General features: G+C 44.6%; 1 protein-coding gene across 1 annotated transcript; it reads right to left on the minus strand.

Annotated features, from left to right (window-relative positions):
• Window positions 1–9,677: 9,677 nt before the first annotated feature.
• Window positions 9,678–50,573, minus strand: SLC5A5 (solute carrier family 5 member 5). The gene is made up of 15 exons (XM_054981601.1): window positions 49,307–50,573; window positions 31,166–31,231; window positions 30,198–30,249; window positions 29,616–29,683; window positions 27,987–28,141; window positions 26,972–27,112; window positions 22,433–22,562; window positions 22,133–22,221; window positions 21,556–21,668; window positions 20,430–20,500; window positions 19,128–19,214; window positions 18,337–18,542; window positions 15,081–15,184; window positions 13,645–13,745; window positions 9,678–12,890 (listed from the first exon to the last, which is right to left on the minus strand). The coding sequence occupies exons 1-15, from the start codon at window positions 49,676–49,678 to the stop codon at window positions 12,702–12,704; spliced, it is 1,944 nt and encodes a 647-aa protein (XP_054837576.1). The 5' UTR covers window positions 49,679–50,573; the 3' UTR covers window positions 9,678–12,701.
• Between the last annotated feature and the right edge of the window lie 21,516 nt (window positions 50,574–72,089).

Below are 72,089 nucleotides of genomic sequence, written 5' to 3' on the forward strand. Positions count from 1 at the left end.
AGGTTAATAATATACATAATAAAAATACAAATAACAACTCATTATTAAAACATTTGGAAACAAGCCAAAATGCACATACAGTACAAAAAGATACACATACATAAAATCAACAATTTAAACAGGGCAGGAAGGAGGGATCATGGATCATAAAACCAAACAAAAAAGTCTTTATCCACTGGTGGAAGATGGCTATAGAAGGGGACAGGCAAGTGTCTCTGGGGGAAAAGTTCCAGAGTTTTGGGGCCACTACCAAGAAGGCCCTCTCCTGAGTTACCACCCACCTAATATCAGAATGCAAGGGACAGCTGAATCAGGGCTTTGGGAGAGGATCATAGCAGCCAGGTAAGTTCAGAAGGGAGAAAGTGGTCCTTCAGGTATGCTGGTTCCAAGCCATATACAGCTATAAAGGTCAATAGCAGCACCTTGAATTGGGAGCCAGTATAGATGGGCCAAAACTGATGTGTTCCCTGAATCCCTATGACACATTCCAGTCAGCATCCTGCCTGCAAAATTCTGCACCAATTGAAGCTTCCAAACACTTTTCAAGAGCACTCCCACATAGAGTGCCTTTACCGAGGCTTGTGCCATAGTAACCAGATCTTTTCTGCCCAGGATAGGCCACATCTGGCTAACCAGTCAAAACTGGTAAAAGATATTCGTGGCTACATCTGACACCTGTTTATTCAGCAGTGGGCCTAGATCCAAGAGCAACCCCAATCTACAGACCCGTTCCTTGAAGGAGAGTGCAACCCCATCCAGAATGGGTGAGCCCTTAAATCCCAACTCAGACTTTCTGGTCACCAGTAGCACTTCCATCTTGACAGGGTTACGCTTCAGTTTATTAGCCCACATCCACTCCAAAACTGCCTCCAGGCACCAGTTCAGAGTTTCTACAGCCTCCCTGAGATCAGCTGGAAGTGCAAGATACAGCTCAATGTCATCCACATATTGGTGACACAACCCACACCAAATCTCCAGATGCTGAAATGCATAAGGGACCTTGTGGAACCAAAAGGCCAAGGAGTAGAGATGGGCACAAACCGGAAAAAACCCCAAACCATGTGGTTCGTGGTTCATCAAATTTCACGAACCACGAACTTTCACGAACCTGCCCCTGGTTCATGAACCTGTTCGTTTGGTTCATGAAAACGTTACATCCAGGTCAGAAAATCATCACTTCCGGGCCAGCAGAAGGTCACTTCTGGGCCAGCAGAAGGTCTGCAGGAAGTCCATCCCCTGTTACCTAGGAAACTGATTGATTAGCACCAGGCTGTCTACAGTGACAAACCAAAAAATGAACCAAATGAACCAGCCTAAAAGTTCGTGGTGGTTCGTCAGAAATGGGATCTGATGAACCATGGTTCACGAACCATGAACTTGCCTGGTTCGTGCTTCATTTTGGTTCGTGTTTTGGTTCATGCCCATCTCTACCAAGGAGATGAGCAGCAGTCTCCCACCAGCATCACTTTCTGAAACCTAACCTCCAGGCAGAACCAGAACCTCCACAAAATAGTCCCAGTCCCAGCCCAGAAAGGCAGTACAGAAAAATACCATGGTCGATAGTATCAAAAAACTCTGAGAGATCCAGATGAATCAATGGAGTCACACTCCCTCTGTCTATCACTTGGTGCAGTTCATCCACCAGGACAACCAAGACAGATTCAATCCATTACCAGCCCTGAAACAAGACTGAAAAGGATCCAAACACTCCACTTCCTTCAAGAATGCTTAAAGTCATCCTGCCACCACACGTGCAATCACTTTGCTCAAGAATGGAACATTTGAGGCTGGTTGATAGTTACTGAAATCTCATGGGTTTGGGATAGGCTTCTGTAATAGTGGATAGACCACAGCCTGTTTCAAGGGTGGAGCAACCACACTTCTCTCAAATAGGCAATATCACCTCTTAGGCCCAGTCAACCAGCCGATCTCCAGCAGGTTTAAGTATAATAACAACAACAACAACAACAACAACATTTGATTTATATACTGCCCTTCAGGACAACTCAAAGTGGTTTACAAAGTATGTCGTCATTATCCCCACAACAAAACAGCCTATGAGGTGGGCGGGGCTGAGAGAGCTGTGACTAGCCCAAAGGTCATCCAACTGGCTTCAAGTGAAGGAGTGGGGAATCAAACCCGGTTCTCCAGATTAGAGTCCTGCACTCTTAACCACTACACCAAACTGCAGCAGTGCCGCGTCTGGCAACCAGCAGTATGATTGGGGGAGGATGTCAGGTCCCTGCCCCCACCTGCCACCCCCTGGCCTCACTCACCTGGCCGATGGGGGGAAAGCACCCAGAGGCGAGGAGAAATGTGCTTGCATACTCCTGCATCCCCCCCATCATGCCAGAAAATGACATCATTTTCCAGTGTGATGAAGGAGATATGGGTCACGCTGAAGTGCAATTGAGTAAAAATCCCCTCCAAACGGGAGGTGATTTTTACTTAATTGGGCTTCATTGCAACCTGTAGCTCCCCTGTCGTGCCAGAAGATGGCATCATTTTCCAGCATGATGGAGTTGGGCAGGAGCACGAGTATGGCAATGGGAGCACGGTTGGTGTAGAAGACACATAGTAAGACACGGGGGCTGTCGTTGCTTGTTTAATTTCTGTCCCATCCAGAGAATGTGGGTAGTGGAAATCTTTTGTACAGCCCCACGTCAAGTTTTAGTGCTGTGCAATGTTACATCCATGAAAAATAAAGCCTCTGTAGTGCGGAACTGGTGGTCCTAGCCTGCTTGACTGAAACCTGGCTAGATAATTTCAGTGTTTTTTCTCTGGCACATTCTGTGCCAACTGGGAATAAGTTCTCCACCAATCTCAAACTGGCGGATCAGGGCAGAGGGCAGTCTGACTCTTCTTTCATCAGTAGATAACCGATATAGACAGAGGCCAGTTTTGGTTCTGTACACCTGAAGATGAGTACAGGATCCTGCTGGTTTGCCATCTGCCTAGCTTGTCAGTGGGTTCCTTGGCTGAGCTAATGGATGTGATCTCACATTTCATGCATAGAACCTCACAGATGTCTTTCCTTGAAGATGTACATCCTAAGGCTGTCTTGCAGGTCATGCAATGAACTTCATGATCTTGCATAGTCACAAAAGCTCCTCGGAAGATTCCACCATTTGCAATTTCCGAAAAACTCATCTGCTGCCAGGGGAAAATGGATTGCTGTAAAGCTACAAGGCAGAGTAGTCCACGATAAAACCAAAGTCATCAGAAAACTCTTCACCAACAGCAGGAACTATAGCCAGAAGCAACCTGGAAAAGAGGAAACATTAGTTGTGGAGAACTAGGAAAAATGAAATATTTTTGTCCCAAGGTTTAAACACAACCTAAAATCTCATGTGAGGCTCTAAACATTTTTTTCTCCTGATGGTTACAAGGAAGGGTTCAAGGAGGCATGTGAATCAAGAGGTTAAAAGATATTAGCTGGGAAAGATTCTGGAGAAGTTATTCTGATCAAACATAATTTGATAAATCCAGAACAAATTCTCCCAGAGAGGCAGGTCATGATAAAAGGGCCAGGAGGTTGTCCTTTTGCTGTCCTTGTAGGTAAGATAAGAATAAACTATAAGGACTGGAAAGGCTATGGGGGCAGCTTATGAGAACTGGTCTGCACCCATTGTCCTAGAATAGCAGCCTAGATACTCCAGACTATGAGTCTCTCTGCACGTTCATTTCACGTGTCCCCTCTCCAAATTTCCATGCACTCACTCGCACCGTCACACTTCAGTTTGGTCTGTGTGAATTCATTCATGCCTTTGATATCAACTGCTAAAGGCCTCCCAGTTTCCCTGACATCCATTCATTGAAATGCAGATCTTGACATTTTCTTACACCTTAAAGAAATGCAAATTGGCATTCCAAAGGAGCCTACAGCACTTGTTCTCACAGCAGAAACAGAGCTGAATTGGCGCTTTGCCCTCCAGAATCACTTGCAGATGCAGTCACATAAAGGGAACTCACATGAAAGTGGCACAGACCAAGAACAGCCTGCATGTGAATTGAGGACTACACATACAAACCTGCATTTGAGAGACTCTAGCTCACTCTTGTCAGAGCTGAAAAGCTACACAGGGATGGCTGTGGTTAGTACTTGAATGGAAGACCTCTAAGAAAGTCAAACGTTGCTATACAGAGAGAGCTCTGAAGAAGGGAACTTTGACTCTCAGAAGCTCATACCTTGAAAATCTTGTTGGTCTCTAAGGTGCCAATGGACTCTACTGAGAGTGCCACTGGATCTCTACTGAAGATCAATGCAACTACCTGCTTAAACTATGCAAAGGACAGCAATGGCAAAGCACTTCTCTTCCTCTCTTTATTGGAAAACCTCATGATGGGGTCACCAGAAGTTGGTTGTGACTTGACAGCTCACTTTACTTTATCCTCCTAGAAAATGACCTAAGAAGAGAAATTGTTGATGAAAGAATGGGAAGCAAAAGCCAAAAAGCCAAGGAAGGAGAAAATGGTATCTCTCCAAGAAGGTGTACATGCTGACCATAAAATGATTTCCATTAAAAGCAAAAATGTGGGTGAGGGAGTAAGAGAACCTATCCCAGATGAGCCTGAAAATATTCTGGAGGAGAAAAGCACAGAGGCTATGGCTGTTTCCACATGTCTTCTCCTCATCCTGAAAAATAGCGCAAAACTTACTGAACGACGTCTTCATAGCGTGATTTCCCAACATCACAGCTTCGTGGCGTGATGACATCAGAAAACAAGCCACAAAGCAAAGTGATGATGGAAAATCACGCCATGAAGGTGCGTCGTTCTGAAACTTTTGCGCTATTTTTTGGGAGGGGGACACGGAAAAGGCCTATAACTTAGGAAGCAAGGTTTAATATCTCAGATAAACAGAGGACTGCATAACCAGTTAAAAGTGCCTTAAAAGTATTAAATGAAATTGTTGGGAGTGGAACAGACTAGGGAGAGACTAACACAAAACTTTTACTGGCCTCGTAGATAGCAGGACATTACTGGTTTTTGTCAGTCTTGCTGTATTTCCAAAGCTGTAGATAAAAGTAGGGACAATTCTACACGTTGCCCTTTACCAGTACTTGAGGTACCATTCCAGTGCACAGGTGTGTCTTTCCATCTACAGAGCATCAAAGAGTCTTTAAAAACCTAAGAAAAGAAAAGGGTTGAGGGAATCTGCAGTCTTTAAATGCAGCAAGAAAAAAGCCCATTACGATTCCTTCACACACACAAAAAGAGCTCCTGGAGAAACTAGGTCTTTATTTCAACCAGATGAGAAAGGGGGCTGTGACACATATGGTCAGGTTTGTTTTAAAGAAATGGAATGTGGTATTTTCTATATACACATTATTATAGCTTGGAAACAGACAGCTTTATAAGAAGGATATCAGTTCATACGGATGGTGACAGATCCTTTCCATTCCTAACATCCTCTAGGATAGCATGGGATAGCATGTACCAAGTTCTTTTTTTCTGGGAAAAGAGGTGGTGGAACTCAGTGGGTTACCCTTGGAGAAAATGGTCACATGGCTGGTAGCCCCGCCCTCTGATCTCCAGACAGAGGGGAGTTTAGATTGCCCTCCGCACCACCAAGTGGCGCGGAAGGCAATCTAAACTCCCCTCTGTCTGGAGATCAGGGGGCAGGGCTAGCAGCCATGTGACCATTTTCAAGAAGTTCCGGAACTCCGTTCCCCCACGTTCCAGCTGAAAAAAGCTATACATGTACCTAAGAAAAAATTGCCTTATAGAGTTAACAGTAAATAGCATTTAATTCCTAGATGCTTATTAATCCCTTAGGTATTCACATGGACTTTTGGACCTAATGGCGGATTAGAAGGATAGGCAAGCGTTGAGTTTGCAACTCAGGAGGGCGCTGTTTCTCCAATGTTCGAAACAAAAGTGCAACGCAATGTATTCAACTGTCCTTAATAACTGCAAACGGTTTGCCAGGAACTTGAGAGCCCTAGCAACATACTTCAAGAATCATGGAAAAAATGTTTACCAGATAATGTAAACTTCATAGGAGTGTGTTAGGGGTTTTGATAATATTTAAACTTAGCTAATTTGGCAAAAATAGAAAGATAATGTTTGGCAATAGTATAGGCTTTAGAGAAAGTGAGACCACATATTGTGTTATGTGCTTATGTGCCATCAAGTCGCCTCTGACCTATGGCAAACCTATGAAGGAAAGACCTCCCACACATCCTATCATTAACAGACTTGCTCAGATCCTGAAAACTGGAGGACGTGGCTTCTTTTATTGGGTCAAGTCATCTCATTTTGGCTCTTCCTCTTTTCTTACTGCCTTCCACTTTTCCTAGCATAATTGACTTTTCCAGAGAATCTTGTCTTTTCATGATGTGACCAAAGTACGATAGCCTCATTTTTGTCATTTTAGCTTCTAGGGATAATTCAGGCTTGATTTGATCTAGTACCCACTTATTTGTCTTTTTGGTTGTCCATGGTATTCACAAAACTCTCCTCCAGCACCACATTTCAAATGAATCAATTTTCTTCCTGTCATCTTTCTTCACTGTCCAACTTTCACAAGTATATCATAAGGAAAGCTGGATTAGATCTAGAAGAAGGTGGTGTGGAAATTGGTGGGAGGAACATTAATAATTTGAGATATGCAGATGACACCATGTTACTGGCAGAAAATAGTGAAGACTTGAAACGACTGTTGATGAAGGTTGAAAGAGAAAGCGCCAAAGCAGGATTACAGCTGAACATCAAAAAGACAAAAGTAATGACTACTGAGGAATCACACCACTTTAAAGTTGACAATGAGGAAATTAAAATTGTTCAAGATTTTCTATTCCTTGCCTTAATCATCAATGAAAAGGGAGACTGCAATGAAGAAATCAGAAGATTGAGACTCGGAAGAGCAGCTGTGAGGGAGCTAGAGAAGATCCCTAAAGATAAAGATGTCTCTCTGGGAACCAAGATCAAGACAATCCAAACTATGGTATTCCCCATTACTATGTGTGGATGTGAAAGTTGGACAGTGAAGAAAGCTGACAGGAAAAAAGACCACATATATGAGGTAGAAAATTTTCTTTCTGAGGTAGACTGCTTCTGAAATGAATGTTTCGTTCAACTATTGTGTCTAATTGCAGTTTGCCAAATCTCTCCTCCAGGTATTTGTCTCATCTTCTTTTAAACCTAAATGGCAGTCATTATACATGGGATGAAGCTCTCAGTGTCGAAATGGGAAATCAGCATCTCTTAACCTTTTCCACATTCTTGTCATGGAACCCCGGACTCCCGTCAGTTCCTCCTCCCTGGAATCTAACAGCCTCTCTCCCTAGATTTACCCTTCTCCCTGGCAACCTGGATTTTCATTTCTAGAAGTGCCATGGGGATTTCCTGTCTGGGCTAAAAGCATACCAACCCCAAAACCCTTCTGAGGAAACTTACTGTGCAGTAGGGATGAATTTGGGAGGTTTTCCAAAGGTCACACGTATCACTGTAGTTCTGAGACGGGGCTAAATCCCACCAACCATACGGTCTCCTGGTCTGTAATAGTCTTTCTGAAGTGGGAAGAATCTTGGCCAGAGGCATTCGGTCCAAGGGTGGCTTGAGGCAGGTGCCAAGAGAAGAGCAGCATGACCAAGCAGCCTTCCCTCTTCTATCAGTAGCCAAATTACAGGACAGAACCTGACAGGCAGCCTGTAAGAAAATTCCCGGCTGGGGATGGGAAAAGCATCTGACTGCAAAGCGCTCGGGGCATATTTATGACATGCTCACTCCAAACATGTTTAGTCCTCGATTTCTTGTTATTCACTTGGAGCATCAAAACCCTCAAGAGCTCCCTAAACATTACTGTAATTTTTATCAGTCCAAGGGAGAGAAATAATTACATCCCACTAGCATTGGGCTCCCTTTGCACCTCTGCCAGAGAAACAACTTTCTATGTGACTTATTGTTTTTCTGTAGTGCAGAGATGTAGAGCCAAGCTACAAGTGACTTTTTTCACGTATAGAACACTTGATCGTTTTCGCAAGTTTTCCTGGGAACTGAAGTCCCAGTGTCCTTCCCCTCTCTGTTAGAATCGCTGCCTGAAGAGCCAGAGAAAGCCGGCAGCAGCAGCTTTTGCAAATCGTTCCTCCAGTCACAAGCCTGCTCTCAACGATCTTTGGGGGCGGGCAGCTGCAGCTTTCTCCCTAGGCGTCTTGCTCCCGGGGAGCTGCTCTGGATTTGCAAAAGCTACTGCTGCTGCTGGCTTTCTCTGGCTCTTCAGGCAGTGATTCTAACAGAGAGGGGAAGGACACTGGGACTTCAGTTCTCAGGAAAACTTGCAAAAACGATCAAGTGTTCTACGTGTGAAAAAAGTCACTTGTAGCTTGGCTCGTAGTCAGAGAGTTGGCCTCAACTGCCAGGTTCTGCACCCTTCTGAAGCTGAACACTAAAATCCAAAATAGAACCCAGGCTTGGGCCAGAATTTGTTCAGTTTGATAGCAGAGCCGTAGGAAGGAGATGGGTGTAGCTCAGTGGCACTCACTCATGACATCAACAGAGCATTTCAAGCAGGGAACAACAGCCTTCCGTTTGCTGCTGCCACTTGGCTGGTGCAAGCCCCCATTTCAGTCCCACTCAATGTATTCTAGCGCCTAGCTCCAAGGGTTTCCAGCATCCAGGCAGGGGCTGGAGATCTTTCGGAACAACAATTACTCTCTGGTATTACACCCTGCTAAAGCCCCTTCCCTCCCAAACCCTCTCATCTCCAGGCTCCATCCCCAAATCTCCAGATACTTCTTGATAGTACTGGACCGATCTCCTGATTTCCTGGTAGGCTGAATTCTTTATCAGCCCACTGGCTTGGATCACACTTAGATTTCTACATGTGCAAGGAGATGCTTTTTATTGATTCCTCCCTCCCGCAGTACTCCAAAGCACATCCCAAAATGCTGCTTCAGGGGGATGGGGGAGAGCTTAGAAAGGAATCAGAGGTCACCTGTGGGGGGATCAGCACCCACCCTTGCATCTAGGAGGAATTTTTCCTCCCTTCAAACTACTAATTGCAAAGCAGGATGTCTAGTGTTTAATAGTAAAAACCAAACGGTGTTGAAGGGTTAAGCCTCCTCTTCCTTCTTTGCATGGCCCTGAGGCAAATTGAGGTTACACCAGCATACAATTTACATTTGATGGACATACTAACACATGATTTGTATCTGTTTTGTTTAACTCTTACCCACATGTTAGTGGGAATGGGATACACTCATGCCAAGAAGGAAACTTTGAAGTTACTTGCTTATCACAAGAAAGGCATGGGATTTGTGGGGATGCAGATTCACAGCTGAATAATTTGGAAACTCCAAGGGACACTACAGACAACTCACAGATTTTTATCATTTGGACTCCTGTAGTTTCTGCCAAAGAATGTTGGGAATTGTAATTCAGTGCGGTACTAAAAATTTTGTTTAAAACCTTATCCCTGCTCCCCTGACTAGGATTTCCTCAGAAGAGAGGACCACTTTGTGCACAAAGAAAACATTTCTCGCCTTAATAGTGGTTTCCTAGCTTTGCATACACAAGGTACCAGGTGCAATTCCCAGTTAAATTATCTCTAGTATAAAGGGCATCGGGAAACACCTTTCTTAGTTTGGAGACCTTAAAGAGTACCTGCTAGACAATCCTGGCCAAGGTGGACTAATGGCCAAACTCGATTGAAGGCAAAGTAAAACAAATCAAGAGGCAGTTTTATGAGTTTATTCCAAAGCTTGTGAGTCACACTTCACTTCTTCAGATGCATTTGTGGATTGGGTTTTTTACAGACTTTTATAGCCAAAATCACAGACAAAGTAGTGGGAGCTGGGAGGAGTTATAGCAGAAAGAGACCTCTTGTAAATCGTCCAGGAGTGAGTCCCTGTGTAAGGGATTAGAACAGATGTAATTGTTGCACTTAATGAATAATAAGAGTGGTCAGAGGTTCCAGCAACCCGTAGAGTGTAGTTGCGGACAGATAAACACTTTACCCTAAGGTCCTTTTATGCAAGGCTCTTGCAAGTCATGAAGTTCTAGTGTGGGCTCCTCTCTATCTGTAACAACAGAAAATCTCTGGCAGGCATAGTGGTTTCGATCAGTTGGACATGTTCTTTCTTCCTGGCCAAGTTCTACACCTCTCAGGAACCTAAATTGAGTTTGAGAGGAGCCTCCATTTGCTTCATGGATGCTGTATGGCAACCCTTGTTGTGAAGCACATGTCTCCCTTTCAAACTTTGTGCATGCCTCTTTTTGTTTCCATTCTGAGCGCTGATCTTCCAGCACTGGCCCTCTATCAGAACATAGTCAACAGAAATGTCAACAACAAGCCGCTCGTGTTTGCCCCGTTCGTCCACCTGATATTTGCTGTGGATGCTATCTAGTTGCTAGCATTTAGATACAGTATTTGGAAGATGGATAAAGCATGTGGCTTATGGATAAGACATGTGGGCAGTTTTATTCCCGTGCCTCTGCCAAGGGAGGTGAGGCCATCAGTGAAGTTCTTGGAAAGGAGGCTACATGCAAACAGAAATACTGCACAAAAGTCAATATTAACTCTTGTTTCAAATTAAACATGCAGCCGTTGGCTAAGGCAGGAGGTCTTAGGTCGTGGCCCATTATAGCAGAAACCCGAAGCATGCATATACATTGAGAAGAGTCATTGGACTCCTAGTTTCCCAGCTCAGTGGGGAACATAAGAGGAGCCCTGATGGATCAAATGAGTGGCTCGTCTAGTCTAGCATCCTGTTTCACACAGTGGTCAGCAAGGTCATTCTAACTGTGCTTATAAAAACATAGCATATCATGGCAAAGGTTAAACTAGACCATTTTCCCTGATATGTTAGTTTTCTGTGTGGAGGGGATTTTTTACAGTATGAAAGACCATTCAGTCTTATGAGCTCCTGCCTGTAATGGGAAATGATATAGCTGAGGTGCTAGTAGATACAAACTAAGCACTTGATGGAGGCACCAGTACTAGGGTTTGCGTTAACAATAACTTCTTACGGGTGGTTTCTTGCAACTAAAACTCATCTGGTAACTATGGCTGATTCCGTACACGTTGGATAATGCACTTTCAATGCATATCATTAATTGTTTGAGGTGGATTTTTTGTTCCACACACCAAAAAATCAGTTCCAAATGATCTGAGGATTGGAAGTGCATTATCAAACATGTGCGGAATTACTCAATGACTCTGACCCAATCTGCTTTCCCAAGCAGTACCTACATCTAAAACCTATATTCTTATTATTTGTAAAAGATTGAGATTATTAATTATTTTTATCATCATTCATTAGCATAAAAAGTGCCTTGGAAGTAATTTTATTGAGGTTTTCAACCACATTTTGGGAGAGATTAGGCTATGGAAGAGGCCATTAAAAGAACTTCTTGACTGTGGATTTGAACCCTGATTTCCTTTTTTTCTTGGCCTTCTAGGGTTACCAGTCTCCAGGTGGTAGCTGGAGATCTCCTGGAATTACAACTGATCTCCAGGCCATAGTGATCAGTTCCCCTGGAGAAAATGGCTGCTTTGGAAGGTGAACTCTATGGCATTATTCCCTGCTGGGTTCTCTCCCCTCCCTAAACTCCACCCTCAAAAAGACCAGCACTAGATCCAAACATTCTGAAGGAGCAGAGATGTAAGAACTCGGACAATCATGCATTTTGAGTTGTTCCTATGGTCCTCCAGGGCAGGAAAAACCCCGCCTAGAATGGCCCCATTAAATACATTGTCCTAGGGATTCTTTCATGCACTGCAAAGAATTATGAGTCAGTTATTCCAAACAGCAAGTATGGCTCAAGATGGGTAACCATGTTAGTCTGACTATAGCAGCAGAAAAAAAGCAAGAGTCCAGTAACACCTATAAGACTAACAAAATTTGTGGTAGGGTATGAGCTTTTGTGAGCCACAACTCACTTCTTCGGATACAGCTAGATACAGCTAGGAAGTATGGAAAAGGCAGAAAACCAGAACAATGAAGAGGAATGACAACCACATTATTCTTGTAGGATTGTTAACAAGATATGATTATATCGGGGGTAGTAGATGAGAACGAGGGATAAGCATGAGAGCATTACATGGTGCTGTCAGCGCAGAAAATGAACATCACTTAAGCAGCGGTCATTGCATCCAGCCAGCAAATGAGAGACTTCTGAGTTTTCCGACTGAAATCCTGGCATTCAACGAGAGTTGGCACAGGCTTTGTGGTACTTCTATGAGTCAAAGAAAAACTAGCATTTAAATGAGGGGGGAGAGATTGGAAGTGGGGAGAGAAAGCGATTCTTGAACTTCCTCATCAGGAATCATCTTTGCCGTTTCAGTCTCTTTCCGTATGAAAACGTACGTGGAGCTTGCCAGCAGAGGAAGGTTCTTATGCTGGGGCATCTTCAAGAGCTCGCGAGCCAAGGTTTGCGGCTTCTTGACTTGCTCTTTCCTCTGCTGTGTGTTTGTTCCCTCCTGCTCACGATGTTTAAACTGCTTCCCCATTCAGGTAAGACACGAGAGGATGTAGTTCTTGAGCTACAGTGGTTGGATGGGTTTTCAAGTGGTACTTAACAGAAGGAGCCAAGTAGCTCAGCCAAATCTCTATGTTTTTTTTTAAAAAAAAAACCTTCCAAGATTGTAGCTTGGTTTGGCTGAAGACACTCCCTTGTCCGTATCTCTCAATTGAGAAGGATCTTCTCCCGTACACAGCTGTTCAGGATGGCCTCTCACCTCCAGAATCTGGGGCCACCTACACATCAGTCTCTCTAAGCAGGTGGAAACAGCTGTGTTCCAGGGGGGTGCACAGACAGAGGGACTCCTCAGAACCGTCCGAACTCTCCGCCTTAGCCATCAGAGCCTTGTCCTCAGCCAAAAACCCGGACACCTGGGAAGTTGAATCAAAGGCCTTTTTTTGCAAATCAGGAGAATCTCCAGAAACCTGTGCGGAAAGGAGACAAATGCAAAGAATAAGGCAGGGCTAAGAAATCCAGTCACCTTCACTGCCACCCATCAGCAAGGCTGCATATATCCCAGGATGATGTGCTCATGGTATATCCCAGGATGATGTGCTCGTGGTGCACAAGCATGGAATCTTGTGTTGGCTAGAGAAATTAGCATTTGGGGGGTGTACACAATGTTTCTTTAAACAGCAGCCACTATGAACTGGAAGAACATTCACCACATCCCGGCCTGACCCCCTACAGGGTTATGTTTAGGGGGAAACAAGTTCTGCAGATTTACCGAAGTAGTCAACTGTGCGCTTTCGTGATCAGTTGGTGGCTGCAATGTCAAAATCTCTGTCTTGACAAACCCTGCGTTTAAAAGTTCTGCAATCTTTTTTTTTTAATACCATATTTCTGTCCAAGACTGAGCTCAGGAAAAATTCATCTGTTCTATCTGTTTGCAGCAGTAGCTGGCTAAGTATGAGGTTGATTGGCTAGTGACTGTGATGTCATGATCACACCACTCCGGATTTGAAAATATTTTTATTTAAAAAAAAATATGCGCCATCAATTTGTAAAAATCTCAAATAATCTTCAGATTGCATAAAAGATATACATCCGGTGCTATATAAAACCTTTTAAAAGCCCACCTAAAACATGGAGATGTCTGTGTTTATATCACTGGCTGGAACCTTCCATTCCAGTGTTCTCCCACAATATACCCCCACTCCAGTTTTCCACTCCATTCACCTTGGAGAAAGGTTTCTTCGCCTCCGGTGAGACTGAAGAGGTCTGCTTCATGATATCCCACCACAGGACACCTGGCTGCTTGGTGCATCTTTTTGCAGGACCTGAAATAAAACCTAAGAAAGTGAGGGAGGAAATCTGGGCAGATCACAAAGTCTAGACCTGCCAGAGGCTTTGGCAGCTGCCCTGCCAATGACCTTGTTAACTAGCAGAATGACTCACTGGTTTTGGCAATGAACAGAAGTACTCAGTCCCTAGCATCCATCTCAGCCTGTCTATTTTCATGGGCCTCTCTGGTGCAGAAACAGAGATGGGTTGACCAAAGGTAACTGATTTGAGGAAGGGATACTACACAGTTGAAATACTTCCTTCTCCTTGAAACTGATTGCTAGCCAGGTTTTTTTAAAGAAAGATCAATGAGACAGGCTCCATCCATCAGCTTATAATAGTAACATTTCAAAAAGCTTCGCAACTTATATGGAAAAACTGCAGCTTTCTGATATAACACCTACAGAACTGCAAAAGATGGCGTTACTTGGAACAGTGTACATATTGCACCGATACCTGGCTGATACTTAGGTCTCTGGTGGAAACTCGTATCAGCTCAGCAAGACCAATCAATGATAACATGTGATCTTTATTTATTATTTATTGTGTTGTGTGAAACTCAAATGATGATGATGATAACTGCACTTATATAGTGCTATTCTAGACAGTTTAGTGCCTCACCCAGAGCAGTGAACAAGTTAGTGTTATTATTATCCCCACAATACAGCTGGGGAGCTGGAGCTGAGAGGAGTGGCTTACTGCCCCGCTCTGGGCAGTAACTGTCTAGAAGAGTGGTATATAAGCACAGTTTATTATTATTATTATTATTATTATTATTATTATTACTACTACTACTACTACTACTACTACTACTACTACTACTACTACTACTACTACTACTGCCTATTGAGCCTGCCTATTGAGCTCATGGCAATAGTGGGATTCGAACCAGTAGAGAGCTAATTTGCAGCCGAACCACTTAACCACTGTGCTAAAAAAAGACTGTGAGAGCCAAGCTACAAGTAATGCCTGACACAAGTTGGACACTTGTCAGCTTCCCTCAAGTTTTGATGGGAAATGTAGGCGTTCTGGTCTTGCAGCTTGGCTCTCCATTTAATTGAAGTTTACAGAGAGGCAGTCTATGGGAGGGAGAACATGCGATCGGGAGGGGAGTGCAGGCATTGGGCTCTCACTAGGTGCCCCCCTTCCCCTTTGCTGGGTGTATGTGGGGGGGGGGTTGTAAACTTCAATTAAATGGAGACCAGGATGCCTACACTTCCCATTAAAACTTGAGGTAAACTGACAAGTGTCCAACCTGTGTCAGGCGTCACTTGTAGCTTGGCTCTCAGTACAAAACAATCATAGTCTAACATGCACACACTGCTGAGTACCTGTTAGGCAGCTCACAAAAATCCCTACAATGACGGTGCTCAGGGTTCCCAAGGCGCCGTAGTATAGGTATGACATGGCATAGAAGTCATCTGCAATAGCCGGCCTGCAAATGAAGTGACATCGTAAAAAACACAGGAAACGACCCAGCCAAAGTGTTTGTTAAAATTGTAACTGAGATGCTGTGAAGCAACAGCATTCATACAATCTCATAAAAAAAACATAATATGTATTAACAATTGTCGTGTGATCAGTTGGGTTCAGCGGCTCCTACAGCTACCTCCAATGTCTTCTCTATTCATGTCACCTTGTAACTGAGACAATATTAACAAAGATGTTCAGCATATATTTCAGGCGTTCAAAGGGCTTCCGCAATCCTTTCTATGATGCTTTCCTTGAAAAGTAGGATGCCATTATTGCAGACAGTGGAAGAAGCAGAAGATAAATGCCAGCTGGTATAAAGCTATATGGAGCCCAGTGCTATGCATATCTACTCCAAAAGACATCTCGTTGTGTTCGATGTGATTTACTCCCTAGTAAACTTGCAATGGACTGCAGCCCAGGGAAGTCTGTGACAGATGCAAGATCTGAGTGGTCATTTCCTGGCTCGTGGACCACCATTCTAAATCTGGAAGGTCTGATGCTGTAATATGCCAATATTTCTTTCACTTCCCTGGTGTTCCTGGACATTTGTGGGGCTTCCTTGCTGTTGCTTAGAGGTCACATTTTCTGCCTCCACATGAGGAAAATTGTCTTTACTATGCTGTGGCCTGTGGGTGCGCCACCTTACATGGACTACTGATTCGCACCAGCTAAGGCTTCCCCCCAGACATGGTGACGTGTCTGTTTTCATTTAAAGAGTGGTTTTAGAATCAGGGCTGGATCCTGATTCTTCGGGCCCAGGGCAACCGAAGTCTGGCCTGTTGCATGTGCGCACAGCGCGTGCGAGCTCCTGGCACTGTGTGATGATGGCATTCCATGACACCAGCCACCCCTTGTCCTGCAGGGCAAGCAAATGGCGCGGGTGGCCTTCCAGCCACCCGCGCTGCCACCATCAGCTCCGCAGGACAGGGGGCATGCGACAAGCGCACCCCCTGTCTTGCCACTCGCATGTTCCCAGGGTGGCAGCTGCGCCTGGCGCCCCCTCTTTGGCAGCGCCGGGGGCAGGCTACCCCCCTGCCCCCCCATTGATCTGGCCCTGTTTAAAATAAGAACGCTTTGATTAAAAACAAATATCAGCAGCTGCCTATGTTCAGTTTGGTGTAGTGGTTAAGAGCACGGGACTCTAATCTGGAGAGCCGGGTTTGATTCCTCACTCCTCCACAAAGCCAGCTGGGTGACCTTGGGCGAGTCACAGTTCTCTTGAGCTCTCTTAGCCCCACCCACCTCACAGGGTGATTGTTGTGGGGTAATAATAATAATAACGATGGTTGTTGTGGGTTTTCCGGGCTGTATTGCCGTGGTCTTGGCATTGTAGTTGTAGTCACAGTGTGGAAAAGATGTAGGTCATTTGTATCTACTCTGCTAATGGCGGGAGGCTTCACTGTATCCTGAGGAGGTTCTTTTGCATATGGATTGGTACTTGATGTGCTAATCTTCTCTGCAGGGCTATTGTCAAGGATAGAATGTTTTGTTAGCCTGGTGTTTTTCAGAACTGGCAACCATGCTCGGTTCATTCTTAAGGTTTCTTCTTTCCTGTTGAAGTTTTGCTTGTGCTTGTGAATTTCAATGGCTTCCCTGTGCGCATGGTTGCCAGTTCTGAAAAACACCAGGCTAACAAAACATTCTATCCTTGACAATAGCCCTGCAGAGAAGATTAGCACATCAAGTACCAATCCATATGCAAAAGAACCTCCTCAGGATACAGTGAAGCCTCCCGCCATTAGCATTCCACACCCTGGGAAACTCTCACAGGATGACTCAGCTCAACCCCACCCCTCCTGAGTAGATACAAATGACCTACATCTTTTCCACACTGTGACACTGAGAGATCTCTGTCTTTTGGTGCTACACCTCTGAAGATGCCAGCCACAGCTGCTGGCGAAACGTCAGGAACTACAATGCCAAGACCACGGCAATACAGCCCGGAAAACCCACAACAACCATCGTTCTCCGGCCGTGAAAGCCTTCGACAATACAATAATAATAACACTTTGTAAACCACTCTGAGTGGGCATTAAGTTGTCCTGAAGGGCGGTATATAAATCGAATGTTATTATTATTATTATTCTTACCCCCATATTTCCAACAGGCAACCACAACATCCCTCCTAGGGTTGCCAGCTCCAAGTTGGGAAATTCCTGGAGATCTGGGGGGTGAAACCTGGAGAAAGTGGGGTTTGGGGAGGAAAAAGACCTTTGTATGGCATAATCCCATAAAGTCTACCTCCCAAAGTAGCCATTTTCTCCAGGTGAACTGATCTCTGTGACCTGAAGATCAGTTGTAATTCCGGGAGATCTCCAGCCACTACCTGGAGGCTGGCAACCCTACCCCCTCCTCAAGTGACAGTGCTGTAAGCTCCATCCATCTGATGCCCTCAGAACTGCCCACCCAAGATCCTCCCTGGCACAGGATGGATTTTTCAAGAATATTACCACCCTTGTCATGTTTATATCATCTTGAGAGAAGTCTCCTTTCAGAGACATAACTGGAAATGTAGCAATGTGCTTAAAAGAGGCCAGAGGTAAAGTAAGAGAACTATCATTTATTTAAGAAAGGTGTTCATTATGTAGAGATAAACAGAGTGAATAAATACGAAAAGGAAAGCCAACTGGTCTTATTCAGCTGAGAGTTTTTCAAAGTTAAGAATTCAGAGATACCAGAATGCAAATATGGTCATTTGGGCTTGGTAAAAGGCTTCTATCAGCCTCTGATGATTATCAGCATGATCTCTGACTTCCCATTCAGTAATTTTCTGATTTCCCACCCAACCAGGAAGTCTGGTAGTGGTAACAATTCTGAACAAGGATCCAGTCATAACCTTTCATTCTGGGATGAACATTCAAACATGGAGGCATGCTGAAGTACATTGCCTCTTTCCTTTTCCTTCAAAGGAAGTGACATCATAAGACACAAAGGAAGTGATCCAACAAAAGGGATCCCCAAAGGCATAACCAAGATGTAACAAAGCAACCACATTTGGATGCAGCTGCCTTTTGGGCTCCAAAATGCCCCCACTTTATTACCACTACTGTTTAATAATAACTGAAAAAGGTAATTCTCCTTGCCACTTCCATCTCCCCCTTCCCCGTGTCTCACCTTTCCAAGGGTTCTGAGATGTTTTGTGGGGGCAGCGGCCCAAAGACAACAGTGCCATTCAATCCCTCGGAGGCATTATAGAGCGGGCAGAAGTCTCCATAGGATGGAAGAACACCCATGGTGGCAGGACTTGGTGGGTAGATGGTGCCCCCCACAGCTACCCAGAAGGAGAGCACAAAGCCAACCCCTAGACCAGAGAAAACCCCCTAGAAGGACAAGAGAAATCAAAATTCAGAGGATTAGAGAGTGCTGCTTTGGCCATCACCCACCTGCAGAGGTGTAAATTCAGTCTCAACTCCAGTTACCATGTATAATCCCAATTGTCCAGTCCCTCTCAAATATCTGTCTTTGGATCTGAGAAATGCCTATGTATTTATTTAAGTGCCATCAAGTCGCGACTGACTTATGGTGACCCTAGCAAGCGGGTTTTCAGGGCAAGTGAGAATCAGAGGTGGTTTGCCGTTGCCTTCCTCTGCAGAGTCTTCCTAGGTGGAAGTACCATCCCAGTACCAACCCTGCTTAGCTTCCAAGATCTGATCAGACTGGGCTATACCACGCAGCCTTCCTTCCCTGAGGGGGGTCTAGTGAACATTTTTTTCTGAGAGCTGAGACCCTGGTGCCTAAAAAACTTTACAAAAGACACCAGATATTGATGCCTGAGCCAGTTGCTATGAGCCCAAGAAGGCCCCAAGCCTCTTCAAAGTGCAACATCCACCTTCCAATACCCTTTTGTTAGACAACGTACAAGATCAAACACCACACTCAAGTAACCTTCCATTTTAGAAACTCACCACTGTGTTGCAAGCAGGTATGAACATCCCCAAGATGAACGCTCCAAGAAGAGGGCCGCTGATAACTCCCATGACTGTGAAGGAACCCTGTGGAGAAATAGAAAAGAAGGCTGTTACCCGAACGGATCAGGGTGAGAAAGAAAGGGAAACTAGGACAGGTCTGTTTGGTTTGGGCCGGATGCGCCAACTGCTCTTAATTTCTTCAGATCCAACAAGTCTGCAGATCAATGAATTCCACGGTGCAGAAATGGGTCGCCCGGATGACCCAGCAATTGAACATCTTCCCTATGGTGAATGGCTAAAGATTTTAGGATTTTTTAAGTTGAGGGAAAGAGAACAGTCAAACAGGGACAGTTAAGGTTGCCAGTCCCAGGTTGGGAGATTCCTGGAAATTTTAAGGGTAGAGCCTAGGAAGAGTGGAGTTTGGGTACAGGAGAGAACTCAGCAGTGTATAATGCCATAGAGTCATTCTAGTAGAGACATCTGACACGTGAAGAACACGTGTCAGGAGATGCAATGGTAGCTGGGGAGGATAGTTTAAAAAGACAGAGCCAGTGGCAGGGCAAAAGCTTTGGAACTGTGTGAAGGGGCTGTGAAATGCCAGAAGAGAAACTTCAGCCCTTTATAACCTCTCAAGGTCCAAGCCCGGCTCTGGAAGGTAGCTCCAGCCCATTTCCATTCTTTGCTGCCCTCTGGAGAGGTAAAATTGACAGAGTCTTTGGGGAGGAAAAGATGAAATTTAAAAACCCTCTAAGGAGCAATCTCTGCCTGCTCTGTCTTTTTAAACTACACTTCCTGGCTAACATTGCATCTCCATACACTTGACAAACACTTGACGAAGCATCTCGGGTAGACAGACTCATAGAGTCTACCCTCTAAAGGCGCCATTTTCTTCAGGTGAACTGATCTCTGTAGACGGGAGATCAGTTGTAATTGCAGGAGATACCCAAGCCCCACCTGGAGGTTGGCAACTGTGGAGACAGGTAGAGGTTTATAAAATGATGTATGATGAGGGGAAAGTGAAAAAGTCACTCCCCCCCCCTTGCTCTTTCATAACATGAGAATTCAGGGTCACCCAATTACAGAGACAACAAAGAGAAGTATATTTTTCATACAATGAATAATTAATTTACAGATTTGCAGCAATAAGGTGCATTGATGGCCATTGGTTTCAATGGTGCTAAAAGGGGAGGAGAGATCTATAGAAGCTGGTATGTAATCAGGACAAGGTAATGCTAGCAAAAAAGATAAACCTATACACAGCATTAGTCCACTTGCTTCTTTTGCATGGATAATGTTTACCTGTAGCACACCGCCTCCTAGTAACGAGGACATCGCCGCAACAGTAATGCATGATGTACCGTAGATCAGGGCTGGGGAAAAAAAACAATTTCCTCCATCAAAATTTGCAAAGAAGTTGTGTTTTTTTTCATTGAACACACTGTGCAATTCCCGTGTTATCAGAATTGCAGAGGGACCAAACCCAGGGGAACTACATCGGAACCATTCCTCTAATCTCAGAACTGGCCTAGAAAATTCTTTCATGTGGTTATGCATGGGCTCATAATTTACCCTTTCTACTCTGATGTTTGGACCCAAGAAGAACCCCGGACCTAACCCCTTTTAATCAAGTCAGTCCATTCATGGTCAGGTGATTCCCATCAAACCACGGGTTGGTCCATTCCTCTATACATTTTGCCACCCCTCCTTAGTCTAAACTAGTGCCAATCACAAGCTAGTTGCTGCACACTGCACCGTAGAGTCAAGACTCTTTAGTCTGCCCTTAACAGCATGTTGGTCTACATTATCTGATGATGGAGAAGGCAGGGAACATGAGGAATAGCTGTGAGATATGCAGTACCTGTAAAAGCTGAAAGGCCCACCTGGTGCCAGGATCGCTGGTGCAAATGTCAACACAGCAACCGCAACACCAGCTGGCCCTAGCGCATGGTGCACAATGCATACTTCACTTGCACATCAGAGTACAGTCAATAAGACACCAAGTCTTGTGGATTGATGCAGCTCTCATGAGCTTGAATGTGCATTTGAGATTCAACAGCACGCAACTTGGCAAAGATACACCCACACCATCCTGGATAAGAAAAGACTTCTCTACCAAGCTTGGTGCATTGCCCACTCTCCTGCTAGCATGCAAATTCTTCCTTCCTTCCTTCCTTCCTTCCTTCCTTCCTTCCTTCCTTCCTTCCTTCCTTCCTTCCTTCCTTCCTTCCTTCCTTCCTTCCTTCCTTCCATTGTGGCACACCTCCCACCTTGAATATTGTCTCCATTATGTATTTCATCTGCACAGTTTGTGAACTAGCACATCTCCACAGGTAGCCAAATGACGATCCCCCCCCCGCCTTAGACCTCCCCAAACCCTGCTCCATTCCCAATGGAAAGGGAACGCTGCGCTACTGTCTTCACTCACAGAGCCCTTTGGAGATGAGGGTGAGTTTCCGCGGTGACAAGTTTGGCATGGAAGGCTTGATGAGGTCCTCCACCGTGACTGCAGCCATGGCATTGATGCTGGTCGAAGCTGTGCTGCAGGGGCAAGATCAGGCGTCACAACCGCTGCTTATACGTTAAATGCCATTGCAAGTGCAACACCAAGCAGCAGACACACACACAAAACACCCAAGCATCAAATTTGTATCCAATTTCATTAGCAGAGTCCTAAAAATGAAAAGATGCTCAATCCTGAGCGTAGAAAAGCCATATTGGAAACTGGAAAGTTCAGACTGAAAAAACGCAGCCGCCAAACTGGATAAAATTCCAAGCAGATGTCCTCATGGCCACTGGCATATCTGGATGGGGCGCTTTAAACATAGCCGGGTTGCATTGCAAGACTTTCTCCACCTGGAGCTGTCTGAGAGCCAAAGTTGCCCAGACCTGACAAGATAAGTTCCCCAGACCACCACCCCCTCCAATTGCACCCTTTGCCCCTCAGCCTTTGGTTTAAAAACACCACTCAGTTCCTTCCCTTTTTAACGCTAATCCATACTTACCTCAGAGTCCCACTGTATGCACAGGCCAGGAAAAGGCCAGGAACCCCCGGGTATTTTTCAAAGATATCCAAGACCAGATAAGGCATGTACTGAAAGAGAAGACAAGTGCGTTTTAGAGAAGGCCAAGAGGGATGGGTGTCTACTGAGAGGATACAGGTTGATGATTTCCCCATAATGCATTGCAAGACCATCTCTGCAGTGTGAGAAGGGGCCTCCTTCCTTCTCGCTTTAAGCAGGTTTTCTGGAGGCCCAGAAAATTCTGCCGCTATCCTAAATATGCTAAATCAACCCAGAGAGTACCTGATCAGGTGCAGAGATGTGCCCAGCCAAGAGAGGGTCGCAGTCCTTGTAGAGAGCAAACATCACAATGCCACAGCCCACAGCACTGGAGACTATGAAGAAGAGGCCCACTTGATTGACCATAAGAGCTCTGGAGGGAGGGGAGAGAAAGGGGAAGCAGGCAAAGAGAAGGAAAGGGGAAGAGGAATTAAGGCAAGACCATTATTTTCATCTTGGCAAAACCTGCTTGGTACTCTTCACAAGATGTTTACAAGAGGCCTGAAGATCAGACCTGAACCATACACACGCATACACTTCAACATCCAACGTGATGAAGAGTACTGGAGAACTCAAAAGCTTGCGCATTGTGTGTTATTTTGATGGGTCTTAAAAGGCATGCTGTGGTTTGAGGTTTAGGGTTTTGTTTTGGTCCAATACGGGATCCAAAAACATTGAACAGCTTCAAAAATGAAAGGGCACTTCAAAAACGAGGCGGTAAATCTAACACGATCATAAGAAAATAAGAGGTGCCAACCCTCCTGGATCAGACCAGAGATGTATCTAGTCCAACATCCAGTTTCATGCAGTGGCCAGCCACTTGTCCTTGGGAGCCAACACAGAGCACAGAAGCCAAGAATTTCCCAGCAAGGCTGCTCTGGTTGTTGCACCTAATATTCTAGGGATTGAACCTGGAGCTTTCTGGTGCAAAGCAGGGGCTTTCCCCCTGCAGTATGGCCCCTTCCTCACTATAAATTAAGCACAACCTTGCTTGAATCTAGCTCAGCATGATTTTTTCATAGCAGAAGCAGTTCTCCTGAGTCTCAGGCAAAGAAAAAAAAATTCTCTGAGAGTCTTTACATAGAATCACAGAATCACAGAGTTGGAAAGGGCCATACAGACCTTCTAGTCCAACCCCCTGCCCAATGCAGGACGAGCCTAAAGCATCCCTGACAAATATTCATCCAGCCTCTTCTTGAAAAGTGCCAGTGAAGGGGAGCTCACCTCCTCCCTAGGCAGCTGATTCCACCTTTGTACTACTCGGACCGTGAAAAAGTTGGTCCTAATATCCAGCTGGTACTTTTCTGCATGTAATACATGAGACATCTTACACAAGGACACTCAAGTGAAGGGGGAAGTATAGTTTTAAAAGGCAGAGCCAAAGGCTCTGTCAATTTCACTTGTCTACACTAGGGTAGTTTTAAAAGACAGAGCAGGAAGAGATCGCTCCTTGGAGGGTTTGTTAATTTCATCTTTGCCTCCCCAAAGGGAAGGTAAAACTGACAGAGCCTTCCAGAGGCAAGGATGAAATTAACAAACCCTCTGAGGAGTGATCTCCACCAGCTCTGTCTTTTTAAACTACCTTCCTGTAGAGAGGTGAAATTGACAGAGCCTTTGGCTCTGTTTTTTTAAACTATGCTTCCCGGCTAACAATGCATCTCTCTTCACTTGAGTGTCCTCGTGTAAGATGTCTTGTGTCTCAGATGATTCTGAGGCTCAACCTGAAACTTTCTGCGTCTCCACAGCATATACCCAACTCCTGAACTATGGCCTGTCCTCAAAACACCCTTAGAAGACACATGAATTCTGCAATGGGCATTTTTTCATAAACCAGCCTTCTCTTTCCCTAAATTTCTTTGGAGTTTGCAAATGCCAGACAGTTAGGAAAAAGCAGCAGGCCAGGAGGGCCTAGTATATACATTGCAATATTTTGAAGTGGAGGTTACTTCCATATAGGAATGACTACTGTAATTCGCACAAAGATGAAAAGAATTAGTTTGTACGTTCTTCACATGTGACTACGCATGGGTTACAGGTCCCCTTCTAGGCAGGATGTCTTTTAATATTCCCTGTCTTCTAATATTCCCTGCAGCTGGCAGCCCCAGATTACCTTTGACCCACTTCACAAGGTCTTGACCCGGCCCAGCCTAGCCTGCTGCGCTGATAGCTGCATGCGTGTTCTGAGCAGGGTGGAGTGCCAGAGAAAACACTGGAGGGAGCCCGAGGGTTATCTGGGTTGGTGAAAAGCACAACTTGATTCTACAGAGTTGTCTAGGGTGGAAGGCCAAGGAACACAAACACTGCGGCTGTCTTTGGCACACAGCCCAGAGACGCTACAAAAGCCTCAGGAGCAGCTTATCAAATCATGCACGGAAACCACCAGTTTGAGGAACATGGTCACGCCAGGGCGCCATGCACGTTCAAGTCACTCAAGGCTGCTCTCTCCAATATAAGACTCAGGACAAGAGGAAACCCACATAGTCTCAGGGCCAAGCTACAAGTGACGAATGACACTTGAACAGCAAGTGTATTTCTCCCTGTTCACTTGCCTTTCACTCAATCCACTTGCTGTTCAAGTGTCATTCATCACTTGTAGCTTGGCCCTCACTCGTCTTGACCACAACTTCATCCCATGTTTTAGGATAGGAGATTAACAAACATGAGTGATGGGTCAGGATGAGATGCTCCCAGGGCAAAATAGGACTTTTGGACCAGGAGCACTATTGAATTTCACATTTGCTGGTTTGACATGAATATTCCTCTTTGGCTCTTGCTGTACTAATAGAACCCACAGGTTCCAAAACCTTTCCCATAAAAACACCATTTTTCATATATTCAACTTATAAATGACATAGAATGACAAGTTAAATTGCGTAAAAATATAGTATGGAAAGTTATGTGCCATCAAGTTGCCTCCAACCTATGGCAAACCTATGAAGGAAAGACCTCCAAAACATCCTATCATTAACAGACTTGCTCAGAGCCTGTAAACTGGAGGACCTGGTTTCTTTTATTGAGTCAAGCCATCTCATTTTAGGTCTTCCTCCTTTCCTACTGCCTTCCACTTTTCCTAGCATTATTGACTTTTCCAGAGAATCTTGTCTTCTCATGATGTGACCGAAGTACCATAGGCTTAGTTTTGTCATTTTAGCTTCTAGGGAGAATTCAGGCTTGATTTGATCTAGTACCCACTTATTTGTCTTTTTGGCTGTCCATGGTATCCGCAAAACTCTCCTCCAGCACCACATTTCAAATGAATCAATTTTGGAAAGAAACCATATGGATAGAAACCATTTGAAAATGAATGGACTGAGATCGTTCACAGTGAGTGGAAACAAAGAGAAAAGAAAAATACATATTTGTCCACAACTAATTTAGATCTTTCTGGTCCAATTCCAGTGTAGGGCTGGTTCAAAGAACTTTGTCATCTCAAGTAAGGTACACCCATCACCTTCTGGGCCCACACCACCACCTGCTGGTTCCACCAGTGTTGTCACAGGGGTTTTGCTGGGATCTGGCTGGTGGCAGTGCAAGGTCAGAAAGGGATGCCAATAGTTTGCCAGCTCTGGGTTGGGAAATTCCTAGATATTTGGGAGTTGAGCCTGGGGAGGGGAGGATTTGGGGAGGGGAGGGACCTCAGCCTAGTATAATGCTACAGGGTCCACCCTCCAAAGCAGCCATTTTCTCTAGCATCTCTGTAGCCTGGAGGTTAGTCATAATTTCAGGAGATCTCCAGGCCGCACTGGGATATTGGCAACCCTATATGCCAGTTCCCTCCCATACCTCTGTAGGCTCAGAGTCTCTGCAGTTCATTAATGCCCAACTGGTGTTGCTCACCCCCTTTCCCCTACCCCGTGCAGTTTCTTCAGCGCCAGGCTGGAGACCCAGCCCCAATTTACCAAGTAAGTAAATAGATTGCAGCAAAATGTTGGTATACACAAAGGATTTTCCCATTGCGGGAACAGAAAGCAACAGGGAAGGGGATATTTTGAATGGGAAAACCGGACAGGGGTTCAAATCCACTATTCCCCATCCATATTTGTCTTTCTTTTTAAATCATGGACCCAGTGGCTACACTGTATAAAATATTTTTAAAAGGGTATAAAGGGAGAAATGTTGTTTAGCCGTTAGGCGGCTTTAAAGATGGACCAAAAAGAATCATAGAGGAGGAGCGGTTTATTAACTGTTAGTGCCTATGGTGGCTAAATGGAACCTCCATGATTCAATGCACTCTACCTCTGCATAACAATTATTAGAGCAGACAAACAATAGGGAATGCCTATTACACTTGTTTATTTAGTTATTATATTTACAGACTACTTTTTCGCTCAAAGGCAGTTGATGGCAATTTACTTTGTAAGATCAATATTAAATTAACCCTAAACAAGATACTGGTGCCGATATATTTCCCCAGTCTAATTCAGCAGGACTCTTTTACTATTTTATGCATTTATTGTGTGTACCATGATATTTTAAATTGTGTTTTTGTAAATAGGCTTCGATGTCAGACTGGGGCCATTTCCACACAGCCAAAACCTCCGGAAGATCACTCAAAACTCACAGAATGAAGTGTCTTCCTAGTGCAATTTCCCAGCACGATCCCGTTTAATAACGCGATTTCGGACGTCATCGCACCATTAAAGGGGATTGTGCTGAAAAATCGCTCAAGGAAGACGCCTCATTCCGTGAGTTTTGTGCGATCTTACGGGCGTGTGTGAAAACAGCCTGGGTGTAAATGCAGCATTAAGAACATAGTCCTTTACTTCTGCTCTTCTGACTCACAGTTTTGCCTCCTTCTCGGTCTTGCAGGCTACATAGCGCTGAACTTGGGCTTGATTCACGCCGTACATGGAAAGCCAAACCATTGTCCCACCGAAAATAAACGTCCAGAAAGTGTAACGGCTCCGGGGATCAGGATTGAAACTGTATTTGGGGTGGGAGAGAACAAAGAGATGTGAAAGAGTGAAACAGAAGGCTCCCAAACCAATCCCTGATAATGGTTCCCAGAAAAGACCCTGACTCTCAAGGGGTGGAGCATGATAGCTCAAGGGCGGGGCATTGCAAATCAGACCCTGGGGGCTGCGGCACCTCTTTAAAAAGAAATTGCAAGCTTTTCCTTCTAGCCAATCTCTAGCAAGATATTATAAGCTCTGTGTCTTCAGAACAGGTTTATTATGCCTGCGTTGGGCTCAACATCTCAGTCAGTCTTCCTCACTAGTAGAGCAAGAGGGAGAAATCGAGAATGCGTGGACCACCTTTGGAAAGGGGTTTGTGCTAGGGATTTAAACCGAGCCACTTTTTTGGAAAAGGGTGGAAAAGAAGGAACCAGAAGGGTCCTATTGCATTGTGTCGCTCATCCACATATGAAGGCTGGTGTTCTGCATTAAGCAACATTTGGTGTGTTGCATATTTGGATCTGATTACAATACAAGGAAGAGTTGGCTGGGATGGGGGAGAGGCACATTCTCTCACATACATCCAGCAGCAGATTATGAAACAGTGGTGGGAAAGAGTGCACAAATGAGAGAGGCAGTATAGTATAGTGGGCAGAGCATAGGACTAGCATCTGGAACCCCTGCCTTGAAATCCCCACTGAGCCTGTATATTGCCCTGAACTCCTTGGAGGAAGGACAGGCGCACTAGACAGGCAGGCAGACATGGAAACATGCACACAAAATAGGGCAGGAGGTAGGGAGGATATTTTGCATGCACACACATCACAGAATGGTAATCCTGCAAAAAAACCTGAAGTTCATAAAAATTCAAGGTGGAACTAATTACGAAGATAAGAACATACTCGTCGAAGTTGATCCTGGAGTTATTGTACGCAATGCCCAAGACTTTTCCTGGCCCTCCTACCATGAGCGTCCCTTGGATCAAGATGGCAATGAAGCCTGAGAGCATGACGAAAACTTGGAAAACATCTGTCCAGATGACAGCTTTCATTCCACCCTGGAAAGCAGAAGGGAAACTTAGAAACTTGGAAGGACTCTGCTTCAGAAATGCGCTACCTCCAACATTTTATGATTCTGGGAATTGCTGAGTACAAATGTTTGTGACTGGGGTATTTGTGGTGGAGAGTTCCTTAATAGCTAAAATGGAACTTCCATGTTTAGCGACAGTGTACATCTAAATAAAGCCCCGTGGTGCAGAGTGGTAAGCTGCAGTACTGCAGCCCAAGCTCTGCTCACGACCTGAGTTCGATCCTGGCAGAAGCTGGGTTCAGGTAGCCGGCTCAAGGTTGACTTAGAGCAGAACCACAAGTGACAAAAGGCACAGATTGGACACTTGTCAGCTTCCCTCAAGTTTTGATGGGAAATGTAGGCATCCTGGTCTCGCAGCTTCACTCTCTGACTGCTGTCCAATCGCCTTTTCAACTGTCACTTGTCCAACATTCCGCCAAGCTGCCTACATTTCCCATCAAAACTTGAGGGAAGCAGACAAGTGTCCAATCTGTGCCTTTTGTCACTTGTGGTTCTGCTCTTAGCCTTCCATCCTTCCAAAGTCGGTAAAATGAGTACCCAGGTTCCTGGGGGTAAAGTGTAGATGACTGGGGAAGGCAATGGCAAACCACCCCATAAAAAGTCTGCCAAGAAAACATTGTGATGCAACATCCCCCATGGGTCAATAATGACTCGGTGCTTGCACAGGGGGACTACCTTTACCTTTACGTCTGAATATCAGTACCCGGGAGGAAAAAGCTGTGAGAAGCTTTGACATCTGTGCTTTTTGAATGTAGGACTTCTGGAGGCCAGTAGTTGGCCACCATGTGAATCAGGATGCTGGATTAAATGGACCTTTGTTTTGATCCGGCAAAAGCATTTCTGGTGTGTGTGTGTTTAATTAAAAGATAATCAGGCAAATTCATGAAGGAAGAGTTTTTAGCCATGAATGCTGAAAAGAGACTCTAAATGCTGCCCGACAGAACTGGGCAAGAAGAACCAATGGTCTGATTTTGAGTCAGACAGCTTCATATATTTCTAAGCAACTGTCTCCAAGTGATACGCTTCTGCTTTGAATCAGGACACACGCTTCACATGAATACATTCCTAGGTGTAATCCCAGCCACCTCAAAAGAGGTTTGATGTCAGGAGATGGAAGAAGCTCTGCCTGATGCCTTGGGGAAATGCAGTAGAGAACCTTGGGTTTGATGGACTAACAGCGCAATCCTATTGAGAGTTATTCCAGTCTAGGCTATTGGCTTCAATGGGCTCAGACTGGAGTAACTCACCATAGGATTGCACTGTAAAGGTACGACCTGGTGGAAGGCAGCTTCTTAAGTTTGTGTGAACCCGTCAATAATGGAAGATAACCAATCAGAACATGTGCCTGATGGAATGGGTCAAGGAGAACATGTTGGAGGCTGTTGGCCAACAGCCAACATCTGCATAGAGAGCAAATTTTCAAGCACTTCCAGTATACTCACAATGCTGGTGTAGAATGTACAGATGATTCCAGTGGAGAGGAGCGAGGCCCAGATATCTAGTCCGGTCACTAGAGGAATGCAAAGGAATCTTAATGCAGGAGTTTCCCTAGACCTTCCAAAGCTGGGCGCAAAGCCATTTGAAGCAGAATAATTTTATTGACTTGTTTAATTGGCATATATTCATACTCTATTTCTTTTCAGGGATTTCATCTTTTAAAATGGGCCAACTGGCCTGAATCATAGACATTTAGCAGGAGAAAACTTCTGACACTTAAGCCTCATTTTACTTGCAAATTTCTCAAGTTCCTTTCTCGAGCAAAAGGTGTGCAAAAGAGAGAAACAGAAAGAGAGAGAGAAGCTATTCTAGAGTGGATCCAAAGGGAGGTGTTTTGCCATCTTCAAGGCATGGAGCAAGGGTCACTGGGAGTGGGGGGGGGTAGTTGTCAATTTCCTGCATTGTGCACGGGGTTGGACTAGATGACCCTGGAGGTCCCTTCCAACCCGATGCTATGATTCCATGAAGTAGGATTCACTTCTGAGTAACACATGAATTCAAATTTCATGATAGGTCATGGAGCTTACCCTGGTTGAGGATCAAAGCCGGAGCATAGATGACAATTCCAGTGTACAGCATCTGGAAGAGATGAAAGAATAGGAGATTGGAGAATAATGCTGTAAAACAGTCTACTACCTACGACAAACACGAGTAATGTCAAAATCCGAGAACAATGCAAAAATAAATTGCAGAGACGTTAACTACGTTATTCACTTTATAACAGTGCTCTCCTGAACAGTCACGTTTTACACATTCTCTAGGACAACAGGAGTGTGGGAGCATGTATTATTCATGCACTTGGAGACTTTTGGACATGGCTTAGGAGTCGAGCATATGCTTTATATGGTTCAGTCCTCATAATCTCCAATGAAAAGGATCTTAGGAAGCCCGTATTGGGGGAAACGTCTTTCCGGCCTCAGAAAGCTGCAGCAGGTCAAAGCAGGCAGTTCTGAGCTGAACAGAAGAGTGGTCTAACTCAACAGAAGTCATACATTCATAAGCAAAAACCTGCACTTCCTTTAAGCCATAGCTCAGTGGCAGAACTCAAGGGTCTGTTTTCAAACTCCAGTAAATAACAGGATCTAGCATGAGCCCCTGGAGAACCATCTCTGGTCAGAGCAGACTGACTGAGCTAGACCAGTCGTCTGTCTCTGTACAAAGAAGTTTTGCATGGCTTAAATAACAACAATAACAATAACAATATAATGACATTAGATTTGTATACTGCCCTTCAGGACAACTTAACACTCACTCAGAGCGGTTTACAAAGTATGTTGTTATTATTCTTACAACAATCACCCTGTCAGGTGGATGGGGCTGAGAGAGTTCTGAGAGAGCTGTGACTGACCCAAGGTCACCCAGCTGGCTTCAAGTGGAGGAGTGGGGAATCAAACCCAGTTCTCCAGATTAGAGTCCTGCTGCTCTTAACCACAACACCAAACTCTGTTCAAGGCACCCAATGTTCACTGTGGCAATAGTATCTCAGTCAACCTACCGTTGCAATGATGTACTGAATCGTCCCGCACAGGCGAACTTTCTTGGAGAACCTGAGTTCCAGATACTGCCAAAACAAGAACAAGAAAAGGAAGCTGAAATGTAGGCAAACTTATGGACTCTTTGCAAAGGATTTCTGTAGAAAGCTTTTGGCCATGCCTCAAGGAAAAATGGAAATATTTCAAATCGAGATGCTGAACATAATAGAAGGGGGAATTTTACAGTGCCTTTGCCTCCTGGGAATGATTTCTTTGGGTCTGGCTGCCATCACACACCAAATTTTTTTTGACAGTTTCTTAACCTTTGTACCAGCAATGGCCCAGGAATGGCCCAGAAGTCTTTGAGCAAATCCACATGCCCTTGGATTTCAGAAATCGTGCTAGAAAGACGCTATACTTCCAGGTGTTTAGCGAACATTTAGTGCAACGCCGGGATGCTCCAACGGCATGTGGATTTCTTTGCCCAGCGCAAATCATATTTAAATATTTAAGTGCTGCTTTAGACCGCTCCTTTGATTCTGAGCAACTTTTAAAATGTTTTACCCCTACAAACAAACACACACACACACACACACATTAAAATTATATGCACATTATATATATGAATTAAATTTCACCAGGAAGAAGGAGTAACTCTTTGCATCTGAAAAGCAACTAGATAATTCATTTCAATGAACAAAAAGTCATTGGGCAGATCAAATCGTAATGCTGAAATTCCTAAACGAGTTGAGGACAGAATTTGATCAACTTAAGACTTGATCAACTTAAGACGACAACTCAGGAATGTGTATGGCAAGTTACACAATACAAAAATAACTTAAGAGGCTCTGGCTGCACTCTGATAGGGCTGGAGCGGGGGGAGGGGGTTCCCCTGTTCTCTTTCTTGGATTTTTTTTTCTCACTGCATTTTGTTTGTCCTGATTTTTTAACATTATTATCATTGTTACTATCATGATCATCATCTTTATTGTTGTTATTATTATTATTAGATATTATCACAATCCGCCAGATGTTTTGGTCCTTCACCAGCTTGAATGATGGGATCATCTTTCTCATTGTGACACAAGGTGGATTACACAGTGCAAGTCAATATGATCAACAGCGAGGACATTCAATGAACAAATACAATAGAGTATAGGTTGCTGAAATTTGAAAACTAGCATAAATCCAAAGAGATACAGAGATGAAACATTGCTAAAACAAAGCACATGAGAAGCCCTAAAATTAATCCTGGAGTTGGAACTTTTTGTATCTCTCTCTCAACATTACCAACATTTTAATAATCACACACACACCCCAGCAGAAGTAATCTTGAAATAATGTATATACGGACTGATTCCACACACATTGGGTAATGCACTTCCAATCCTCTTTAGAGATCATTTGGAACTGAATTTTTCTAGTGTGAAACAAAAAATCCACTTCCAAACAATAGCTAAAGTGCATTGAAAGTGCATTATCCAATGTGTGCGGAATCAGCCACGGTTCCATACAGATTCTTTGTGTGAGGTGTCTTCCTAGTGCACATAAGCACATGAATAAAACACCATACAAAAACAATCTTGATGCAATTGTAGAAATATTACTTCATGATCTCAGTCTTTCTCACTCTGGGACATACCATCACATCAAGACTGCATCTTTTGACACATTTTTAATTAGTGCAGTGGAAGTAGAAAGAAGCCAAAGAGACGGATGCTATGGATTCGTCCCGGTAGCAATTGCGCTTTTGTCCAGCATCAGGAGCTTTCTCAAGAGACCCAAAGGAGAAGGTTTCAGGTGCCAGAGAAAAGCAACATCACAAGTGGAATTGATCCACAGGACACATCCCAAGAAACCAAAGCCAATAAAACCAGGGCTCATTTTGAGGGGGAATGCACAGGAACGCAGTTCCAGCAGTTCCCCAAAGAGGTCACATGTCAGGTGGCCCCGCCCACCTGACTCTTGGCCATTTTGGGCCTGTTTCAGCCTGGATTGGGGCCGAAATGGCCCAGATTGGGCCTCTGACGGGTGGTGGATCACTCTCCCACTCAGCAGCAGCCCGATCCTGACAATTTTGGGGCCCTTTTCGGCCATTTTCAGCCCCTTTTTGCCATTTTGGGCCCAATTTCAGCCCTGAATGGCCAGAATTGGGTCCAAAACAGTCAGGATAGGTGATGTCAGGGGGTGTGGCATATGCAAATCAGTTATGCGAATGACACACTACCGGTGATTGCAAGGGGTGTGGCATATGCTAATGAGTTGTACTAATGAGTTATGCTAACAAGTTCCTCCAACTCTTTTTCTACGAAATGACCCCTGTATAAAACCTTTCGCCAAACTGAAAAAAATGTGACATGTAAAATGCAGAAATTTAAAAAAATAATAAACTACAAAAGATTTATCAGCTCCACTTTGGAAATACAACCAACGAGGTAATTTGAAGCTCCAGGGACAAAATTGGAAAAGAACTGATAAAAACATTCATAATAATAAACAATTTAGGTGATTCGTAGTGAAAAACATTCTCAGGATGGCGATAATTCTTCAGATTCCAAATTATATCACTGTCCCACAAACAAACAAAAGGGAGCAAGAAATAGAGGAGGAGGAGGAGGAGGAGGAGGAGGAGGAGGAGGAGGAGGGAGTGCCAGTAAGATGGCATCCATCACTGTCCGGCTCAACCAAAAGCCTGGCAAAGTCTGACGAAACTGCATTAGGTCTTTCAGAGTTCCACCAGGTGGGGACTCGGAGCCGGGGCAAAAAAGTAACAAAGCAGCCCACATCCGCGGGACTACTGGATAACAACAGAAGTGCACAGACAGCATACAAAGAAATTAAAAATCGCAAAAAAGTAGACTCATTTCTTTGCTTTTGGTCTATATGCAGATGTTAGAGAGTTAATGTACGCCTCTTCTGGCCATGCATTCAAAGAACTACATCAAATATTAAGGGCAACAAATAAAACTGTAAAATTAATTGCTAAATAAAGTAGCCACAAAATAACCACTCCGACAGGACTGGCAGTAAGTTTAGGATCGGCAAAAGTAAATACTTCACACAATGCCAAATTAGCTCATCGAATGTATTATCACCAGATGTTTTAGAGGGATTTTAAAAAGATGATACAAACACACAGATAAACCAACAATTTTAAGATATAATAGCTAAAAGTGAAACCATGTCCAGAAGCAATATACCTCAGACCAGGGCTTTTTTTCAGAGGGAACGCGGGGGAATGGAGTTCCAGAACCTCTTGAAAATGGTCACATGGCTGGTGCCCCCACCCCCTGATCTCCAGACAGAGGGGAGTTTGGATTGCCCTCCGTGCCGCCAAGCAGCGCAGAGGGCAATCTCAACTCCCCTCTGTCTGGAGATCAGGGGGCGGGGGCACCAGCCATGTGACCATTTTGTCCGAGGGCAACCCACTGAGTTCCACCACCTCTTTTCCCAGAAAAAAAGCCCTGCCTCAGACTACTAATTTTTTTAGTTTCTCATGGGCTAGTAAGCACATTTAGCAGACTGCCAAACTTACGGTTTTAAGAGGAGCATTTAAATGTAAAGATCTGAAAAGATTGGGCTTGCCTGGGCTAACCAAACCAGGACTCCCCTAACATGGACCACCCAAAATGAACCCCTCTCCCTCCACGCTGAGAGATTTTATTATCTCTGTTTGCCCAACCCTCGTGGATCAAATCATTTTTTCCTGAACTTTCCAGGAAGATACAATCTAGCCCCTGGCTCCTACAAATCTCTGTGCCTCTTCTAGGTGTCAGATTCCTCGTATGAGCTAACCATTTCATTGTCTGGTCAGGAAGGCTATTAGTATTTCCAGTGTTTTGGTGGCTTGTGTTTCAGGGAGGCTTGGAAGCAATTGACTTCCCCTTCCCTGCCTGTCTTCAGCCTGGAGTGAGAAAAACTTTAAAAATTTAGTGGAATTCTTTTTCAAGTCCAAACCACCTAACAAAAAGGTATTTCTCCACACCTTTGTTTAATGCTATAAAAGGCTGGACAGTTACAAGTAAGATACTGTCAAATCACAGCCAACATATGGCATCCTTATAGGGTTTGCAAGGCAAGAGATGAACAGGCGTGGTTTGCTCTTTCCTGTCTCTGTGTAGCAACCCTGGACTTCTGTGATGGTCTCCCATCCAAGCACGAACCAAAGTTGACCCTGTTTAGCTTCTGAGGGCCAAACTACAAATGATGCCTGACACTAGTTGGACACTTGTCACCTTCCCTCAAGTTTTGATGGGGAATGTAGGCAGCTTGGCGGAATGTTGGACAAGTGACAGTTGAAAAATACATTGGACAGCAGTCAGAGAGCCAAGCTGCAAGACCAGGACGCCAACATTTCCCATCAAAACTTGAGGGAAGCTGACAAGTGTCCAACTAGTGTCAGGCGTCACTTGTAGTTTGGCCTGAGATTTGATGAAATCAGGCTAGCCTGAACCATCCAGGTCCAGGTTAGGGTGATTTACTTCTTCATCTATCAGGATGGTGGTGTCTGCATAGAAATGTACAGTTTGGTACTGATTTTGTGGCATTGGTAGGAAATTTATATTTACCCAAAATTAGTGTACAATCAAGCTGGGGTTTCCAGCTAAGACCTGAAGTCCAATGCAGTCATATTTTTGATCCTAGGGTGGACTTGGTGGTTCTTTTCCATCAGAAGTTCTGCAGAACTGTAAATGTCTTTTTTCTAGAACACTGCAGACTTTGCCTCCAAGTAAAACAGAGCTATCTTAACAGACTCACCTCAACCTTTCCCAAGAGATTTAGGGTTTTTTTTTAAAAAAACCTTCCTTTCACAATAGTGTTGATTTTTGGAATGTCAAGAAGAGCAAAATTTCAGACTTTTATTCCACCAAGCTTCTGGTGCACATATACGCCTTTTCTGAAGGCGCAACATTCATTACGGACAAACAATTGGAGCCAAAGAAGAAAGCCTCCAGATCACGGCAGAGTGATCACATGGAAGGAAAAGACCTATGACTTCCTTCCTTCAGATCAGGCCATGAGATATGGAGCACGGAACGAGGAAGCCCCCGGTTCGAATCTTACCTTGGCCACAAACTTATTAATGGACCACAGGAAAACCATTCCCTCAGCTTCACTCAACCCTCAACCACCTGCAATTTGAAGGTTTGTCAGGACTGTGGTCAAAACTGTGACAACAATGTGCTTGAAGTGCTCTGAAGTGCTTTGAACCATCTTTCGGTATCTTTAAATAATAACATTCGATTTATATACCGCCCTTCAGGACAACTTAATGCCCACTCAGAGCGGTTTACAAAGTATGTTATTATTACCCCACAACAATCACCCTGTGAGGTGGGTGGGGCTGAGAGAGCTCCAGAGAACTGTGACTAGCCCAAGGTCACCCAGCAGGCTTCAAGTGGAGGAGTGGGGAATCAAGCCCGGCTCTCCAGATTAGAGTCCCATGATCTTAACCACTACACCAAATGGTAAACGTCCTTATCGAACACCAAAGTGAAACTTATTTTCAATCAATTTGACCTTCAGCATTTCCCTTCAGGAAGTTTTCTGTCACTTTTATGTGGGTGACGAGAATGTTGTTAATCATCTGGAGAATTGCTCTTTTTTGAAGCTAAAATTCCTTGTGTGGGGGCAGTTGCCAGTGCATAAGCCTCTGTTTTGCGGACAGCAATGGCAAGGAAATGGAAAATCCCTGCTGTGTGGATGCGGACAGAGAAACAACAGGGAGAAATCAAAATCCAATGACTCCTCTCCATGACAGTTCCAGGTTGGGGAAAGCTGTCGCAGTTGAATTTCTGCCTGCTAAGGAACTCTTAAAATCTCAGAGTCTCTTTCCGTACAAAGATGACATCTTGTGGTTGTGGGGGTGAACTGGCTGCATTGACTCTATAGTACAGAAATCCTCTGAGATATGCATGCACACACAGACACATTTTATTAACTATAACAAAGTTAGCAAAAGGGTTAATGAAGAAGAGGAGGACAAAAACCTATCAACAAAACTTGCAAAGAGCAGAGATGCACATCTTTATAACTAATGAAACAAACTACCTGTTGATGGCATTGCAGTCACATCTAGAGGCATGTCCAACTTTTTCTTAAGTTTTCAAGAGGCAGACTGCCTCCCAGCATGGAGGTATCATTGAGCCATCCTGACTTAGGTCGAATCCACATTACTCATTCTAAGTCGCATGTTCCCCGCATTCCCCACGCAATCCCGAGTCCCGGTCACATTACCTCATTAAACAGACGCATTTCATTCGCATTTCTCCCGAATATGTGGTCACAGGTTTTCAACGGGAGTTTCACGGTGGCCGTGAACGGGCCAATGCGCAATTTACGTGTTTTTTTTAAAAACCACCCCCCTTCCTGTCTCTCCGGCCGTTCCGAGAGTTCCTATTGGCTGATTCAACTTGCAAGTGCTCCGTAGTCTGCAAAGACTGTTTTTGACTTCATAGCATTGGATTTATTGATTATGCTGTTTCTGAATCAAATCTGGTAGTTTGAAAAATCATTTTGGGGTGAATCCATCCTCAGAACGGACTCGCGAAACTTCCTTTTTAACTGTTTTTTATTTTTTTATTTTATATTACTGTAATATTGAAATTATGAAATATCGAAATAATGACACTCCAAGGAAGTGAAACTTCAGTAAAATTCAGGCACTGAACTGTCCTGCATAGGAAATGCCCACGAAAGCTTCCCACATGCTTCCAAATTTCCAAAAAAGAAATGGGAGAGAGCCATCAGTGCTGTCAGTGGGGGAAAGAGAGGCATCATTATCTTCAATGATGTTTCTTTATAAGGCAAGATCGAAATAACGGAAAAGTGCGCTCAACATTTTTTAAAAAAAATGGGTGGGGAAAAAAAGGTCCCGCCCAAAAAAGCGGTTTTTGAGCGGCCATGTGACCGGAGGGACGCGCAAGACGGATTGGAAGCAGGGATGTGAACGAAGAGGAAAAAATCACGGATTGGAAGCAAACGGAAGATATCCGATAAACATGCGGGTAATGGGTGAATGTGGATTCGACCTTATAGCCCTTCATAAGTCTCTCCTCCATGAATTTGTCTACTTCCTTTTTAAAGCCATCTTAGCTAGCAGCCATTACTACATCTTGAGGCAGTGAGTTCCATAAGATAACTCTGAATCGTCGTGTAAAGAAAGGTGTACTTTTGCTTACCCATATATTCTAGTTTATGGGAGAGGGAGACAAAAGTCCCTCTATCTACTTTCTATACCCCATAATTTTATAAACCTCTATTAAGTCTTTCCTTAGTCAGTGTGGTGCAGTAGGTAGAGTGTCAGAGCAGGTTCTGAGAAACCCAGATCTGAAACCCCATTCTGCCATGGAAGCTGTCAGGGTGATCTCGGGGCTGTTACTCGCTCTCAGCATAACCTACCTCACAGGGTTGTTGTGAGGATAAAATGGAGGAGAGGAGAATGATGTGAGTTGCTTTGAGTTCCCATTGTGGAGAAAGGCAGGGTATAAATGAAGTTAATAAATTAAGCGTCTTTTTTCTAAACCGCAAAGCCCCAGACTCTCTACATTTTTCTCATAAGGACAGTTTGCCAATCTCTGGACTATTTGAGTTACACTTTTTCAGCCTTTAGAATATTCTTTTAAGAAGGGGAAGTTAAAACGCAGCACAATTTTCAGAACTTGGTGTGAGATCTATAAGAGCATTATGACACATTTTCCAAATGCATACACCCCTTCATTAGAACGGGCATTTGACTAACTGTTAATGCAAGGGGACATGTGAGAATATCCTACTGAGTGAGTGTGAGAGCCAAGCTACAAGTGACGCCTTACACAGGTTGGACACTTGTCAGCTTCCCTCAGGTTTTGATGGGAAATGTAGGCGTCCTGGTTTTACTGTTTGGCTCTCCATTACAGATGCAAGACCAGGACGCCTACATTTCCCATCAAAACTTGAGGGAAGCTGACAAGTATCCAACCTGTGTCAGGCATCACTTGTAGCTTGGCTCTGAGAGAGAATCTCACTGGGAAATGGTTTGGACCTTCTCACTCAGAAGCCTTTCAGGGGCCTGTAGTAGAAGGTGGATTCAGCACCTGGTCCCTTGTCTCAACTCTAGTCAGTTTGCACAGCTCATTGACAAGTCTGACATGATGCTACAATATGGCTGGTTGCCCCAAGCCTTCCCAAGATGGTCCTTCACATGTCACTGCAAAGCCCATCCGTGCCTCTTCAAAAGCACTCACCAGCCCTTCAACCGAGCAAGCAAGCAACAGCCAGGACCTGCAGCTGCCAGAATAGGCCAGCTGCCGCCTGCTTTCAGGGTGTGAAGCTTCTAGTTTGAAATCTTAGGGCAAAAGGCGAGAGCCAAAAGGGACCAGTAATTCAGGTTTACAGGAAGCTTATGACAATAAGCAGAATGTGGATATTTGAATAGAACTAGAAAACTTTCAAAATCCATGGCTAGGCTCCAAGTGGTATCTCTGGGCTCCACCCATTGCCAACAGGCCCCACCCTTTCTCTCCCAAGCCCCTCCTCCCATTGCCAACAGGCCCCACCCATTCACTCCCAAGTCCCTCCCCTGCAATCGGGACACCAACAAGCTTAGCCACCGCAGACACCACAAGCTTGATTGGTAGCAATTAGAAGGTGAGAAACTTTACCTCCATGCCATGAAAAGTTTTAAAGGCTGGTTCCTGCAAACTGAGCTGTTAGAGAAGACTGAGCTGTTAGGGGCAGGGTTTCCCCCCTGTCCTGGGCATTTGCTAACTTTAATACTGGCTGCTTAGAGAGTAATTTCTAAGAGTGCAAGTACTGGGAACTGATTTTAAAATCAGCAGATATCACAGTTACTCTTCTAGAGTCTGATCCAGGGTGTAGAGTTGCCAATTCTTTCTAGCAATGCTCTTATGCCTTTAACTATGTTTGCTTTTTGAATTTGTGTCCCATTTTTCTCCCTGGTCATCCCTCCCCCACCATGTAATCCTCACCACATTGGTGTGACAAGCAGAAATTCAGCAAGCAAAGTGTTCCCCAGAGAGTTGCCAGCCTCCAGGTGAGGCCAGGAGATTGCCTGGAATTACAGCTGTCCCCAATCTACAGACCGGTTCCCTGGAAGAAAATGGCTGCTTTGGAGGGTGGACTTAATGGTGTTATACCCTGCTGTGGTCTCTTCCCTCCCCAAACCTTGCCCTGCCCAGGCTCCACCTCCAAACCTCTAGAAATTTCCCAGCTTGGCACTGGCAACCCTCGTTCCCCAGCATTTTGATCACGCAATTAGCAAGGCATCCCCTGCTGTTCCTATAGATGGTAGAAGCACGTGAACCTTGGTAGGAAAAATACTTGGCAACCATCTTAGCATGTTATCAGAACAGTGACCCAAGAAAGACAATATTAAGATGTCTTTTTCCTTTTCATTCTTTTTACTGTGTATAAAACCATCAGTAGATTTTCCCATAGTCTTACTCATAAATGAACAGATTGCACTGAGACCTGGAAAATCTGGTGCCTTCTTGCGGATGCCGATGGGTTCATTGCTAACAGGGAAATGATAATGGCCAATGCTGCTGAAAGAAGGGAAATGGGATCTAAAATTGCCACTGTGGGAAACCACTTGCTGGCCCGGTTCCAATTTTCCCCTTTTGAAAACCTGTTTGCATTGTCACCTCCCATTAAATGATATTTCAAGGACCTGTGATTGACTGTCATAAACTTTACAGCTACAGTTAATTTGCTTATAACAATGTTGTAACTCTTGTTGATTTAGTCGGACGTCACTGTTCAGGTTCCGCTCTATATCACAACACAGTGTCGATCTTATGATGTGGCAAAGATGGAAATCTAAAATGAGTCAATTAATTAACCGCCTGTGAAGTATGCCGGAATAAATTTTCTCCCAAGGTACGCTTCTGCTAATCAGCTCAAGATAAACTTATCACCTAGATAACCATCTTGATTTGCATATAGAAATTGGACAAAAATTGTCAGCCAATTGCTATTTCCCATTACACCGAACACTAGGTTTAATTATAATCTCGCAGGTATAAGTTGTTTGTTTTCTCCAACTTTACATCAAAACATTTCTACATTTTTGATCGGGAACATCTATTTGTATTTGGTGAAACTGTGTGGTCATTCTTTACCATTTACAATGTGATGGCTTTGATCCAAACAGTCAACTTGGATTAAAAACAATTCCTCAGGTGATAAACAAAGATGAGCCGGCAATGTCTCTGAACAGCTGACACCCCAGGCAATTTTCTGGAGCGGCATACACATCAATGATTCATCATCATTTATTTATTTATTATTTATTTGATTTGATTTATACCCCGCCCTCCCCACAGATGGGCTTAGGGCGGCTAACAACATTAAAAATACATTAAAATCACAAAAACATAAAATCAATCATAATTTTTAAATTATTGATGCATGCATTGGAAAAAGAGATGCTGTGCCTGCAACCACAGCATCCCAAAAATGCACCCCACCACTGAGCCATGGCTATACAAGCAGAAGTGTATGAGTCTGGATTTTGCTCTTGACTAGAGATAGGCATGAACCAGGAAAAAACCGAACCATGTGGTTCGTCAAATTTCATGAACCACAAACCATAAACTTTCACAAACCTGCCCCTGGTTCACGAACCGGTTCATTTTGTTCGTGAAAATGTCACATCCAGGTCAGAAAATCATCACTTCCGGGTCAGCAGAAGGTCTGCAGGAAATCCATCCCCTGTTGCCTAGGAAACTGATTGATTGACACCAGGCTGTCTGCAGAGATGAACCAAAAAACAAATCAAACGAACCAGCCTAAAGTTCATGGTGGTTCATCAGAAATGGGTTCTGATGAACCATGGTTCGTGAACCACGAATCGGCCTGGTTCGTGCTTAATTTTGGTTCGTATTTCAGTTTGTGCTCATCTCTACTGTTGACTATCTGAAGCTGGCTTAGGCCAAATCATACTATGGGTCCACATGATTCCATAGAGGTAGCAACATTAAACAGGTGCACCTTAAAGACTAATGAAATGTATTTCAGCATAAGATTTTGTGAGTCAAAGCTCAGTAGACGCATGCACTATATATCCATAGGACATAGAATGAGTGTAGGGTGGGGGGGGGGGAATCCACATTCTGTTTACATGTCCAATGCGACTTTCTACGGTAGTTTTCATAGCTCAATACAACTTCATGTGTGAACCTGGCCTTCCTACCGGGGTGTGTCTCTCCCCAACTCAGATGCCAGCCCTAACCTAAGAGATACATGTGGACTGACCCAGTTGTTGCCAGCATCCCTGGGGGAACATCTGGAACAGATATATCCTGGAACAATTTGCACAGCCGCCTTATTTGATTTCAGCAGACTCCCCATGGTCCGCCAATATGTTTTCCATTTATAATGCACAAGTTGAGTACCTCAGACCTCATTAAATCTGTCATCCCACAACTGCCCTCTTCCTTAAAGCATCCGGCAGGATTATGTCAAGGTCTACCTAGTCTGCATGCTTTGAAAGAATCCCAGTAGCCAGCTAGCTATGGGTGGATGCCCGGAAACTGGCTGGTAGTTCAGCACGACCACCACCCCACCACCCTCTCCAAGAGTGACCACCATCAACCAGCAGCAGATCAGCTGTTCTTGGTAGTATCAGACATTCTTACAGTCAGGGACGTTGTGAGCCAAGTTCCTATAGACAGCCAGTGTGGTGTAGTGGTCAGAGTGTCAAAGATCTGGGAGACCCAGGTTCGAAACCTCACTCTGCCATAGAGCCAAGCTACAAGTGATGCCTGACACTGGTTGGACACTTGTCAGCTTCCCTCAAGTTTTGATGGGAAATGTAGGCATCCTGGTTTTGCAGCTTCGCTCTCCATTTAATTGAAGTTTACAGAGAGGCAGTCTATGGGAGGGAGAACACGCGGTCGGGAGGGGAGCGCAGGCGTTGGGCTCTCACTGGGCGCCCCCCTTCCCCTTCGCTGGGTGTGGGGGAGGGGGTTCTGTAAATTTCAATTAAATAGAAAGCCAACCTGTAAGACCAGGATGCCTACATTTCCCATCAAAACTTGGGGGAAGCTGACAAGTGTCCAGCCTGTGTCAGGCGTCACTTGTAGCTTGGCTCATAGAAGCTTGCTGGGAGACTTTGGGTCTATTATACACTCTCAGCCTAGCCTCCTTCACAGGGTTGTTGTGAGGAAAAAATGGAGGTGAGAACAATGTAAGCTGCTTTGGGTGCCCCTTGGAGAGAAAAATGGGGTATAAATGAAATAAATAAACAATGCCTTGCAGCTGTCAGGGACAACCAAATGAAGCTGTTGATGCGTCTGGTCCGTCTGGATGTTTGGTTAAAGAGACGGTGCCAAAGAAAAGAGGAAGATGTGAGATTCTGCCTCCTTGGCACAGCTCAAATCTTTTGTACCTTATAAACAAGTGGATGCCGCAGCATCACCAAAGTCAGCCCTTCTTGCAAGCAATGGCAAAGTCAGGATTTGTTCTAAGCTTCTCTCCCCACCTCCAGACACACACACTATGCAAACAGCTGGTGCAGTGCCCTTATAGCCATTTCTGGGTAACCAATGAGAGCCTCACATTTTGTAGCAGTGACCTCCCATCTTTAACAAAACAACATCCCAGCATTAAAGGCTATGCTTACCGTGCCCAATTTTGTGTGTGTTTTATTCTGTTCATTTTCTGCTGTTCTTCCTGTTTCTGAATATTGCAAGTGATACTTCATAACCCAACAAACTCCATAACTGTAACAAAAGGTTGTTTGGCCAATGTTTGTTATCTTCCAACTTAAAAAAAGAATTTTCCTCCATCAGGTCATTTAAAAATATTGTAACTTTTTAAAAAATAAAAGTACTACCTGTGTACATATCCATGGAGCTATGTACAGGAAAAATATTTACACTCATGCAGCACATAGATGGCCTCCCTGTGATGTAGTTACCTTTTATGTGCTTTTTCTCATCACTTCTTTGGAAGAGACAGCCCTTAATCATCCCCACATGGCCCAGCGGAACCCCATGCGCCCAACTACACAAAATGCATCCAGCTACTTATACCATAAATCTGGAGCAAAATCTCCAAAGTGGATGGGGTGGGGGGGAGAACAGAGTTCCTTCACAGGCAATTTGCCAGTGGAGCAGTGCTAGTTTTCAGTCTGGGAAATTAGGAGTTGATCAAGCATTCTCTGTTCAGCAGAGCAAAACAAACACGCTACCCAAGGCCCTGACACGATAATTATGGCTCTCGAACTCCAAGGCTTCACAGATTAAGTATGAATCTGGAAAACAAAGAGGTGACTAATGCTGGTCACGTTAAGCTCTTTTTAACCTTTCAGAGTCTTCAGGGCAATGCTGAAAGACCCTCCCCTCAAGACCTTTACCTTTGAAACCAAGCAGTGGGTGGACTGAACTGTTGACAGTCTAAGCCATGACTCAGAAGTTCCTGGGTGGAATTTTACTCCAGTCTTAGACAACTCCTTTTTTCTTTGCCACAGCCCCCACCCAATTTGCACCGGAAGAATAACTTGTAGTTTTTCATGCCTGCGAGAATTTCTCCCCATTTTGGCCTTGTGGGGACATCTCGTTAAAACGTTTGGACATGTTGTACAGAGAGCCAGCTTGGTGTAGTGGTTAAGAGCGCGGGACTCTAATCTGGAGAGCCGGGTTTGATTCCCCGCTCCTCCACTTGAAGCCAGCTGGGTGGCCTTGGGTCAGTCACAGCTTCTAGGAGCTCTCTCAGCCCCACCCACCTCACAGGGTGTTTTGTTGTGGGTATAATAACAACATACTTTGTCAACCACTCTGAGTGGGCGTTGTTGTCCTGAAAGGCTGGATATAAATCGAATGTTGTTGTTGTTGTTGTTGTTGTTGTTATCATCATCATCATTATATGAGTAGCTAGCATGACTGTTCTTCAGTATTCAATCCTCTCCTCCAAGTCCCTAGGAGCTTTTTGCTTCCAGCACACACACATGAACACCAATCAATGCTTTTCATACATTACAAAATACACAGGTTAGGTGCAAAATAGTTAAAACGTCCAGTAGCACCTTTAAGACTAACCAACTTGATTGTAGCATAAGCTTTCGAGAACCATAGCTCACTTCGTCAGATGCATGGAGGGTATGAAGAAACTGGCCAGAGATATATAGGTGGGGAGGGGAGGGGGAGAGGGTGCAGGGAGTGAGGGCCATGTAGATGCAAATCAGTTGCAAAAGTCATGCAAGGGGTGGAGTGCACAATCCAGGCTGGGTTAGGTGCAGGATCTTCACCCTGTGTCCTGTGTAACAGTCACTTGTGAATTGCAGGTTCAGCTTAACTCCCATGTGTACGATGCCCAGGGTTTTTTTCAGCTGGAACGTGGTGGAACAGAGTTCCGGAACCTCTTGAAAATGGTCACATGGCTGGTGGCCCCGCCCCCTGATCTCCAGACAGAGGGGAGTTTAGATTGCCCTCCACGCCGCATCTAAACCTCCCCTCTGTCTGGAGATCAGGGGGCGGGGCCACCTGCCATATGCCCATTTTCTCCGAGGGCAACCCACTGAGTTCCACCACCTCTTTTCCCAGAAAAAAAGCTCTGATGATGCCTCATTCAGATCATGACTGCTGTGCACCTGGAGATGGGGCTTCAGAAGGAGTGCTATAGCAGGAGGCCTTCTGGCAATTCCTTTTGATGTCTGCCAGTGCCTCAAGCACTGGTGAAAGGAATTAGGGAGGGAGAAAAAGCCTGGTGTGCCAGCATCACAATGGCATGCCATCACTTCTGGTTTAAATGAGATGCAACAAGGAACTCTCTAGCATTCTGCAAAAACTATATGATAAAACCGTAGAGTTTGGCAAAATGCTAGAGTGACCCCAGCAACATGCTGAAATCACTTGTGGGAGCATGGGGAGTGATGTCAGCACATCGCCAGCAACATGATTACATTGCTGGCGAGCCCTCACCCCAGCACCCGGCAACCCAAGGTTTCAGCATCCCCCCTGCCTTGTGCCTTTTTCCTAGCCTGCAACCGTCTGTGTGTTCACTCATGGGTTTCCACAATCGGTTTAGGCATCAGGAAATGGTGGGAAGATGTTGAAGTCTCTTCTCCAATCCCATCAATGTCATGATCCAAATAGGATGCTGCAGGCATGGAGAATTGAGTGGAACCTGCAAGTCACTAGTGACTGTGACACAGGAACCCCCGATCCCACCTGTGCGGTCCACAGTGTGTGAAGCCATGCAGGGCCCAGCCTGTCCATTTCACAGGCAAGCCCATGCTCATTCCAAACTGTTGATAAGAAGAGGTTGCCAGATAATGATGTTTCCCTAGCCTATCTGAAAGCTAAAAGAACAAACATCTCTTTGGCTTTGGAAACAGAAGCTATTTGCAGAGCAAAAGGATAGCGCAGCAGAGGAGAACCTTCTGCAATGCATTATGGGGGAAGAGGACACCTCAGGGCCAAGCTAGAAGTGTCAAATTACACTTGAATGGCAAGTGAACGGGCTCACAAGTATTCCTCCCTGTTCACTTGTGCTCCACTTGCGCTGCAAGTGATCAAGTGGAGCGCAAGTGAACAGGGAGGAATACTTGTGAGTCTGTTCACTTGCTGTTCAAGCAGGGCTTTTTTTTCAGCTGGAACGCAGTGGAACGGAGTTCCGGAACCGCTTGAAAATGGTCACATGGCTGGTGGTCCCACCCCCTGATCGGCTGAGCGGTGCGGAGGGCAATCTAAACTCCCCTCTGTCTGAAGATCAGGGGGCGGGGCCACCAGCCATGTGACCATTTTCTCCGTGGGCAACCCACTGAGTTCCACCACCTCTTTCCCCAGAAAAAAAGCCCTGCGTTCAAGTGTCATTCATCACTTGTCGCTTGGCTCTCTGTTCTCTTGCCATTCAAGTGTCCTTCGTCACTTCTAGCTTGGCCCTCAGGCCTCCTTTGCCGTTGAAGGTGCTTGCTAGGATGTATCCCTATTTACATCAGGGAAGTTTTGCAGGGCGGGGGCTGTGTTCAGGATCTCGAGGTTGTTACCAGCTGTTATAACATCAACAAATAGAATGACAGAATTATTTCGCATTCCAGAGACATCCAAAGGACAAACTCCTGCCGAGCAGCAATGTTAGCTTGTTCTAGCAAAAACAACCACAAGTCCTGCACGTGCCCAGAGGTGCCGCTAGAGACAGATTTGGGGACAGAATTCCAGCTCTCCCCCCCCCTCCAGGGCTCAGGAGCAAGCCCCAACAGCAGGTGATCGCTTTTGAAGTACACATTCCCATCTAACAGGGAGAGGGGAGAAAAGTCTGTTCAGTCCAGGGTCTAAAATTAACTAGCTGCACCACTCCGAATGCCTTCACAACCAACACAGTTATTGGGACGCTGGCAGGAAAAGCTGGAATCTTTGACAGTTCAATCCCAGCGAGATAGAAACTCTTCTCTTTTTTAACCTTTTTTATTAAGAAGTTTTTCCAGATTATTAAATACTCTTTTGAATCATTAAATGTTTGGCACTGCAGCCTCACCTACTGGGAGACCGTGCTACAGGGGGACTCTCTCGATACACGTGATTGCCATTTCGTGTGAATAAGGTCAGATATGTATTTTTTAGCTTGGGAACACACCGTTGGAAATCCAGGTTCTTTGAGGACATGTGTTCATGAGCTTGAAAATGTGCAGGTTGCCCTATTCCCACAAACTGGTGATCAAGTGTATTAGGACGATTGCAGGAAGCATGCTTCCTTGGTACATGTGATAGGAGCACTAAAAATGTAACAAGTGAAAAGGCTAGAGGGTGCACCCAGTAGGTCTTTTCATGCATAATGCAAGACAAGGATAGATTTATGGGAGCGGCTGTGGCCCACAAGATGATGTCACTTCCTGAAAGTGACATCATCACACGGGTCCAGGAGCGGACAACTGACAACGGAGCACATAGGTAACAGGTAACCCCACCTCCCCACCTCCCACCAGGAGGACAGGGGGGCCTGGCAACCCTACTAGAGGGACCACTGCTGGTGCAGGGGGCATTTTCAATCATGAAAATGGTGCAAAGGGAAAGAGTTTATTTATTTAGGAGATTTCTGTGCTTCCTTGTGAGAGCCCTGCTTAGGATTAACATTTGCTGACTTATGATGGGCAAACTCCAGCAAATGAAAGGCTCTAGGCTAGGAGCTCTAGGAATTGCTGGAAACTCTCTGGTATAGAGTTTTATCATAGAGTTATACCCAGAAGTGACATAGTGACACTGGCAATGTCACAAGCCTACCCCATATCCCTATCCCCCAACCCTAGTCCTGCTCCAGGAAGCTTACAATTAAAATAATAATTACATTATTATTTTAATAATACAAATTAATAATTAAATAATTAAATAATAATTATTTTAATAATAATTGCATTATTATTTTAATTGTAAACAACAAACCATTAGCACAGCAGGCTGGAACCATACTAGCCTTCCTTTGACTGTCATTTAGAGCTAAATTACATGTAAGGAGACCCAATCACAGCCTTCAGGCATCATGCATAGCTTCACCCAGACTTCACGCTCAAGGAAGAGTCACGGACTATACTGGGTCTGCAACAAGAATGCATGTGCCACAGAAAGATATGAAAAGGCACAGTTGTCCTAATTTGTTCACAGTCTGCATTTTCACAAGAATCTGTGGTGTACATCTAAAAACTTATCCAGCCCACATTGTCCCATTTTCCACCCCAACATGGGAATCACCATTGGCTAGAAGATGAAGGTACAAATCAGGAAGTCACTGGTTCAAATCACACTTCTGCCCCAAACTCATTAGGTGGACATTCTCGACCTCAATTCCCTCATCTTCAGAATAAAGCTAAGACTGGCCTACCTTCCAGGGTTGTTGCAAAGAACACTATGGTAATGCATGCAAAGAGTTTCACTACATAGAAATGGAAAACCTCAGTTTACGCCATGTAACACCCTGTAACACTAGGGAAACAATGCAAATGAATAACCTTTTTTTTTTTGTGCGGTCCTCAAAGGGATAATGTGGAGTGAGATCGCTGGGGGAAATTCTCACATCTCAGTGCGCCTGGTTTTATGCCAGCCCAGTTCATACCATTTTCAGACAACACAGCAAAACCAGGGAGTTTGTTAGACAGGTATGCAAGAGGGTAACAAGAATAAACTTCTGCTCATCCTCTCCAGATCCTTCCCCTACCAAGGCTCTCTTACCTCGTAAGTGCTGGTGAGCTGCAGACGGTAAAAGACTGGCAGGAAAAGGTAGGCTGTCAGAAGGGTGTTCAGAAGTTGCCCCAGGCACATCCACAGGAACTTCATGCCATACCGGTACGCTTCAGCGGGCACTCCCAGCACCTGGATGGCCGACATGAAGCTGGCAGAGAGCGAGAGGCCCACTGGGATCGCAGACATCTGCCGTCCCCCCGTGAAGAAGTCGTCTGACGTTTTCTGCCCTCCTTTTCTGAGAGCGTAGAAGAGACCGATGCTGGTTGAGATCAAGAGCATGAGGCCAAAGACCCCATAATCCCATAAACTAAAGGTCAGCATCTCTGCCCTGAAAACTTCCAAGTGACCTTCTTGGGACATTTTGCAAGGAGATCTTTTTTCTTCCCCCACAACCCCGAGTTAAAGCCTCACAGATGCACTCTTAGCAAGATAAGCAAGCTGGAAAGAATAGGAGATGATCCACCACCCAGTTGCCAAAATGGTCAGAGCTAACACCGATATTCGGGAGAATTAACTGGGGAAAGAACCGATAGGAGCATTAGATCCGGAACCTCCTCAGTACAGACTGCAGGAATATTATCCTTTGAGATAAACACAGAAAACCCACAGTAAATTACTATTTACAAATAGCAAAGCCAAGTTGTGAGGTGCCTAAACTGAAAGCGATCTGCAAACTACACTCTGAAAAACAAGCTAGTGGTAAAACCAGCAACCACCCAGCAGAAAAGAGACAACGGCTATGAGAAAACAAATGGTTTTATCAGAAAGAAATCAAAATATTTCACAGGCCAAAGTTCCAAATCTGGAAAGCGACAGAGAAATGAACCCTTCCCAAGTTTTTATATGGCTGGCAGGAAAATAGGAACGTAAGTATAAAGCAAACGATGAAAAATTTGCTGAGCATCAGTTTCAGAAATTAAAAATGCAATCTAGACCAAGAAAGTTTCGAAACACAAATCAAATTGCCCACCGGATCGCTTACAAAGATAACAATAGCCAATGCCTACCCCGAGAATTGGGGTAGATATTAAAAAGGAAATTTCCAAAGTTAAGCCAAACTTTTCCCCTGTGGCAAAAGGAGATTCTGTTGGAAAAGGCTCCCTGTAAAAACCTGCAAAAGGAACAGTGAGAAATTAAGAAAGAGGTTGAGAATTGCTCTGAGTACACACAAGCCCTTGATCTTCCCCCAGAAACAGAATGCACAGAGAGAAAAGAAGAGAGAGGGAAAGAGAGAGAGAGATCAGCTGCTTGCAGAGGTGGCAAAGCTCAGCCCTCCACCTGCACAGGTTTCATGCCTCCTTATGTAGCCAGCCGGCCCCTGGGAAGTGAAAGGAGGTGGTGCCTGATTCTCAGAGGGGCGTAGATCTTCGGGATGGCAAGTCAAGCCTGCCGCCGGTTATCTCTCCAAGAGGCTGCGTGTGTCCAGTGCCAAACAGCCTTTCAGCTCGGGGATGAGGAAGCAGCTAGAAGAATAGGGATTTTTGTCGGGAGGAAATTGGCCCAGAAGAAGGGAGTGGCAGCCAGTGATGGACCAGGACAGCAGGAGCATCTAGAAAGAGGCAAATTTGAGATGCGAGGTTCCTGGTTGCACAATTTGGGACAAGGGGACGGGAGGGGGTTGCTCTTGGCCTGCAGGTGGGTGCAGAGAGGAGGGAATGAATACAGGTGCCAGCAGCCCAGACTTGTTGGCACTCTGAGTAGCAGCTGGCACCAGTGAAGAGCATGTTCCTGCAGATGGCACACTGAGAGCATCATGTGTCCTCTTTCAGGGGTTGCCAGTGATTCTGAGGAATGCCATCTCTCCTGAAGGTGTGTGCCTACCAGTGCTAACGTAGCGGCACGCACACAGCAATGACATCCTCAGCCGCTCATACTGCACCGAGAGATTCCCTCGCTTTTGTTCCTGCTTAACTCGGAGCTGTGTTGTGCACACATGCATCTTGACTATGTCAGCTATTCCCCTAAATCCAGAATCTTGACCCGCTGTGTTGTATTCCAGTGAATGTTATCGAACGTGCGTGGAGAATTGAACCACTTGGGTGGGAAAGGCTCCACTTTGCGTGCAGAAGGGCTCGCATTCAGTCCACGCCTGAAAGGACTTCAGACAGTAACAACAACAACCTTCATTTGTATACTGCACTGTCCATTCAGAGCAGTGAAGAAAGTCAGTGTCATTATTCCCACAATAGAACTAGGTTGCTGAGAGGAGTGGCTGGCCCAAGGGCACCTGCTGAGTTCATGGCAATCGCGGGATTTGAACCAGCAAAGTGCTGCATCGCAGCTCAGCTCCTTAACCACTACACTACATCAGTGGAACAAAGTTCAGTGGCGGAGACGTTACTCTGCAAGCAGAAGGCCGCATATCCCATTCATGGCACTCCAGATAAAGCATCTCAGGGCTGGGAAGGAGCTGCTATATGACGTCCCCTGCCTGGCACTTCAAAGAACAGCTGCCAGTCACAGGAGAGAAAGGTGAGCAAGATGGACCAACTCCTTATGAAACAGCTAGAGATAGCCATGCATAATTCCTAGGCTGGGTTCCTTTGCCAGCTTCCTAGAAAGGGTACAGAATAGCGGGAACTAAGCAGGGTTGGCTGAGGTTAGTACTTGGATGCGAGATCACCATGGAAGACCAGAGGAAAGCAATGGCAAGCCACCTTTGCTCGTCTCTTACCTTGCAAAGCCCATGAGAGGTTGTCCTTAGTCAGTTGTAATTTGATGGTGCGTAATTACGATTATTGAAAAGGTACCCACCACCCTTACTCCCTGCCCAAGAGGATTGTGTAATCCTGGATGTAAACAGCCCAGTGGCAACGAAGATTAGATGCTTCTTAGCTTTACAGGGCGGGGGGTGGGTTCGGCATTATCTGGAAGACTGTGGAAAGCATCAGTCTCATCTCAGGTTATACTCTCGACTAGTTCTTCATGTAACCTTTTTGGGAAACAGTGATAGGACACTGCCTGATTTGCAGCGTGGCAAAAAGGCTGTCAAAGCTGCTCCAAAGCTGCGAAACACAGCCCATTTCCCAGGCAGCCCTGAATTGGGTTTGCGCTTGTCTGTTCCCCACAGAGCAGGCAGTAGAAATGAGAGCAGAAGCAAAAGGGGTTTTGCACACACCATGAAGGCTAGTCTTAAGGCATGATGTTTGCCCACTGTGAATTCTCGCATAGCAACCGGTCACGCCTGGGCTGCAAAGAAGATTTCAAAAGCAAACACCAACCCTCCCCTTGACTCTAAATGTTTTAAATGGCATGGGGAAAATAAGATCTGCCTTGCTGGGATGGAACAAGTCGGTCGGTCTAGTTCAACATCTCCTCCTCCTTCCAGGAAGCAAACGAACGAAGGCATCTTGCTCTTTTTACTGCTCCCCGGCAACTGTTGTTGAGGGATATTTGCAGAACACCGGAAACCAGTGCGGCGTAGTGGTTAGAGTGTTGGACGAAGATCTGGGAGACCCAGATTCGAATCCCCACTCTGCCGTTGGAGCTTGCTTGGATGACCTTGGGCCAGTCACACACACTCAGCCTAACCTACCCCACTGGATTTTTATGAAGATAAAATGGAGGAGAGAAGAGTTATGTAAGCTACCTTGGGTCCCCACTGGGTAGCAAGGGGGGGTATAAATAAGGTAAATGAATAAATAATAAATGCTACTGAACATGGAAGTTCCATCTAACTACTGTGACTAGTAGCCATTGCTGGACTGTGTGTTTATTCAAACACTCTATAAAGCATCTTGTGGCATTGAGTTCCAAAGCTTAGTTACGAATTACATGAATGATTACTTTTCCCCCCCTCTGTCCAGAATCAACCACCCATTTTTCCCACTTGGTGCCCCAAGTTCCGGCAGCTTTATCATCTGCCTTTATCATCTGTGCCTGGGCACCTTTCCAGGCTCCCCAAGGACAATGTCCAAAATGCATCTCGGGGTTGCTTCAACTCCCTTCTGGTTCTGCCTCCTCCATCATCAGCTAGCTACTTTTGTCCTTGAGCATTGGGCATGACCCCCCCCCCCCCAAACCCTACTGGATGTACAGTGCAATCCTAAACAAAGGTACTCCAGTCTGAAATGAAATCCGGCTCTCAAGTCAGAGTTGCCTTATGGCGACCCCTAGTGGGGTTTTCATGGCAAGAGACTAACAGAGGTGGCTTGCCATTGCCTGCCTCTGCAACCTTGATCTTTGTTGGAGGTCTCCCATCCAATTACTAACCAAGGCCAACCTTGCATAGCTTCTGAGCTCTGATGAGATCAGGCTCTCTAAACCCATTAAAATCAATGGGCTTTGACTGGAGTAATTCTACTTAGCATTGCATCAATAGGCTCCAGTTCATCTTGACAAGGATGTTTTCCCCAGAATGAACCTCCCAGTGCTTTAAGGGCTTCCAGGAAGGCTCTGCCCCGGTACCCAATGGTAGACCCACAAATCATTTGTCAGGCAAACTGAGACAGTGCCAACAGGACATACTTGCTGCAGTGCATGGGAGATAGGGTAAACCCCAGTACAAGGCATTAGCCAATATGTCCCAGCACAAAGAGCTAGCACTGGAAGTCCTGATGGCAAAATGCTGAGCATTCTTCCTGCTCACATAAGTGAGGGAGTCCTCATGCACTGTTTGCAACAGAAACCCATTGCCTTAAGGGATCGCTGTCACAACCAAGAAGCATTCTGCATGGGCTCAGAGGCACTGTTGTTTTCAAGTCCCAAAATGAGACAAAGAGATGAAAACATTATTTTGTGGTGTTCTGGTTGGTCCTGGTTAAAAAGATGTACCGTTCCCTTCAACATCTTTTTCCTTCCCTCCACCCCCGAATCTCTTTGTGTAACTAACACCAGCCAGATAAATGGACAGTTGTCACAGCCCACACCAGCATGCTGCCATAATCAGCATTTGAAATAGGCTAGAGAAAAAAACAGACGATGCAGTGATGCAAATCATAGGTCTGAATCCTTGACGGTCTTGAAAACGGTGGACGAAACAGGATCAAAAAGCTAGCAGCTTGAGATATACACTCTGGCAAGGGGCTTCTGACCTTGGTGATACTAGTATTCCAGAAAGGCGGGGCAGCTGAGCAGCCGCTGATTGTCTTGCAGGATCCATTGTGTTGTACCTGTAACCAACCAAGACACGAGAGGTTAAGAGAGAGGAACTCATGAACTTTTATTTATTATTGATTTACTTACCTCTAATCACCTAACAGGATACTACCAGACTAACCTTTTGACCACAGAAACAGTATTAGTGATGCATTAAGCTGTCCCAAAAGATGTCTGTGTATCTTTAAGAGTGCTGGAAGATAAGCACTTTTATGAACTTTTTGGTCCCAGATATTGTATAGAGCAGGGCTTTTTTTCTGGGAAAAGAGGTGGTGGAACTCAGGACCACACAATGACATCACTTTGGGTCAGCTGGAACAAGGGGGGAGTTTAAATCACCCTAGGAGAAAATGGTCACATGGCCGATGGCCCCGCCCCCTGATCTCCAGACAGAGGGGAGTTTAGATTGCCACACGGCACGGAGGGCAATCTAAGCTCCCCTCTGTCTGGAGATCAGGGGGCAGGGCCACCAGCCATGTGACCATTTTCAAGAGGTGCCAAAACTCCTTTCCACCACGTTCCAGCTGAAATAAAGCCCTGGTATAGAGTATATTTATTAATGTGATTTTATATATTTATTGCTAACTTATTTATTGCCTGGAACATCTAAAATTGAATGTATATTTATTGTTTTTTCTTTTGTAATATAATGTGTTGCACTTGATAAATTATAAAAATTATTTTTAAAAATTATATACACAATTCACATTCTACTGATTGGTAATCCACAGAGAATTTGGGTCCGTCCTGAGTTCATGTTGATTCCGTAGAGGCCTCTTGTTGTGACAGGGTACAGCCCAAAAGTACTCTGTACATGTTCAGAGCTAGTCATGGCTCTCTGGAGCTCTCTCAGCCCCACCTACCTCACAGAGTGATGGTTGTTGTGGGGATAATAATGACATACTTTGTAAACCACTCTGAGTGGGCATTAAGTTGTCCTGAAGGACGGTATATAAATCTGTTGTTGTTGTTGTTGTTGTTGTTGTTGTTGTTGTTGTTGTTGTTTGTTGTTGTTGTTGTTCCATAGGAATTGTTTCCTGAACCCTGGCAGTTGTTTTTTTTTTAAGATTTTTATTTTTTTATTAACTACATTGACTAACAATACAAAGGGAGAGAAGGGGGGCAGGGGAAGGAAAGAAAAAAAACAGCAACATATAACAACACTACACTACACATAATGCTTTCCCTTCATACTGCCATTATTAAAAAATTAAAACTTTGTATGATATTTTTTTTTTTGAAAATTTTTTTATTGGGTTAGAACATTTTTATTTTTACATTACCGTCAATTTTCCCCTAATTTTTCGTTTCTAACCCCCTCCCTTTCCCCCCCTTTTGTTGACTTCCAACAGCTTTCCCACCCTCTGTCCCTTTTCCCTTACTTCTATTAAATTCCTCTGTCTAAAACAGATATACATTCTCCATTATATTAAGCAGTACATCTTTAACTCCTTTACTTATTATACACCCAAACTATACGTCTTTAGATAAACAATTTATCCCATTTTCCAGTTTTGAATATTTCTATATAAACCTATATATCATAAACCATAAAAATTTCCCACATTTAAATCAAACAATTTGATTTGTTCTCTATATATTACTCATTTCAACTTTTTATGGTAATTCTATATAACTCCTCGCATAATCAATCAATTTAACTCTTCTGTACATTCAGTTTGGTGCATATAAATCTTATCAAAGAAAGAAAATATTGTTATTTACTCAATCCTCATGTTTAAACCTTATCATTAATTATTCTCTATCAATGTTCTATCAGTTAACCTATACATATCTATATATATCTCAATCAATTAATCTAACTGCTTATAAATTCACATTTCTCTTCCTCCCCCGGTAAAGTCACCCCTCTCTTTTATACTTTTATTATACTTCAGTAGTTCTCAAACTGCCACAGTTTTCCTCCCACCTCCCATTTCTTCTCCAGATATTGTTTCAGCTTCTCCCAGTCTGTGTTAAACTGCCCTGAGTCCAGATCTCTCAGTTTTCTTGTCATCTTGTCCATTTCAGCCATATACAGCAATTTGTAGATCCAATCTTCAATAGTTGGCACTTCTTGTACTTTCCATTTCTGCGCATACAAAAGTCTAGCTGCTGCAGTCATATAAAAAATCAACGTCCTATGATGGGCTGGAATTCCCTCCATTCCCAAGTTTAGCAGCAGGAGTTCTGGGTTCTTATTTATTTGAAACTGTAAAATTTCACTCATTTCTCTTATTATTTCCCCCCAGAACTGCCTAGCTACCTCACACGACCACCACATATGATAGAGGGAGCCCTCATGTTTCTTACATTTCCAGCATTTATTAGAAGTATTCAAGTTCCCTAGCGCAATCTTCTTTGGTGTCATGTACCAACGATAGATCATTTTGAAAATGTTCTCTTTAATATTAATGCATGTCGTTGTCTTCATTGTAGTTTTCCACAAGTATTCCCATGCCTCCATTGTTATTTCTTTATTGAAATTTATAGCCCATTTCACCATCTGTGTTTTAACTATCTCATCCTCAGTATACCATTTCAACAGTACTTGGTATACCTTGGATATTCTTTTCTTGTCTTCTTTAAGAAGGGTCTGCTCTAGTTCCGAGTTCTCTGTTCGTATGCCCCCTTTTGCAAAGTCCGAGTTGTATAAGTCTCTAATCTGTCTATACTGGAACCAATCATAGTTAGGTGATAGTTCCTCTTGCGTCTTTATTCTAAGTTTAGATACTTCAATCTTAGTTATTTCTTTGTATGTTAAACATTGTTGTTCATTATCCACAGCTCTCGGATCTATCACCTCATATGGAACCACCCACAAGGGGGTTCCTTCTTGTAGGTAAGTTCTGTACTTCTTCCAGATTGTATATAGACTTCTCCTTACAAAATGATGCAGGAACATCGAGTTGACCTTTACTTTGTCATGCCATAGGTATGCGTGCCATCCGAAAATTTTTTTATATCCCTCTAGGGCTAATAGTTTCTTATTCTTTAATGTCATCCACTCTTTTAGCCAAACTAGGCAGATTGCATCATGGTAAAGTCTCAGATTGGGCAGTTGCATTCCGCCTCTCTCCTTTGCATCTTGTAGAACTTTTACTTTCACTCGAGGCTTCTTGCCTGCCCAAACAAAATCTGATATTTTCCTCTGCCATTTTTCAAATTGTTTAGAGTCTCTGATGATTGGTATTGTCTGTAACAAAAACATTACTCTTGGTAACACATTCATCTTAACTGCTGCAATCCTGCCCAACCATGACAAATTCAGTCTATTCCATTTGATCAAGTCTCTCTCTATCTGGGTCCATAATTTTTCATAATTATTCTTGAACAAATCTATATTTTTTGCAGTCAGCTCAACTCCCAAATATTTCACCTTACTAGTTACTTCACAGTCCGTTGTTTCCATTAACAATTGTTGTTTCTGCTTAGTCATGTTTTTACATAGTATCTTTGACTTCTTTTTATTAATGAAGAAACCTGCCAAGTCACCAAACTCCTTGATCTTATCTATCACTTTTGGCATGTTCTCCAATGGATCTTCTACAATTAACATTATGTCATCTGCAAATGCTCTAACCTTGTATGAATAGTCCTTTATTTTTATTCCTCGTATTTCCTCGTCTTGTCGTATTTGTATCATCAGAATCTCCAATACTAATATGAACAACAATGGAGATAACGGGCAACCTTGTCTTGTTCCTTTACTAATCGTCAATTTCTTGGTCAGTTCATCATTCACTACAATTGCTGCAGTCTGGTCCCTATATATTTCTTTAATTGCTCTGATGAATCTTTCTCCCAATTGTAGCTTTTCCATAGTGGCAAACAAAAAATCCCAGTTTAAATTGTCAAACGCTTTTTCAGCGTCTACAAAGAAGAAACCAACCTCTTTATCGCAACGCTTGTCATAGTATTCAATAGCATTGATCACTGTCCTTAAATTGTCTCTTATTTGTCTGTCCGGCAAAAAACCTGCTTGTTCTTCCTCTATAACTTCCGAGAGCCACCCCTTCAGTCTCTCCGCCAATATCTTTGCAAAAATTTTATAATCATTGTTAAGTAATGATATAGGCCTGTAATTTTTCACGCTAGTCAGATCTTGGCCCTCTTTTGGGATCAATGATATATTCGCTTCGCTCCAAGTGTCTGGAATTCTTTGATCCCTAAAAACTCCGTTCATCACCTCTTTTAGGAATGGTGCCAGTTCGTTGGCCATTGTCTTATAAAATTTAGCCGTAAGTCCATCTGGCCCTGGCGCCTTTCCTAGATTTGCGGATTGTATTGCCATATTTATTTCCTCGTCAGTTACTTCACTGTTCAACTTACTTCTCCAAGCTTCCGAGATCTCTGGAAGTTTAGTTTTCTCCAAATATGATGCTATTGACTCTTTGTTTACTTCTTTTTTATTATACAGCTTAGCATAAAATTTATAAAAGGCTCTGCTAATGGTAGTCTGCTCCAAATACGTTTTGTTTTCTTCACAAATTTTATTTATTATTTTCTTTTCCCTTTTCTTCTTTAATTGCCATGCCAAATATTTCCCAGGTTTATTAGCACCCTCAAAAGCTTTTTGATTCAGTCTTTTAAGGTTCCACTCCAATTCTTTATTACTCATTGCTGTTAACTGTTCTTGAAGAATTTTGATTTCCTGATGTATTTTCTTTTTCCCTGGTCTCTTTTTTAACTGTACTTCTTTGGCCTTTATTTTCTCCTCAATCTCTTGTCTTTTCTCCTCTTTCTTTTTCCTTGCTCTACCATTTAAATCCATTAGTATGCCCCTTACAACCGCCTTATACGCGTCCCAAACTTTACTGGTTGGTACTTCTTTATTCACGTTGTATTGTATAAAAAACTTAGTCTCTCTTCTCAATGTTTCCATATTCTCACTTTCCTGTAACAAGTCCTCATTTATTCTCCAGGCTTTCCTTTTTCTCCTTTTTCCAAATTTCCACATAATTGGGTTGTGATCTGAGCCTACCATCGGCATTATTTCTACCTCCTTAGTCCATAACGCTAAGTCCTTTGAGGCCCAGATCATATCAATTCTTGATAATGTAAGATGCCTTGCAGAATAAAAAGTAAACTGTCTGGTTTTAGGATATTCTCTCCTCCATACGTCTTCGAGAGTCTCTTGTTGAATCAACTCAAAAAAAAGCTTTGGCAATAGTCCTCTTTTCTTTTGTGCTTTTGTAGTCTTTTTGTCTAGTTCCAAATCTGTCACTCCATTGAAATCTCCAGCAAGAATTATCTGGTCATATACAAGATCGTCTAGGTGCTTCCTTAAGTCCTCAAAGAAGCTTTCCTTTGCACCGTTAGGTGCATAAAGTCCGACTACCAACACTCTCTTTAAGTTCCAATTACATTCCACTGCTACAAATCTAGCTTCCACATCTCTCATAACAAATTTTGGCTGCAGCTCCTCTTTTATATACAACACCACTCCTCTTTTTTTCTTGTTGGAAGCCGCTACAAATTCTTTGCCCAATTTTCCAGATTTTAAATATTTTACATCCTGTTTTCTAATATGGGTCTCCTGCAAACAAACAATATCACATTTTTGTTTTAGTAGCCAATGAAAAATATTTTTTCTCTTATTCGGTGAGTTTAGTCCATTTACATTCCAAGATAATACTTTACACTCCATATTCATGATTTTGTTGGTAAGTCTTTTTCATTGTCCTTAATAAATCTCTCCATCTCCCGCTCAGATCTGATACGCTTTTTTGCCCCTCCAAACTCAAAGGACACTCCTTCCGGTAACTCCCATCTGTACCTAATGTTCATGTCCTTCAAAGTCTGAATTAGCACTCTATATTTTTTCCTGTCCAGTAACACTGATCTGGGCAATTCCTTCATTATGATAATCGTCTTGCCATCAATCTCCAATGGATCTTGAAATTGTTTTGTCACAATCCTCTCTTTCATATTTCTAGTTGTAAACTGCACGATCACATCCCTTGGTAGTTTCCTCTGGGTTGCAATTCTCGAGTTCACACGATACGCCACATCTAGGATAGCCACAATTTCCTCCTCCTCCTTCCCCAGGTATTCAGCCAACACCTCAGTCATCTGTTCTTGCGCTGACTTCCCTTCAACTTCTGGCAGACCACGAAAACGAAGCTGCTTCTCCATGTGTTTAGTTTCTGCAACTGACATCCTCCCCTTTACCAATCTCATCTCTGTTTATTGCGTTTCTATTAAATTCTCCATCGCGTCTTCTACTGTTTTGACTCTCTGTTTCGTTCCTTGTAATTCACTGCTAATCGTTTCCACGCCTTTTTTCACTTCTGACAGCTCCGACTTTACTGTCTGTGTAACTTCTTTGACCTCTTTAATAAGCTCCAATTTCGTGTCCTTAAGTTCTTTCATCATGTCTATAAGTTTTTTGTCCAAATTTTCTATTGCCGATTGCCACTCTTTTTTCGACATCGTGGGGCTTGCTTTAGCTCGCTCCCACGAATCTGCTCTCTTCCTCAGCTCCGTGGCGTATAATTAAACGTTTTCCTTTTTTTCAAATGTCCCAATCTTTGCCAAAATTAATTTTTTATATCCAAAATGTCGGGCGTCTTTTCTCTATGGTTTCTCTATGTTATTATAATCCAAGATGGCCTACTTCCTCTTCCGCTGAAGCCACGACCCTTCCACTTTCAAAAATGGCGATTCCCCACTTCCTGTCCCTTGGCAAGGGCCGCTTCCCTCCAGCCACTCTATTGTTGTTACGCACTTCCTGTCTCCCGTCTTCCCACAGCAGGTCTCGCGATGGTGTCTTTTTCCCACAGCTCCAAAACCACAGGTATTCAAAACAATAGTCCGATTTTTGTAATAACTTCTTTAAACTTAGTCTCTTTTAAAATACAACTCCTGCCGAGTCTTCACCTCCTTTTCACTAGTCTGTTGCAGTTTAAAAATCTACTTTCTTTCCTCTCTGTTTTTGTCAATCTGTCCCGTTTCAAGAGATAGCGATCTTTACCTTCTCTTCAACTTTCTCGGGTTGTAATCGCTGTTTCGATCTTAAATTCTCCTCTCGACTTCCCTCCCCGATCGAAGCTTGGGTATGTAGGTCTTATGCCAGCCGAATTGGCCCCAAAATTGCCACAGAGATTATAGCCGACCCGTCGCAAGGTGGGACCTCAAGGATCGGGGGGGAGACTCCTTGTGTAGAGCCCCCCCTCGTCCGAGATCTAGCTCACCCTAGGGTCTTGAGCGTTCTTTGCCTGCTCCCCGCCTGAGAGCAGTCGGCCGCGGGTTATTTTCACCCCTCCGGCCGGTTAAAACGGCAATCCGGTCAGCTCCGCAAATGGAGCTGCGTTAGACCTCCATGAATCCCAAACCGGAAGTCAAAACTTTGTATGATATTGATGGAGTGGCTGACCTTGCAAAATACAAATTACAATTCAAATTAAGTCTTCCTCCCCCCCCCGGGCCTCGGACGCAGTTCTCTCTGAGCAGCTGCAGCCGCAGTGCTCGTTCCCTCCCCCCCCCTTCAGACTTCGCCTTTTCTTCTTGCTTGGTGTCTTGCTGAAATTCTTAATTTTTGTCCTCAAAGTCCCTTAATTGATCTTCTGATGTTATTTTGTAAGCTTGATCTTTGTAACTGAACCAAATACCTTCCGGAAGTAGCCATTTGTACTTTATTCCACGTTCCCTCAGAAGAGCTGCGAGCTTTTTATACTTAAAACTTCTTTTCCGAACTAAAAATGGGACGTCCTTCAGTATCTTAACTTTATTACCCAGAAAATCCAGATCCGCATTATATGAGTTGTATAGGATAGTGTCTCGGATCCTTTTAGATGAAAACTCGATGATGATCTCGCGAGGCAGCTGATGCTTCGTTGCATATTTTGAAGAAGCCCGATGGACTTCCAAAATGGCGCTTTTTACCTCTTCTTTAGTTGCCCTCATGGGTGTCGCCAATAGTTCCGAGGCCAGACCCCATAAATCCTCATTTTCCTCCTCTTTCACGTTCTGGAGGTGCAAAATTGTCTGTGTTCGTTCCACTTGTAGCCCGATGAGCTGGTTCTCCACCAGCTTTAACTCTTTATTCGTTGCCCTCACGAGTGACGCATTTTCCTGGGCAGACTTCTCTGCCCCCTCCCCGCTGCTTCCTTAATGGTTTTCACTTCGCTCTCAATTAAGCCCACCCTTTGATCTGTTTCATTCAGCTTGTCAACAAAGGGCTTCATGGCTTCGATAACCGACCTTTTCACCAAGTCTTCGAGCGACTCTCCTTTCGCCTGCAGGGCAGCCGAAATTGACTTGCCCAAAGCGGGACTCTGCTTTTTCGCTGCCATTTTAGGGGGGGGGGACCGCCAACCAAATTCTGAAACTCAGCGAGGGGGAAGAGCGAGCCTTCTTAGCTTCAGATCCCACCACTCCTTCGCGTGCGCTTGTAATAACAGAAGGGATTCGCTTACTTACAGGCTTCCGCCTAGTTCTGCTCTTTGCCGTTTTCCATGGCCCGGCAGCACTCAAGGTGCCGCGCACGTCTGCCAGCCTCCATAGGGACAAACGGGCAATTTACCCCCCGCATCGATTTCAGGGGGCTCTTCCCGCCACGTCCCGGACCCTGCCTCCCTCACTGGGAGTCCTGGGGGCTAATCTTCGCAGATCAGCCGCCCGGTCAGGCTGCTCAGTCGCTTCCTCCCGGACCTGCGGAGAGGAGCGTCTGACATGGCCGAGAAAACGAAACCGAATCGAACCCTGGCAGTTGTGAACATCTAATGGAAAGTACAACATTTTTTAGAAAGCTGGCTGTGAGAAAATCCCACTGGTAGGCCAAATGAGTACATGGTAGGCGTGCTTCTGAGGGTCAATAAAACACAAACAGCTATTCCACAGCAGGCAGTTTCAATAGGAGGGGGAAGTTGTTGCCCCTATCAAAAAATTTTGCTTCTATTTAAACCAAGTGGAATCAAAGCACAAAGCTCAGCAGCCGCATCGCAAGCAGCAGTGCAAAGGATATGAGAGCGCACAGGGTGGCAGTCCCTGCACCACATCCCCCAACCCCATGAGACCATTTGCCTTTGCTTCTGCACATGTTTCTTTCCCCCATTGCACAAAAATGGGTCTAGTTACACATGCAAATAAGCTCTGGCTGGAGGGGAGCACTGCGGGCAGTCTAAACCCCCCTGGCTGTGACATCAGACACATTAATGTTCTTAACTGTTTATAATATGACTCACATTTACTGCCCTCTTTTCCTGAAAAATGAGGGCACTGTAGGTAGGGCTGATCCAGCTTCATCATTGTGACAACCGTGAGAAATAGGTTAGACTGACAGCCAAGCTACAAGTGATGAATGACACTTGCCTGGCAAGTGAACAGACTCACGTGTATTCCTCCCTGTTCACTTGCCATTCACTTGCTCTCCACTTGATCAAGTGAACAGGGAGGAATACACGCGAGTCTGTTCACTTGCCAGGCAAGTGTCATTCGTCACTTGTAGCTTGGCTCTGAGAGAGAGAGAGAGAGAGACTGGCCAAGCTCTTCCAGTGAGTATCATGGCCGGGTGGGGATTTGAACCTGGGTGTCTCCAACACTCTAACACCTCTCAGCCGTTTCTGCACGTTATGATTTAAAGAAATAAAAATGTGAAAATTAACAGACTCTACACTTCGCAGGGCAGGGAAAAGACAGCAGAGGCCACCTCCAGGGTGTTTGAAGTGGCTCTGAATTTCTCCACAGACTGGTACAACTAGCGAGCCCATTCCGGTTCATGAGGCCTTGGGGGGATGGAGGGCACCCCAAGTTTATCTGTGTTTAGACTCCAAGAGTCAGAGCCAGTTGCTTTAACCTTGAGCCTCTGTTAAAACTCCGCCTCAGCCCAAAGCAAGAGCTGGGCAGTTCCCTCAGTGTTCATCACTTGCGTTGAAGACAGAGAGGTGCTCCTGAAATTCTCAGAGAGGCTGGGGCTGGCCAAAGGTCTGTTGCTATTGACTCCCCTCTCTGCTCCATTAGACCCCCCCCCCCAATGGGTCACAGTCTGAATACAACCCACCGAGGGCTGCCACACCTCATGGCTCATGTTATTCTGCTTACTTTTACTGTAAAGTAGCAGTGTTCTTGAAAAAGCATAAACACCTAACAACACTAAACATGATGTTTCTGAGGGCCAAGCGATGCGTTATGTGTGACAGAGGTCAATTTAATAATAATATTAATAGTAATAATAATAGTGTGCTTATATACTGCCCTTCTAGACAGATTAGTGCCCAACTCAGAGCAGTAAACAAAGTCAGTGTTATTATTATCCCCACAATACAGCAGGGGAGCTGAGGTTGAGAGGAGCGGCTTACCCAAGGCCACCTGCTGTGCGCATGGCAGTCATGGGAGCTGAACCAGCAGAGTGCTGTGTGAGGGTGGTGGAGGGGTTTCCCTCACATACTGTTTTTGTCAGCATTTCTGCTGGCAAAAATGAATACGGGAGGGAAGCCTGAAGCCCTCCTTCCCCTCATAGTGCTCCAGAGCCAAATGGAAAAGGGACCTCTTTTACAGCATTTTACAGCAAAGGGCTTGTCTTATACTGCCTCTCTTGTCTAAATTTAACCCCTTGCAGTCCTATCTCAACTTTAGACCAGAAATCTTGCACAACTTCCTTTTAGAAGACACTCAGGGCTCAGTGACATATGCTGTGGCCAGATTCTGTTCCTTAGCCATTAGGAAACGCAGACTCCTTTTAGCTGAAAATGTGGTATAATTGCTTTTGCCATTTTTCTTAACTCTCTTTTATCTTCATTGTTTTTATTTCATCAATTCATCCAGCACTAATACTCTGATCTTATTGTTATGCCCTGATGTAATAACTAGGGGTGTGCAAGCCAAAAAATTTCGGCTAAAGCCGAAAGCCGAAAGCCGAAAGAAGAATCTCTTTCAAATAAGCCGAAAGCCGAAACGGCCAGCCATTTCGGCTTTCGGCTTTCGGCTTTGTTTCGGCTTTCTTTCGGCTTTCGTCTTTCGGCTTTTTCAATGGGAAAATGCCTCCGTCTTCCCGGACGTCTGGGGGAGGCATTTTCCCACCGAATCAGCCCAAAATTGGTGGGGACCTTCCTCTAACCCCAAGTTTCAGACCGATTGGACTTTGGGGGGCCATGTTATGGCCCCCCAAAGCAGGTCCCCCTATCCTCCCATAAGAAAGCGAAGGAGCAGCATATTGTTAGCATGCTGCTGCTCATCTTCTTCATTATTTCCTATGGGGAAAAATGAAGAAGCAGGCTTCCTTTGCCAGGGGTGGCATTTTGCATGCAAAATGCCCCCTTACCCTCAGGGACCCTTCTCCCACCCTTCCTCCCACCCCCCACCAAGGCTCAGCCTGCTCCCACTTGGGGGGGCCATTTCATGGCCTCCCCCAGTAGGTGCTCTGCTCTCATCTCTACCACTGACAGCTGGGGGAGGCTTCTCTTGCCAGGGGTGGCAAAATATTGCTGTCAAAAGCACTTTATTTCCTTAACTGCTTTAGGTTACACAGTAGGAAGGCACAACAGGGCATGAAAGCAGTGTACTACATAAAAATAACACAACTTACTTCACATCAGAGAATCACACAAACACAACTGCTGTCAAAAACGGTGAAGTGGGTTGTATTATTTTGTGTAGTACACTTCTATCATGCCCTTTGGTGCGCCCCCCTGCTGTGTATCCTAAAGCTGTTCAAGAAATAAAGTGTTTTTGACAGGAATTGTGCTTTTGTGATTCTCTGATGTTAAGTGAGTTGTGTTATTTTTGTGTAAGATACTGCTGCCATGCCCTTTGGTGTGCCCCCCTGCTGTGTAACCTAAAGCTGTTCAAGAAATAAAGTGTTTTTGACAGGAATCGTGTTTTGTGATTCTCTGATGTTAAGTGAGTTGTGTTAATTTTTCTGTGTGGGGGACTGCTGGTGTAATGTGTCATAATGCTTTGCCTACTTGTACTTTGAAAGGGAGAAAATAATTTTTTAAAAACTTTATTTTGTGTTGTTCGTGTTTTATTCTTTGTTGTGCAGTTGGTTCCCATCATAGGGAACAATGGGGCTGGCTGGCCAGCCATCTCTATAGGTGGTGGGGGAATTTGAGGGAGGGTGTCTGTGGTTCAGGTGCTCTTTCACAGGGACCAGCTGGCACTCAGAAGTGTGCCCACCATTGTGGCACCCCTGGGCTGTGCAGAATTGCCCAGGGAAAGAGAGTTTAGAAGTTCCCAGCATAGGGAACAAAGGGAGAGGGCTGGCCTTTGCCAGCCTGTTCCTGGGGTTATGGGTGTGGGGCAGGTGGGGGTGGATTTGGGTCTGTGAGGGGCTAATGTGGGGATTTGGGTCTGTGTGTGGCAGCTGGGGGGGAATTGGGTTTGTGTGGGGCTGTAAGGGGTGGACTTTAGGGGCTGAGAGGACCTACTTGGGGAGGCCATGAAATGTCCCCCCCAAGTGGGAGCAGGCTGAGCCTTGCTGGGGGGTGGGAGGAGGGGTGGGAGAAGGGCCCCTGAGGGCTGGGGGGCATTTTGCATGCAAAATGCCACCCCTGGCAAGACAAGCCTCCCCCAGCTGTCAGTGGTAGAGATTAGAGCACCTACTTGGGGAGGCCATGAAATGCCCCCCCGAGTGGGAGCAGGCTGAGCCTTGGTGGGGGGTGGGAGGAGGGGTGGGAGAAGGGCCCCTGAGGGCTGGGGGGCATTTTGCATGCAAAATGCCACCCCTGGCAAGAGAAGCCTCCCCCAGCTGTCAGTGGTAGAGATGAGAGCAGAGCACCTACTGGGGGAGGCCATGAAATGGCTCCCCCCAAGTGGGAGCAGGCTGAGCCTTGGTGGGGGGTGGGAGGAAGGGTGGGAGAAGGGCCCCTGAGGGTAAGGGGGCATTTTGCATGCAAAATGCCACCCCTGGCAAAGGAAGCCTGCTTCTTCATTTTTCCCCATAGGAAATAATGAAGAAGATGAGCAGCAGCATGCTAACAATATGCTGCTCCTTCGCTTTCTTATGGGAGGATAGGGGGACCTGATTTGGGGGGCCATAACATGGCCCCCCAAAGTCCAATCGGTCTGAAACTTGGGGGGTTGTTAGAGAAGGGTTAGAGGAAGGTCCCCACCAATTTTGGGCTGATTCGGTGGGGAAATGCCTCCTCCAGACGTCCGGGAAGACGGAGGCATTTTCCCATTGAAAAGCTGAAAGAAAGCCGAAAGAAGCCGAAACGTTTCGGCTTTTTTTCTTTCGGCTAGCCGAAACGTTTCGGCTTTCTCCAAAACGTTTCGGCTAACCCGAAAGAAGCCGAAACACTTTTGTTTCGGCTTTCTTTCGGCATTCAGAAAGCCGAAACGCACATCCCTAGTAATAACATATTTTTTAATCGCAGATTTGTTTTGTTTTACTGTCTTTTTCTGTAATAAAAAATGACTGATAGCATTTTCCAGTTCATGTGTGTGACTATGAGGGGCAGGCACCTCTGAACCAACTCATGTTGGGCACCCCCAACCCAGTTTAGGTTACACATTATGTCTAGTTTGGCCCTAATCCTCATGAACGAGAAGAAAGCACATTATTCAGGGTGCAATCCAAAATGGTTTGCGTCGTCTTGGCGTCTCTTACTCGGAGGTTTTTGGATGGCTGAAGCTTCATCTCCCCACAAACATTTTTCATACCCCTTGAATGCCTCTGGGAAACACATATATGCTGAAAATAGATTGTCAGTGAAATCCTAAGAAGAGTTACTCCAGTCTAAGCCCATTGAAATCAATTGGCTCGGACGGGAATAACTCTGCTTAGAATTGCACTGCTGGTCACCTTTTGAAACTTTCATGAAACTTCTCCACTTCAGTTCTGCTTTTCCATTCAACCCTATTCTGTTGCCTGATGCTGCAAAGACCCCCACCCCCCCGCAAGAGGCTTTCTTAAGAAGCAACATAGCCAGAGAATCACTGACAGGAGAATGCCTGCCTGGTAGCATTCTACAGGGGGATTTTTATGGAATTCTCCTCCAAATTCCTCTCGGGATCCCTGAGTCGCAAATCATCTAAGCCTGATTTGCATAGAGATGCTGATGCCTTAGGGACTTGGTATAAACCACTTCATTAATCCCCTTCTTTCGGTCTTTCCCATACACACCTTACCTGTGCATTGAGAAAGCACAAAGCAAAAAGCCACTGTGATGTGCTCCCCCAGTGATCACCTGCTTCTTGGATTAGGCATGCTGCATAACCTCATTGAGGCTCCCTGCACATCAGTAAGTCAGACAGGAGAAAAGGCAATAGTAAATTAAAAGGGTGCGAAATGCTCCAGAATTATTAATTTTTTTAAAAAATGTCCATGTCACATCAGAAGAAACGGGGAGAGGAACTCTTGTCTGAAAGACCCTAAAAAACTTGCAGAATAGAGACAGAGAATCCTACATGTCCCTTGGTCTTAATTTAATTTATTAGATTTCTTGCCCACCCTCCCCACAAACGGGCTCAGGGTGGGTTACAACATTATATAGCAGTACAATATGCAATCTTGCATCTATGCCAGACCCTACTAGTGATAACAGGATTCCCCGAGTTCCATTCTGCAATTTTTCTTTTAATTCCTCTCTAAATTTCCACTAAAATATTGCTTTATCTTGGAGTCCTTCTAAAATTCATTCTGCAACTGAAGTATTCTTTATCCCCTTCTGTGTTGCTGACAAGGTAGTCCACATTAATAAGCCCTGTGAAAAAAATAAAGCTAAGGCAACTATGAATGAGTGCATCAAGATGAAACCAAGTGATACAAAGCGAAATGAAACTCAGCCAAAACAAATGCAGATTTCTGTATGTAAGCAAAAAAGAATGAAGTGCACTAGCTGGTTTGTCAGAAGTCCATGTGAAGAAGATCTCAAGATTGCAGACAATCACAAACTGAATGTCAGTGATGTGACATTGCTGCAAAAAATGGCTATGCAATTTTGGGCTGTGCACAGTATTCAAATCACAAGCAAAAATAGTCCTATCCTACTCCGCAGTGGGCAGAAGCTCTGTGTCCACTCCTGGGCACTGCAACACAGAAAAATTGGAACAAGTTGGGACAAGGGCAACAAAAATGGTTAAGGGTCTACAGCAGTGGCACCCACAGGTACCATGCTGGCTATCAGCACCCTTCCTGGCTCTCACCAGATGGTTTTAGAAAGTGTGCCAGACCAGGTGGGCCTTTTACCTTGCAGGGCTTCTGATTGGTGAACAGTGATCTGATTGGCTGTACAGATTTTTTAAAAAGAAACATTGCTTCAGCAGCAACTGCCACCACAGCACGAGGATCTTTATTGAGTTACTGATGGTAGGCTGTGTGTTTGCAAGAAAATATTTTAAAACCATGTGTTCATTGTATCCTATTACAGTATAAAACAGAAACAAACAAAATTTGAAAAAAACAATGTAAAACACAGATACGTTAAAAAGTGGCTAATGTCAGTCCTAAAATTGCTTATACTCTCTTTCAGCATTTCTTCAACTCTGTATTGGATCTTTACTAATGCTATGTCTTTGTAAACTTGTATTTATTTACCCTATGGCATTGTTTATGGAAATGTCTTTGACAATGTATGGAAATGCCCTTGATACTATATGGAAATGTCCTTGATACTGATTGTACTAATCTCACACAGTCTAATCTGCCTTGAGTCTCAGAGAAAGGCAGACTATGGGCAAATCCACACGCCCTTGGCGTGTCCCGGCGTTGCGCTAAATGTTCACTAAACACCCAGAAGTATAGCGTCTTTCTAGCTGAAATTTCTGCTGAAAGTCTCAGGAAATCAAACGCTGCAGGTGCATGAAGAAGTAGATAGTGAACAAACGCCCAGATAACAAGAAGGTGAGGTTTAGCACAGAACCAAGAGCCTCTGGGCCAAACTACAAGTGACGAATGACACAGGTTGGACACTTGTCAGCTTTCCTCAAGTTTTGATGGGAAATGTAGGCAGCTTGGCGGAATGTTGGACAAGTGACAGTTGAAAAGTCCATTGGACAGCAGTCGGAGAGCCAAGCTGCAAGACCAGGACAAGTGTCCAACCTGTGTCATTCGTCACTTGTAGCTTGGCCCTCAGACTGGCAACATCCCTTGGCTGGCCACAAATGTTTCTCAAACGGGTCTCGGCTTTCATACAAAACAACGAGACCTCTCTCCATGCAGCCAGAACCATCACTCTTCTGCCAGGCCTGAGACTTTTGCAGACACATTTTTCTCTCTCCCCCTCTCAGCTAATGAAATTAATAACTGTTGAAAGAAATGAGGCTGATGGATGTCAGAGCATGATATTTGTTTTCATCATGGTTGCAATTCAGAGAGAGGGAATCTCGTAGGGTTGCCAGGTCTCTCTCACCTCCCGCTGGGGGGTAGGGACACCTGTCACTTACCTCATGCTGTCCACGAGGATCCTCTTCACATGCGCACGAAGCACACGCGCCACGGGGCTGACACGGTGATATCACTTCCAGAAGTGATGTCACTGTGCCAGCTGCACGAATGCTCCCACGCTCCGCACGAGTGCTCCCATGCTCCCACAAAGCACGAGAATGCTCCCATGGCCGGTGCAACGATGTCACTTCCAGAAGTGATATTGCCGTGCCTGTTGGGAGCGCATACACAGCACACATTCCTGAGATGCCTGCTGGTGGTGGGCATCCTCTGAGAGCTTGCCACCTCCAGCTGATTGCTGGGCAATTGGTGAACGAGGGGACAAATCCTCAAAAGTTTGCCCACCACCGGCAGGCACCTGGGAACTCTATTTTTTATTTATTTTTTATTTTTGTTTTTTATTCCGCCCTCCCCACATTTCCAGCAGGCTCAGGGCGGATTCTGCTCTCCCCTCCTTCCTCAGCACACATTGTGATGGAAATCCAGTTTGTCAAATATGATACATGTCTTTTGGTTGCTGAATATAGCAGATGTGGTCCAAATCTCTCTGTGTTTCCTCAGTTTTTGAAGGCCCAAGAGGGTTTTGAGGGAGTTGAGGCCAGAGGCCTGGCCAGCTCCAGGATCTTTCAGGTCACTTGACTGAGTTTTTCAACCTTTCATTTTAAAACAAAAAGTTAAGTCACTCTTCCTCTTGCTTTGTAATAAAGAGTGCGAGCAATTTTCTACCCAGCAAGAATTGGCTGAGACACAAATATAGGCAAATCATTAATCTCATTTATGATTTTAAAAAAATAAAACTTGAACAAAAAATTAAGACTATAACGAAGGGAGGGGACCAGGATTTCTTTCTAGGTCAATTGTGTAAAAGTTTATTTTTCTATTTTTCAACAATATACGCAATCTTTTTCCCCATCACCCGGGATAAGGAACATAAACAGTCACCCAATCTAGAATGCACCACAATACACACTGTTCCTTACCTTCCACAAACTGTATGCAAAGATTCCAGTATGGGCGCACCCTATAGGCAATACTCCCCCCTTCCAAGTTAAGCAATCTTTCATATTGATTTTGGCAAGTCCTGAACATCGAAATATAAAAGCGAACACGAAGTAGCACAACAGGGAGGAGAGTTTACCTGGAGGGTGGGGTGAAGGATGTGATTAGAAGAGGGGAAATTTCGGCAGGGAATCAGGAAATGTTTCACACAAGGATTCCCGTGAAACCTTGAGATCTGAAAAGAAGGAAGTCCTCTGAAGATGCAGAAATGATTCAGCAAAATGCACTCTTTCCTAAGGACTAAAGAGTGTCCGAAGAATGCCGAGCTGTTCAATCAGACCAAGGGTC

This window comes from Eublepharis macularius, chromosome 5 (assembly GCF_028583425.1).
Source record: "Eublepharis macularius isolate TG4126 chromosome 5, MPM_Emac_v1.0, whole genome shotgun sequence".
NCBI classification, from domain to species: domain Eukaryota; kingdom Metazoa; phylum Chordata; class Lepidosauria; order Squamata; family Eublepharidae; genus Eublepharis; species Eublepharis macularius.

What these genes read in the sequence shown, in the direction of transcription:
- SLC5A5 (XM_054981601.1), bottom strand. Translation starts at nt 49,678, where the DNA reads ATGTCCCAAGAAGGTCACTTGGAAGTTTTCAGGGCAGAGATGCTGACC. An exon ending in CCTCATCTCCAAAGGGCTCT is followed by an intron (nt 20,501 to 21,555) that starts GTGAGTGAAGAC and finishes TTTTTTCCCCAG; the next exon opens with CCCTGATCTACGGTACATCA. An exon ending in TACCTGCTTGCAACACAGTG is followed by an intron (nt 18,543 to 19,127) that starts GTGAGTTTCTAA and finishes TTGTCCTTCTAG; the next exon opens with GGGGTTTTCTCTGGTCTAGG.